Genomic DNA, 61,452 nt, shown 5'->3' on the forward strand with positions numbered 1-61,452 from the left:
CACAAGATGAAGCACAATTATGCATGTAAAACTAATTGTTCAAATAAGGCCATTACCAACTGTCTTGGAAATAACCTTGCACATCAATAAAATTAAGCAACCTATTCCTTGGCTGCTGTACTTATACTGAACCAAGTTTTACTCAAAGGATAATATAGTTTATATTTTCATTCAAATTAGACTTTAATTGCAATTTTACATAGTGAGGAATCTTGGTTTTCAATTACTGAAGAATGGTATTAAATACTCAGATTGCAGTTAGCACAAATAATTTGCCTTCCATCATGTGTTCTAGGTGTGACTAAGGACTCTCTAAATTATGCCATACTTTCAGCAATAACTGAAAATCTACTGAAGCTGTCTTGAGTACCGAATTCTGACAATACTTCATGCAATATTTTTATTGTAAAAATAATTTATGATTAACTTTACAGCTGACGTTTTACAAAGTGGAAAGCAAGTACAGATATCTGGCCTTTTAAAACAATATCACTTCTGAACGTTAAGAGTGTTGCCATATACATTTACTAGCCTACTTGCATATATAATAACTAGTACAGTCACACAAGCAATTTACTGAGCAAACATTTTAACAGTGAAAATGCATTCACGCTATTGCTACTGTTACTAAGACATGCAAAGGAAATAAGAACTAACATCCAATTTTATTGGACCAAATTCTAGTAATTCAATCAAAGCCAAGCCAGCTGCAACTGCACTATACTAACCAAACATTCTAAAATAAATGTATACTGGACAAGCGAGCAAGTAGAAGATAAACATTAACCATTTAATGGCTGGCTACTTTTACAAATATGTCTTTTTAGGCCCTATATTTTGAGATGCTGCAGCATTATTAGGTCCTCTCTGTAGCCACATATTATTTTGCTCCTCCCTGAAGAGACTTCTTCTCATCAGCTGCTTTTTGCTTCTGCTGCATAATTTCAGAGTCTCTGTAAAAGGTAAAAAACAAAATCAGTTTGTTATGCCAATTTCTACAGAGTTGAAACATCAGAAATAAATCTCAGTTTCTGGGCTGAACTCATCAATATAATTTCAATAAATTCAAAATAGCAAAATATCTAGCTTTTCTGAGCACAGGAAAATTTCAGGCAGAACTTGTACTAGGTATCCATGAACTAAGATATGATAGGTGTCACAGATTATGCAAATATACCTTTGTTTCCTCTGAGAAGCTGACAAAGCATCCTCTTTTCTTTTCCCTTTGTTCTGTTCTTGGGTTTTCTTCATATTCTTCTGGCGAGAAAGTTCACGCTGGTTCCCACCTGTAAAAGTGACAGTCTAGGTTTTACACTAATTATTTGTAATTACATTTTCTAGTAAAATACAATCCACAACATAAACACAGTTACCAGTATGACAAACCTATTACTAAATGCATTAAAAAAATTTCCTGGGTACAAGGGGAAAAGAGTTGTCTTTTCCATGGCAAGAAACGTACTTTGCTGAATTCCTAGGTAGGACTATATGGGCTAGGGTACAAATCAACACTGGGCAGCACCAATATACTGCTCTTTGAAAATGTATGCCCCAATTATATAAACTGCAAAGATAATTAGGAAGCTGAATATTTAGGAACCTGTTCTTCTTATGAACCTATTATCCTCTTCTTCCCACTGTTCCTTTATTGCAGCCTGGGATGCATTTAAAGACAAAGGATGTCTTTAAAAAAAATGGAAGTCTTGCTCAAATAAGAAAAACAGAAAAGAACAAACTCTGGCAAAATATATGCAACCAATTGATAAAATACTGTATGCAGCTACAGACTATGAAAAACGCGTAACAGAGAATATTGAAACAAAAATCTTCAGATTTATTTGGAACAGGAACCCAACCATGGAGGCCACTGGGCCATCAACAGTGGGCTATTAAAGGTAAAGGAATAAGGAAAGAGCAGAGAAACTAATTATTTGCTTCTGTCTTCACTACTGAGGACACAGAACAGATGTCCATTCTGAGCTGGTTTCCAGAGGATGACTAGGTGAATTGAGAGACACAGAAAGATATGATTAAAAAAAAAAAAAAGACAAACAGCTAACTTAATTAAATTAACCCAGGTCCAAATGATATCTACCTGAAAATTCTTAAAAGAACTTAAATACAAAATGGATCTTTTCACAAATCATCTTAAACATCTACATGTCTTCCACAGGACTAAAATAGCTAAAGTGACCCTCTTAAAGGAACAATAAACTGTAGATCAGTTACCTGAACATTTGATGAGGGCAAAGCAGTTTAAAATATTATTAAAATAATACACATAGAAGAATGAGCCTTGCTGAAAAGAAGCATTGTTTCCACAAGGGTAAGCCTTGTCTTGCTAAATTTCAATTTTCTTAAAACTGTCAATTAGCATGTAGACAAAGATGACCCAATAAATATTGTATATTTAGATCTTCAAAAAATCTTTGACAAACTCTATCACCAAAGGCTCCCATACTTGATTGCCTTGATGTAAGGCAACAGGATAAATAGGAAATAGAAAGTAGGAATAAATGTAATTTTCATACTGGCAAGAGGTGCAGAGTTGGGTTCTCCAGAGATTGGTGGGACAGTGTTAATATTTGTATATAAATGATCTGAAATTAAAGCTGAGTAATGAAGTGGCTATATTTGTAGGTAGTATCAAATTGTTCAGGGTGGTAAAGGCAAAATGATTTATAAAAAGCTCCAAAAGAATATTTCTAATTTCAGTGTACAGGCTTCAAAACAGTAAATGGGAGTTCAATGTAAACAAACGTAGAGTGATGTAATCCGGCACATATGCGCGCGCGCACACAAACTTCCACTAATGGGATCCGAGTTGACAATGTGGCTGATCGGGAAAGACATCTTGGAATCACAACAGACTGCTCAATGAAGATGTCAACTAGTGTGCAGTTGCTCTAAGGCAAAGTCCACACTCAGGATGAAAACAGAACAATCAAAAGGATATTGCTCTTATAGAAACCTATTGTGAGATCTCACACAGTATTATGTACAATTCTGATCACTACATATTTAAAAGGACACGTCAGCCTCACTAGCTAGAAGAGACAATCAACTCTACAGGAAGGCTAAAACTACTTTAAGCAATTGAGATTGGCTATATTAGCAAAATTGTGTAAGCTTGAGCCACTTTTGAATGTTACCTTGTTTCTCTGGACTTCAAATATGTTTCGGTCCCTTTTGCCTAAGTAATGGTTCTTGCATATTTCCATCAAGATCATCTTCCTTACTCTCTACACATAACAGCGCTATTTTTTTTAAGCAATCAAAATCTTTTAAACAGCAACTCTGGCAAGGAAGAATACAGCATATGGAACTCTCTAGTTTAAAATGGCAGGCAAGGTGAGACATGATAGAGGCATATACAATAATGCACTGAAAAATACAGATAGAAAATTTTCTTACACTATCAGAACTCAAAGTCATCCATTGAAACTAAATGTAGTGAGATTCTAGACTGGCAGAAATACATACTTCATTACTAAATACACAATATACTTTTGGAATTTGCTGCCAACAGTGAGAATAAAGGCAGCCAATTTGGATGTTTTAAAAGGACGCTAGATAGTTCATGGAGGATCAGGCTCCCAGTGGCTATTAATAGTGATGGTTAACTACCAACTGATTCATAAGCAGCATGCCTATTGCCGGAAAGTGATAGTGGAATGGGGCAACTGCCTTCTAGGTCAGGCTTGTGAGTTTCTCAAATGCATCCCACTGGCCATAGTATGACACAGAATGCTAGATTAGACAGGTTTATGATTTGATTCAGCAGGCCTTTCTTACTGTTAGCAATCAATCTTAATAAGATCTTGTTGAATTCTATTAATTCTAGCTTTAGCCAATACTTTCCAAAACTCTAAAAATACTTTTAGAAGTCCTTTTTAAAAAAGGGGAAACAATACTTTCCAGATGTTCTTAACTTTAAGCAAACCTAAATTCTAGCCATTTAAGTCCATTTCCTAGAGTTAAAACCAATATAATACATCAAGTTAACATACTACTACAGTGAAATTTTATAATCCCTTTTATTTCTAAGCTCATTTTACAAAAGCATGCTTAGCCAGGAAGTTGAATCAGTTTCTGTCTCAGCCTAACATTTTACAGCATTGTTGCAAGGATAAACAAGTTATATAGGCAACAGCCATGCATATAATTTTAAGGTCTTTGAGTGAAGAGGCACTATAATCATATGGTATGTCTGTACCACATTTAAAAATGTGGGTCCCTGGAAGAAACTTTGTTCTGCAAGGACTATGCATTCTGTATTTCCAAACCAGAATATCTAAATGTATGCACAGGAACTACCAGTTTTTGAATGCAAGTTTCTGTGTAAAAAATGTGAATCAGATTACTGGATTAGCTGTGGTATCAGAAAGCAATATAATGGTCTAGAAGTGTTCACTGAGCTGCAAGCCTAAATACTTGGACTTCCAGCTTCAATCAAGTGTAGTGCACACATTTTGTTTGCTCAATTTGTTTATTGAATAACTGTTAGACTTATGTAACTTTAAAGCAGACCACACTGAACACAGTGAACCATCTTTCTATAGAAGTCCACATTAGTTCAGTTGTAATTACTGTGTACAGTCAATCACCAACATCTGCTTATTAGGGAGCAAACTAAACGGCTTCTTTAAAATACTCACATAGGATGGTGCTCAGTTTCAATCTTAACAAAACAACTATTTCAAAAGAACGCTCATGCTGTGGTCTGAAGAACAGAGTGTAATGTGAATACCGAGCAGTTTTTCACAGCTTACTCCAGAAGCTTTTCAGAGATCCAAGCCACAGGCAGATCCTGAGTGTAAATTCGGTGAAAAGGTCAGGCCACCTCGCTGATTTAGAGGATGACAAAGGGCTACAGCAGAAAACGCGACCTTCTTACGAACACCGAACGGCTTCCCTCGCCCCGAGAGCGGGTGAAAACCACGGAGAGGAAGGGGACCGGAGCTGCCCTTTCTCCGGCCAGCCTTTCCTTTTAAGAGCACCTTTTAATCCCCGGCGGCGACGCTAACGAACTCCACAAACCAGGAACGATTACGACGCACATCGCTGTAGCTTCCACTTTATTAGACAGGCTGCTGACCCCAAAATCGCCGCCCACCAGAGATGCCACGAACAACAGGCAGAGGCGCCTCCCTCTGGCCTACAGGCTCCGCAAGGCCCGATTCTCTCGAGCCGTCCCTCTCGCCCCCTAATGGGCACTGACCAGGCGAGAGGGACCGCCTGCCTTCCTGGTGGTGGGGAAGAGGGGCTCGCGTCGAATACTTACGGGCCATGGCAAAACAATAACCCCAGCGATAACAACCGTTACGCTCACAAGCTCCAACTTCCCACCAACCGCTCCAACTACCAGAACCTTCTGCTCACCCCACCCGCCGAAGTTTTCATTAAGTAGGGGACCGCCCCCATGACGTCACGCCGCACATCTCTCAGTCCCGAATTACGCTATTCAGTGACGCCCTGGGTCTTATTGCGCCTGCGCAATCCTAGGTGAGCCTTCTTTGTTAGGATGGTTAGGTCTCCTGGAGCGGCAGACTGAAGTTGAAGTTCTTCCTGTGGCTTCCAAATTAGCATGTCTAGGAGTCAGCCGTCATGTCTCTTCTTCTGATAACAGAGTAGCATGATTCGAATTTATGCATGATCTAGAGTGTTCAGGGTTATACAGCCTTACCCTCAAAAGGTGGGCTAGAAATAAAGGCATATTATTATTTATTTATTTGACTTATATAGCATATGTGATGCAGGTTTATTCAGAAATAAGCACTACAGGATTGAGAATAACTTTAAGCAATTTTATAATCCTATAAAGGAGGAGGTATAACTCTGTTTCAACCACAGGGAGTTTCATGAAAATCAGAAATGATGAAGTCCTAGGCTTAGACCCAAATTTGAGAGGTTACACAAATAAAACAAATAAAAGCAGCAGCAATAAAAATTGTATGTTTAATGTGCTGAGTCTGGGAAAATTGAAAGCACAGGTGAAAATATTTAGAAAAATCCTGGGAGTATTGGGAGTATGACTCTAATTTGTAATGTTTCTATTATGTGCCTACAGTATGGTTCATTACTGAAAGGTCTCTATAAGAGTTTAATTTAAAATATTGATAGATACAAGTTCCAAAGTGCTAAGATAGGCATTAATGCTGTAAAAAGAGGGGGTTTTGTTTTGTTTTGTGCAATACTGTATAGTAGAAAGGAGTACTCTATAATTGTATTCGCGTTGTTCACTCTTCTGTCTGGATCATGGGAAGTAATTGTTTTATGTTACTTTGCCTAATTAGATTCTAATTGGAATACTGGGCATTGTTGTTCAAAAAGGATAGTGAGAAATTGGAATTAGCTGGCTACAGTATAAAATTGTGAGGAGTTTGGAAACCAACTCCTGTGTGAAATGAAATAGTTAAAGGATCTGGAAATGTTTTAGCCTACAAAAACGATTGAGAAGATATAAGGTAACAGTCTTCAACTACTTGAAAGACTGTCACATAGAAGAGGGACTGGATTTACTCTCTCTTGCCTCAGAGAGAATTTTGTATTAATGGATTTGAAGTCACTATGGCATACTTTTAAAAATCATTGGACTCAAGAGGACTTATGTTCTTATCTCAGACTATCTATAATAATGGTGCTTTATAGTCTTTTCCAATCTTGTGTCTCCCTGTAAAATTCTGGGAGTTACCGTCCCTCCATCCCCATAGAACAGAAGGAAACTAAGATGGCCAAGGCAATATGTTCTCCTGAACATAACAAAAATATGTTTTCTATTTAAAACATTTTTAAATCTTCCAGATTCTGTTAACATAATACTGAATTATGTTGTCAAGTTTGTTTTTCATTATAATGGAATTGTAGGCTAAGGCATTCTTACTGAAAATGAACAGAATAGTGATACAGAATTGCACAGTTGGGTGGGGATGGTAACATTTTAATTTAAGTAGGGATGAAATACAGAAAATGGCATACGTTTCACTACATATGGGATGAATTAACAAGCCGCCCCTCTTTCCTCCAGTACAATCCGAACCGCAACATTCTATTTCTGCACTGCAGGCGGTACAGTACCCCGCTCACAAGAACCAAACCCTTGGGACTACCTTGTCGCAGAATGATGACGTGACTTGCGCCGTCCAGGAGCAGCTGACAGGCTCCTCTCCCAGAAAGGAAGGGCAGGGAGCTGGAACCGGAGGGAGTGGCGCCGGTGACATGAAGCGGTCTCGCCGGCGACGGTGGACTTTAGCTGGTGCCGGAGCTTCTCCGTTGCGACACCATGTTCCGCCGCGCCAGGTTTAGCGTGAAGCCCAATGTGAGGCCGAATGCGGCAGGGAGAGGCAGTAACAGTGGAGGCAGCACAGGCTCAGTCGTCCCGGCGGTTGCCGCCGCAGATGCCGTCGGTCAACATGGCTCGGCCGGGGACAGTTCGATGCTCCATGCCGGTGATGCGGCTGCCTTTGGAGATCTTCACCTGGGCGAGGATAGTAACAGCAGTAGAAGGTAATTTAGCTTTGCTTTTAGCCTCTCATTGGTGATTTTCATTGGTCTTCTTCTCAGAAAACATCGGAGCCTCTTTGCTGCCTTTTTGAGATGACTTGCGAGACACGTTTGAAATTAGATCTGTGCCGCTCGTTCACTACTGTATTTGAGGACCTGTCTCTGACAAAACTTTTCCTGGTAGAGGTTCATACCTTTCCTCAAAGTCAACAAAACTCGTGTCACCAAGCAACGTGTGAAAGAACTGCATTGTAATAACTGAGTTGTTTCCACTTGAACCTGGTGGCTTGATTCTGTGGTGTGAACATGCAGAGGAGTAATTGGCATTAATTAGACCAAAGAAGTCCTACCAACTTGCTGTTCTCGTGTAGAAATTTTCCAAGTACAGTGGTGATAATGCAGAAGTGTTGCATTGTTCAAACTCTGATCCAATCATAAGTTAGTATTTAAAAGGTATTATCTCTCACCTGTACAATGAATAATGCCGCCAGTACATGAGTCAGAAACTTGGGCTGTGTTGTTTAGGCCCCTGTCAATCTCATAAGCCTTTTACATCAACTCTTACAGCTAGTTAGATAACATGCATTGTGTTGCATTGATGGAATATTGTAGTAGAGTCAGATGTCTCATGGGATGTGGATCATTAGCTTTCCCTTTTTAAGTTCAGATGTGTTTACAATGACAAATCTGTAAGAAAGCCTCATACTGTTATAGAGTACTAAAATTTAAGTAGGGCTTGCCATATCTGAGCTGCAGAACTCAGATGATCACTAGTTGGCAGAAAATAGATACAGGAAACTTCCTTTACTGCAATCTAGGAGTCCTTTGGATTGTTGCAGCCTTAATTTATGTTATACATAAATTAAGAGGAAAGTAATGTATTTAATTTGAAACTTGATTGTTCTGTGAGATCTCCTGCTAAATTATACTGTATGAATAAATTACAAATAGGTAGAATAGTTCTTTTGTTTGTTTAAAATGCTCGGTGAACCTTCAGATTGAAAGAAGGGCTTGATCTTTCTTTCTACTGTTCTTCTGAGGCTGCAGTCCTACACACATATACACAAACATATAACACACACACATCTCGAACTCTCGATCTCTGGAGTATATCCCAGTTAATTAGTAGGTCTTATCCCTGTCTTCAGGCTCAACCTGAGAGTCATTATCTAGCCCCATTGAAATCTTGGCAAGTATTGGGATTCCTATTTGTGTACTGTAAGTATCAGTTTCAACATCTGCAGTTAATGCTGCAAGACATACATGGTACGTATTGGGTTACATATATAACTTTAAACCCATTATCCCATTACTTCATGGGATAATCCCAGTTTAAAAATAATGTCTAAATCTGTTGAGGGAGGGGTAAATTGGACTTTTCACAATGTTATTACTTTGGATAAACCCATCTCTGAGGAAGCAATTTTTAAAACCTTTGCTGAATTAAAGTAATTTGATTTACCTCAAGAGTGCTTCTTGGCAGTATATTCAACTGATACCTACCTTATTTGATCCAAATGCAACTGCTGCTTCTGAAGCGCCACAGAAGTTAGAGGTTGTGGTTGCTAAGTCAGTAACCCTTTTAGTAAGTTGATGAAATTGATTTCAGTTATTTATGTGACCATTAGAATAATGAGCTTGAATGTCTTACTCTGATAATCATTGAAAGGTTGCATTAAACAGTGTGAACTTCATTTCCTATGATCTTAAAATGAAATTAATGCAATTTAAACATTTGGTTTGTATATACTGGATGCTTCAGAGAATATTTAATGAAACTTGGTTGCAATCACCCTGCTGTTGGAGACGTAACTCAGGAGTTGGAACATTAACCTGTATGGTTGGGCCAGGTCCTATGATTGTTGGGTTTCAGGCTGACATCAACAGGATTGTTAAATGTTTCTAGATCAATTGCTGAATGTTAAAGATATATATGTTCTTCTTGGCTATATCTCTGGTATTTGGAATCTATCAGGATACCAAAAAATTTTTCAGACATGGGATTGGCTAAAATTATTCTATAACATTAAAAGGAGAAATCAAGACTTGACTTGTAGCAGTGGATTTTTGATATGTGTTGTTTGTAACTGTCAATTTTCAGTTCATATTCAAAGAATATGGTCAAAGTTGTTGAAGTTCTGTTTATTGACATATTTTTCTTTTCTTTTTTTATTAATCTTGTCATTGTGGGGATACTTCAACCTTTTAAAATTAGTTTGCATAATAAAATAAAAATAAAATGGATTCAGACTTACATAGGATTGAATTGTAGAATTGTAATATATTGTACACTTACATGGAAGTAAGTCCCACTGAGCTCAGTAGCAGTTATTTCTGAGTTACTATGTATAGAGTCAGATTGAAGGAACCCCTAAATTTTCACAGAACAGTTTATTAAATAACTGTGTCCTTTGCTGGATTCATGAGCCTGCATTGCAAAATCATAGTATGATTTCATTTTACTACTAGTCATGGAAGGGTATAAATATACCAAATAAATATTTGCTGATAATGAGCTTACTTGTGTTTCTGGGAAATTGATTTATTGATCTATGTTCATTTAGCTATAGAGTACTAATATATTTCTTTAGGCCTCAGATTTAGTCCAAGAGCCTGAATGTTTTTCCTAAGAAGTTGTTGTTGTTTATTCGTTTAGTCGCTTCCGACTCTTCGTGACTTCATGGACCAGCCCACGCCAGAGCTTCCTGTCGGTCGTCAACACCCCCAGCTCCCCCAGGGACGAGTCCGTCACCTCTAGAATATCATCCATCCATCTTGCCCTTGGTCGGCCCCTCTTCCTTTTGCCTTCCACTTTCCCTAGCATCAGCATCTTCTCCAGGGTGTCCTGTCTTCTCATTATGTGGCCAAAGTATTTCAGTTTTGCCTTTAATATCATTCCCTCAAGTGAGCAGTCTGGCTTTATTTCCTGGAGGATGGACTGGTTTGATCTTCTTGCAGTCCAAGGCACTCTCAGAATTTTCCTCCAACACCACAGTTCAAAAGCATCGATCTTCCTTCTCTCAGCCTTCCTTATGGTCCAGCTCTCGCAGCCATATGTTACTACAGGGAACACCATTGCTTTAACTATGCGGGCCTTTGTTGTCAGTGTGATGTCTCTGCTCTTAACTATTTTATCGAGATTTGTCATTGTTAGCTATAATATAGTATAATTACCCTAACTATCTTTCAAATAAATTTTGTTACCACTTATTTTTTCTCTTAATTTTCCAGAAATGAAAAGACCAGTGATATAGGTGGAGATGGAGACTGTAGGAAACATGCAGAAGTATTTCCACAGAGAAGAAAACGAATATCCACTATGCCTAACCTTATAAAACCAAGAATTATATCTCCATCTACACATCACACTATTGATTTGACATCAAAATGTTCTCAAAAGCAAGGACCTCAGTCTCCTGCCTTTGGTAACTCTCTGTTTCAAAAAGAGGCACCCTCACCTGAAAAGACTGATGTGGAAAGTTCTCCCAAATCTCCCATACTGCCTGAAAAGAAGACTCCTGTTCCTCAAGTGCCACAGTTCTCTCCATTTAAAAAATCTGCTAGTAAAGAACCCAGCGCATATGTGCCAGCTCAGAGAAATGAGGAAGCCCTTCCGAAGAACACAAGCTCGCCCCTCAAAGAAAGACCCACACAAGAAACATTGATGGAAGAGGAAACAACACATTCAAAATCTAAGAAAAGGATTTGTTCAGATCATGAAAAAATAATCAAAACTCAGAAACTAAGGGAGATGCTTAAAGAAGAATTGAAGAAAGAGAAGGTACAGTAATATTTTTGTAATTTTAATATGAAGTACCAGGGAATGAAATAGAAAAAGCTCTAGCTTGTTTTTTGTGGGGAAGCTATCCTATAGTGAATCAGATCATTGTTTTCTTCAGCTTGATATTTTTTCAGTGCTGAATGGCAGAATCTCTTGATGCCAGAGATTGATTGATTGATTATGTGCCACCAAGTCATTTTCGACTCCTAGTGACCATGTAGATAGATCTTCTCCATGAAAATCTGTCCCTAACCTGGTCTTCCAGAGAGAAGATGTTTTATCATTACCTGGAGATAATAGATTTCAACCTGTGATAACCTGCATGTAGATATTCGGCCCTACTGTTGAGCTAAGGCAGTCTTCACTTGTGAGAAATGAAGAACCTCTTGTAATATGGAAGTATGACATAAAGTATATTATAAAGCTATAAACTAGTAAGGCAGCTTATACTGTACCAATACTATTTCAGGTAGACAACTTAGTTTCGGACTTCAGTTCCTGCCATGAGCTCTGGCTGATGTGGTCAATAGCAAAAACTCTGAGAGTTGTTATCTTAAACATCTGGAATTTATTAAGTTGCATACTTAAAGTAATATTGCTGGTAGATTATAAGCTGTTGAAGGCCATACTTGTTTACAATACATTATAATACATTTTATGTGGTACAGCCATTTTATGACATCAAGAGATTCTTCATGTCTCACAGAAGTAATGGAGTAGCATTAATAATGTTTGTTCATTTAAGCTGTGGGATACCATACGGTTCTGTTTTGTCTCCCATGCTGTCTATATCTATCTACTGTATATCTGTCTGATGCTTCTGGTAAGTGACACTTGGGGATTTAGGTCAACATGTGATCTCACCCACTTTCTCTTCCATCTACATTAGGTGAGGATCTGCAGAAGGTGAACTGGTGCCTGAATATGGTAGCATAAACTATATGAGAGCTACTAAATATTAAATCAGACCCTCTGTTTAAAATACCCAGTATAGTAAATGATGATTAATCTGAAGCCATTTTACTATTTCTTGGATTTTTAAAAATCTAAGTGAGGTTGGCAGTTGGAAAAACTGATTTCCAAGGTTACTTCTAACCTGTACCCTCTATGAGTCTACAAAATATTGAACTGCTTTTCTGTGACAAAGATAAAATATTGCTAAAATGATTGGATTTTTCATTCATTGTAACTATAACATAATACCATGAATTATTGTGAGGTACTTGATAGACACTAATATTCTGGAGCTCCTGGTGGGATCTTCTTTGTGTTCTTTGCTTTAGATTGCTGAAATACATCCAGTGTTGCAATGTAGCTAATTATCATAAAGCTTCTTTATACAAGAAGTAAATATTCCTTTTTTTAAAAAAAAGAACTTTATTAAATTTCAGAAAAAATAAAATATACAGAAAAACAAAAAACTACAGAAAAACCTTAAAAAGTGTGAAAACACAAGAGAAAAATTTTAAATAGATTACAAAGAGAAATGACTTCTGACTTTAAACATCAAGGATATACAGCAATTTCCCATAATCAATCCCTTACTCTATATTAAACCAAAATCACATTATTTCTACAAGTCAACCCCCTAGCACATTATAAAAATCACAAAATACCATTGCTCGCTCCCCTTATATTAAAAGAAAAGAAAAATTATAAATCACATAATCAACTTCCCCCCCAAAATAACAATTACTTAATTATTCTCTTCTTACTGCTATTCTATACATTTCTGTCTACTATAATAAAGATCAAAAATAAAAAGCATGTAAATTTTCTGCTGTTATAATTAATAATACATGAAACATGAATTAATATTTTTTTAAAAATCTTAATAATCATAATCCCAATTATTAATGATAAATAAAATCATCCAAAGCTAAAAGGCCATCCAGATAAATATTTTTGGTCCCTTACCTTAACCCACTTCAAAACAGACCAAAACATTTACATATCCCCATAATATACACAGAGCTATTTTCTTAAAGAGATCAAACAGCCCAACTGCTCCCCTCACAAACACAGACTTCTCTTCAAAAAAACCTCCCATACATAATAACCCCTTCTTTTCCATAACATTCCATCAGAAAGTTGAATTCACTCATGTCTTGCAGCTCCATTTCTCCTTTAAGTTCTTCAATTCATCATTGTCAATTTCATCCAGGATTTCAAAAGAAGCAAGAATCTCACTCTTAGGAGAGATATTTCCATCCCTGTTAGATTCTTCAGTTTCATCCTCAACATCCCCAACCAGATGGCACATTTTAGACCACATATTTTCCACAATGCTCTGAATGTCTTGCATAATAACTTGAGAGGAATCAGAAAAAAATCTGCTTAATATCTGCTTTAATATCTCTTGAAAGTCATAGAAAGCCTGGTTAAGATCCTCCATGTCTGAGGCAGTAAGTTATGGCGCCCCCTAGATACTTAACCGGCAGAAGTGACAGGTAATGGAAAATTTCCTAACTGAGTTAAGGTAAGATAACAGTTTCTCCCAGAGAAAGTAGAGGCAGGAAAGTAAAGGTTCAGAATGGCAGATGCATAAAGCATCTTTATACAAGAAGTAAATATTCCTAATTGTAACGTTAAATATTTTTAATTGGAAAGCTGATCCTTTATAAAATTTTGGGCATTTACAAACTTAGCCTATGCAAGTAGACTCAGAAATAATGTGGCTGAAATTTTTGGGATTATTCCAAAGTGAATGTGTATAAAATTTTAACTCTAATTACTGAGATCTTACTAAGTCTTGGTTAGTGACAATGGCAGTATGTGGACATATAAAAGGAAGTTCTTACATTTTACAATTTCGCCCTTTGTTCATAAGCATAAAGGAACTTCTGTAGGCCAACAGCAATATCTTCTTTTAACCCAGGATTTTTTACTTTGTTTGGCAACAGCTGTCCAAGGTTTGGATGGAGCCCCTCCATAGTATGAACCATTTGATCCTTTATTATTATTTTTTCAACTGGAGATGCTAGGGCAGTGTTTCTCAACCTTGGCAGCTTGAAGAATTCTGGGAGTTGAAGTCCACACATCTTCAAGCTGCCATGGTTGAGAAATACTGTGCTAGGGTATCTCTGGCCTGCAAAATATTGGTTCTATCCTTGAGTTACTACATTTCTTCATTATATAATGCTGTAACTCGTTCTGACAGGTTTTTGATTACAGTCCTAGGAACTAGACATTATAAAGTTACATTTAGTGGTAATTAATTATGGTTTGATTATGTCATATATACATTTTAAAAATTTAAACTTATATCCTGCTTTTCTGCTTCCATCTCTCAACATTATAAAATATATTTAAAAAATTAAATTAAAATAAAGTAATAAATAATAGCAGATGAAGTTATTTCAGTAAAACAGAAAAATAAAATAAGACAGCCACTGAATAAGGCAAATGAAAATCTCTTAAAAGGCAACATAAAAAGAGCGGTTCAGCTTTTCTACAAAAGCCTGAATAGTTGTTCAGAAATATATAAATGATAAAATTTGAAACAAGATTTAAATAAAAGTCTACAGAATTATAAATAAATATGAATTTATGTTTGTAGAAACAACGGAAATTTAAATATCCAGCAATTGAAAAAAATATGCCTGAAGATCGCTCAAAAATGACTATGAGAGATTTTATTTACTATTTGCCTGAAAATAATCCTATGAAGTAAGTGCATATTTTGTTTTGTAATGTTGGTATACATTGTTTTTATTAATTAATTAGATCTATATTCTCCCTATCTTCTAAAGATCTCAGGGTGCTTTATATGGTTTCTCACCCATTCTTTTCTCTTCACAACCATTTTGGTAACTTGGGCTTGTAGGCATGCATCACTAAACATCTGGGACATTGAGCCTGGTAGACACTAAGAGAAGAGTCACTGGGTACCTTGGGAATCCAGAGTATAGAGAGTCAGTCTAATGGAGTGGTTAATGGGTTGGACCTGATTGTGGAGATTTGCCCACAGATCTTACTGTCTAACTCCAGGTCAGTCACTCTCAGTATATCTGACAGGATTTTATAGGGATAAAATTAGGAGAGACTCTAATGTACAAAAGCTTTCAGTGGAGAAGTGAGATAAAAATGCAATAATAATACTTTTTATTAGGATTTCATTATATCTAATATATACTTGATACCCTTTGAATATTTTCTTGAAATTTCCCACATAGAAAGATGTATCACAATCAGATTTTTGAAGATTCTGAACTATTCTGAATGAACCAGTGTATTACTGCACTTTTCTCCTGTTTTGCTCTTTCAGTCAGAAGAATAGACAATGAAAATTTTATGATTCATTTATTGTACAATCCAAACCAGAATCACTGGCTTGTTCTCCCAAACTGAGGCAGTGTTAGAAGCTAAGAACAAAGCATAGCTGCCAATTTCAAATTTCTAAGAGCCAAAATCTCAGCTTGAAAGACACAACAGGGAACAAATCCAGTTTCCCAGTTTGGAAGACACAATTTAAAAAAGCCAACACACAGGTAAGCAGGGATTAACTCCAGAAAAACAAGCAGAAAACAATACCCTAATCAAGGAACTACCAAGGAGAAAACCACATCCCCACCAACACAGGCAGGGCAGGCTACTGTGTATAAACAGGGAGCAAACCCCACACTCACTAGCACTGATGATGTTACCTAGTTCAGTAGTAAAACAACTACAAGCAAACAACCAAGCTTGGAGAGCACCAAGGACTCCACAATTTAAAAAACATGGAGGTGGTTTACAATGTGTTTATCTGTTCCCACTGGTAGCAGAACCCAAGAAAGAGCAATTCAGGAAGAAGCACTACTGGCTTATTCATTTGGAATTTCTGGCTTATTGTGCTGCATGGTCTCTCTTCTGCAATGCTTTAATTATTTTTTAACGTGAAAGAAAGTAAGTTCTTGTTATTCAATATAATGATTTTGATTTATTATTGTTACCTATAAAACATAGGCTTCCAGATTTTTTTCTATAAATTACTAATGTATTTATAGTGTAGATTTCTATAGAAGTACATCTGTAGAGTGTCTTCTAGCCAAATGGGTAGAAGTATAATTAAATATGGCTAGGAACTTCACCATGCTTGTTATAGGGCAAGATTTATTGAAATCAGTGGCATGTAGTTCTTCTCTGTTTTGGTATGTAAAAAATCCTTGATAGCTCTTGTTTGTTTTTTATTCTTTGTGGAAAGTTTGGCATTCCTAAGTAAGTGGACCTAAATCATCTTGGTACTGTCCGTTGTTTTCAGGACATTATTGTGATATTTTGAAATCTGAAGTGATTAGACTTCTAGTTTATTACCCTGATTCACTAATTGAGAAACCATGTAGATTTAACTGGGTTCAGAGTCCTATTGAATGTTATATGAATAAATTAATTTAAATTCTATTTTTTGTGTGTGTGTAAAAATGTGCACTTCAGTTAGCATGGTCAATGACACAATTAAATTGCATTTGTGGAGTCCTTGGTGCTCTCTGAGCCTTGTTGTTTTCTTGCAGACGTTTCATTGCCAGACTAAGCTGCTTGGTTGATTGCCTGAGTTAATAGTTCCTTGATTAGGGTGTATTGTGCTGTTTGATGGTTGAAACTACGGTTGCGTCTGTCGGACAGACAGGCAGAAGACTAGCAGAGCGCATCCACGAACACCAACTAGCAGTCAGAAGACACGATGAGAACTTCTTAATCTCACAACACATGGACAGACTCAACTACAGTTTCAACTGGGAAACTGTGAGCATCCTAAACCAAGCCAAATCCAAAAATGCCAGAGAATTCCTGGAAGCCTGGCACTCAGACAAAGCAGCCATCAACAGACACATAGAGGTAAACAACATTTACATACCATTCAAAAGAGTCAATAGAAAAGCCAAAAGACCAGTACACTCCCTTGCCAGCAATCAACACTCAGATATGCAAAAATCAACACTAGGATTAACACCAGATGAACCATCAAACAGCACATAAACCAAGCAGCAAACAACAGCCCAATCGAAGAACTCCCAAGGAGAGAACAACACCCCTACCAACACAAGCAGGGCAAGCCATGGTATATAAACTGAGAGCAAGGCCCACTCCCTCTTTGCACTGAAGATGTTGCCTAGTCTGGCAATAAAACAACTGCAAGAAAACAACAAGGCTCAGAGAGCACCAAGGACTCTACAGTTCAACCCTGAGCTACAAATATTCGCTTCGATTGGTAAATTGCATTTGGACTATGTACTGTCAAACTTAGAAGTTCACTAGATTAAATGAATAATTAAGTATGTGTTTTTCAATATTTAATAGATCTTCATTGGTTGAAGAAAAGAAAACAGAAAAGACTTCTACAGTGACCCAAGCGAGAGAGTAATTTTCTGGGTTTTTTTTTTGAAATAGTATTAATGAAACGTGCAATCAGTAATACAGAGGAATTTGTAAAAAGAAAAAGAAAAAATGTGTTTGCTTAATATTGCTGAAACCAAATTATTGGTTTAAAACATAATCCTAGTAATCTGATTCAGATTAATTATGATCTCTTGCTCTTCTGATAAAATCCTGGTTGGACCTATTTGGATATAATGGTATTTATTAATTATAATTAAAAATTGGGGCAAGCAGCATGAATGAATGCTCAGCTCTGTAATCTTTCCTTTTGCTTATAAATTACCACTTCTTCATGCCTCCTTGAAACCCGTAAGCATTATTTTTATATACTGTAATTAAGCAAGTTTAATTCAACTCTGAGGTAGCATTCCTAACCCAACTTTTAAGTGTTGATTTTGAATGCTGTGTTAGAAGTGCCTGAGGATTAATGCATAAATAATTCCATACAATGATTAATGGAGGCAAGAAGCATTTGCATACAAGAGGAGGTGGGCTAAGGGATAAAACCCACCACCCATTCTCATATCCAGTGCCTAAGCCATAATTTAGAGCTGGTGGCATTAAGTCTATATTTGTATACATATGCAGTTATTCAGCCAGGTTCTGATGCAATCTCTTAGGAGTAGGAGTGTGTTAAAACCTGTACACACACACCCAGAAGAAAGTTATACTCCAGCCAGCTTAAAAAAATTGAGACAGATGTAATGGTTCTTTTAATGCCACTGTTTTTGAAAAGGAAATATGGAAAGAGCTTAGTGCTATTTGAACTATTAGCTCCCCAAATTTCAGGCCTGAAGAAAGAATTGTTGCTGATCATGAAGATGAAAATGAAGAAGATGATGATGAAGAACAAGGAAGGGGAGAAGGAGAGGATGATGGCTCTCTTTTAGTCCCTCGAGTGAAAGTTGCAGAAGATGGTTCAATTATTCTGGATGAAGAAAGGTTAGGTTTTGCAATCTGTACCTGCTTTCTAAAATTGGTATCCATTTACAGAAGTGCTCAGTACTGATATTTTGAAACTTGAGGTAAAGCTTCCCTAATTAGGATTGACAGTATACAAATAAAATCTGCTACTAATTCCTGCCTTCAATTTGTCCCCTTTTTTATGCTTTTCTTAAGATTTATATGCTAGGACCTTATACTGTAGCTCCATGGATATCTCTGGAACTTAATTCTGAATGGTCTTCTATAGGACAATTATGTGTATTCGTTGCCAAAGTGTTTCTTATACACATAATCAATGTCCTGTATCCGGAGGGAGAATTTCAAAATAATCTAACTTAATTATATTTTTGTCATCATGGAAAGAAAATGTAAGGTGAAACTAAATATTGAAGAGGTGCTTAGGAATATTAGGGCAAAAGATCCTTTATAACTTCTTTGTTCTTTTTTGGTCATTTACACCTTTCACTGTATTTTCAACATAGGTAGCAAATTTTCTCCATTTTAGTAAGACAGTTGTTCTTACTGCATTTCTTTTGTATTTATTTTCTTCTTGTTGTTCCTATTTAGTTTAACCGTAGAGGTTTTAAGGACAAAAGGACAGTGTGTAGTGGAAGAAAATGATCCCATCTTTGAGTGTGGTTCTGCAACAACATATTCAAGCTTCAGGAAAAGCTATTATACTAGACCATGGTCAGAAAAAGGTGGGTATAACTTAGTGCTCTAGGCACAGAAGCACATCAGGGTATATAATATGCTTCAGTATTTGTCAGTGAAGGATATTTGTAGTTTTATAGATAGATACAGATTGCAAGAATAGATATGAATTATATTTACTGCCAAAAATAATAAATCAATAGAAGAGAATATATGTAGCTCAGGGTTGAACTGTGGAGTCCTTGGTACTCTCTGAGCTTGGTTGTTTGCTTGCAGACCTTTCATTACACAACTAGTTAACATCAGAGGTGCTAATGAGTGTGAGGTTTGCCCCCTGTTTATATACAGTAGCTTGCCCTGCCAGTGTTCAATCAAGCAGAAAATAGTATCCTAATCAAGGAACTACTAAGGAGAAAACCACACCCTCACCAACACTTCAATTAACTGAAATCTTGAGGAATGGATGTAAGATTTACCAAATTGTAGACCTCTTAAACTTTTACTAAAATGTACAGTGTATGTAACTGACATGATTAGTGGAGACATGACTTTAATACGGGACATAATTCAACAATACATTATGTATTTTGTATGCAAAAGGCCCCAGAAACTCTCCTGGATACTCAGGTAAGATTATAGAACCACCTTTTCTGTAGTACTTGAGAGTGACAGCCAGAATCTGGAGGCAGTTCTAAGTAAGGCAGATCTCATAATTTCCTACTGTGAAATACAGTCCATTCTATGATGATTATGAAAAGAATGATACTTTGATATTTAGATTAATTTATAAATTTGTTGATTTAAGATTGACATTGATATGTTAAAAAGACAATTGCTTTAAACATGTTTTATCTTTTTTGTTACAGAAACAGACATGTTTTTCTTAGCCATAAGTATGGTAGGAACTGACTTTTCAATGATTAGTCAGCTTTTTCCTCACAGAGCAAGAACAGAAATCAAGGTAAACATTTTCAAGGAAAAATATCAACAGGATCAACAGAATATTCTTTAGCTTGTGGATTTAGTATTTTATGGTGTCTGATTATAAATTAGTTTACATCATTTCAATCTAGTTTGCCTCTGGCAATATCACAGAATATACCATGCAGTCTTCTGATGTAGATTGATTAATTTTTGTCCTGTTTTTATGGCTTCATATTATTACCATACTACTGTCATTCTCATTACTATGGCTGTTATTTCTAATAGGACGAATTTGTACCCAGCAGTATGTCCCATTGACTTGCAGCTTTAATCATAAATGAGGGATTTTTTTCTGGTATGAATCCAGAGCATTAACTTTGCTTTTCTTCAAGTAAACTTGCTTTATGGATACTAGTATAATAAAAAATTCTGTGCTACCTAGAAAATACAGAGGAATAAAGACATACAAATGTCTCCTTTCATTCTCTGAGTAGGATTAAGTATGGATTTAAGACAATGTCATTTCTCAGTAAAGTAACTATCATACTACAATATTCTGTTTTCAGAATAAATTTAAGCGTGAAGAAAAGGTCAATGGATGGAGAATAGATAAAGCATTTAGTAAGTATAGCTATATGCTATTTTTCCCCACTGGAAACATTTTATATGTGCATTAGTAAAAATAAAATAACAATATATTGGATTGCATTTTCAGAGTATATACAAATTTCAGCCTGAAGGGCTTATTTCATCTCTTGAAATTAAGATGTGTTGTATTACTTGGGTGTATTCTAACATAGTGTGAGTAGAACTCTGCTCAGTGAGGGGGGATTTCTTCTATTGTTGTTGCAAGTTCCCAAAATCTGACCCTTGACCCTATAGTATGAGAGCTCCAGGCAAAATGAGTCAATTTTTTCTAGTCTATCAGCAGAAATGGCCTCCAACATACCACTGGATTTTATCCGTAATATTTCTCAGATAGATGTGTACCTAAGTACTACAATCTTCCTTAACTGTAATATTTATAAAGTATTTTAATTAATTTTAAATAGCTCAAATGTTTTCTAAGTAGTGATACATAAAAAGTCACACATCCACTGTTGCATGATTTTTTTTTATAAGCAAGGACTTGCTGTAATAAACAACTAAAGGAAGTTAATGGTATAGATATTTCACTCACTCCATACAATAAGGTATCTTTTATGTTCAATAACTTATCACATTACTTCCTTTTTGGACAGAAGAAAAAAGGCCTTTTGACTTCAGTTTTTTCACAAAGCTCCTTGAGAAGGTGCTGGAAAATGAGAGGAGGAAGAAAGATAAAGATGCTGGAGGTCAGCATCAAAAAGAGAAAAATCCCAACAAGAGAAATACACCAAGATCTCAGAAAAAGCGAAAAGGTATTTTTAAGAATACTTAAAATGGATTGTAAAGTCATGAATAGCTCGTCTTTGTTATAGCATTCTGCCTAAAAAATTATGATAGAGTTAGGTGGTTTTGTGTTCTTTCTGTAAAACTTTAGATATTGGTATTTTGAGGTCTAAAGGGATCATCCAGCCACCAGAACTCTTGGATACTATTCCCAGAGTCTTCCCAAATGTTGCCACTGCATTGCAGTTTTTAATATCATAGGAGTGGGAAATGATTAAATACAAGGACAGTAGTCATAGGACACTTGAGTGTAGAAGATATTCTGATTTTTGTGTGTGTGTGTGTGTGCCTTCGAGTCCTGGCCACTGCCTAGACAAGTCCTTGCAGTTTTATTTATCAGATTGATTCTACTTTAACCTTCCTGATAATTTTTGATGGAAGATTTTGTATATATTGTATATAATCTTGAGAAAAATCAAGGCATTTTTGGTACAGCTAAAACAATTAGCACTTCTGTATGGGTGAGATTAGAAGACCAGAAGATGTCATGAGTTTATATGGAGTGGCAAATGGAATGCTACCATATTGTTCATACTGTTTAATTAAACAAGTTTATTTTTTATTATTTGGAATACCTTGGGTTAATATTGTATGCTTTGATAGATAAAGTTGTAAATGGACAGTCCAACCATGGTCAGGATGAACATCAGGATGGTAGAACTTCTGACATGGAAATAGAAATAGATGCTGAAACAGCTGAAAAGGAGAATGAAGAGTCTCCTAGCATTTTGGAACAGGCAGAAGAGCAAACAGTTATTGAATCAACAGTGACAAAAAAGAAAAGAAAAAGAAGGAAAAAAGATTTTGACCAGGAAACAGAGAATCTTCTTGAAGAAAGAACTATTCCTGCAGAAATAGTAGAAGAAGAAAGAACTAGAAAGAAAAGTAAGAAACTAAATTGCTACTGTCACATCACTGAGATACTATACCTTGATTTTGCTAATTTCTGAACTTGACTTCAATTTACCTTTTATTCCACTAGTGCAAATCATTCCTGGACAGATTTCTACCTGGAATGCTGCCACTAGTGGAAGGCACCTAATTCCTTCCCTCTCTCTCATTTTTGTACACCATCCCCAACGCCACCCCCCTCCCCCGCTATATAGACCCTCCAGAACTCTCCCAAACATTTGGGAAGGAGGCATAAGGGGGAAATGGAAGATCCTATCTGTTCTGCCATCAGCAGTAACTCTTTTGCTTTTATCTGGAACATACTGAATCCAACCCATTATTTGTCCAAAATCAAAAAAGGAAAATAACAAATGTATGTGAAGAAATACAGAAAACACTCGATTGAAACTTAGTTTATCTACATGGGAGAGCCTGGCACAAGCTGAGAGTTTTGGTTTTGTACTGGAGGGAACTAAACATTTATGACTTGATTCACATACAGTGCTAAACCATAATGTAGTTGCTTGGGTTTTGTATGGTGTGTTGTGTGATGAGGCGGGACAATACACGATAAAGCTTTTTTGAATTTTATTCAGAGAAAATGGTTACTGTGAATGTAACTGTGGGTTCAGCTTCTATTCAAGTATGGATATGTTTGACATTTATGGTCAGTTCGGAAAATTTATAATGCATGACAATCTGTTCTTAGGGAAAAATATATCAGCTAATGATGAGATAAATGGCAGTGGGGAAGTTGGTGATGAACTGGAAGTCCCTAACAGAATAATCCCTGATGAAACTGTTATCATGGATAAAGAAGATTCACCATGCTGTATCAGGTTGAATGAAGAGGCAAAAAAAGGCCATAGGTATAAATTATATATGGACTAAATATCAAGGCAATTGTTATGAGTACGGATGGTGAGCAGGAGGGGGCCCCTATCCAGGGGGGAAAATGCATGCTTGGTTTAGAGGCTTTGAACTGTCCTTCAAAGAAACTCAGAACAGACCTGCCATGAGTTTTGGGGTTTATATGTCTGGGTTTCCCACGCTCCTTCAGTTTGGTAGGATTTTCTGTCTACGATAGCAGTTAATAAACACTAGAGACAATCTCCTTGTCTCAGCATGGTCTTTTGCTTAAGTCAGGACAGCAATTCTGCAAAGAACATCACATTTTAATAATTTTCTTTATAAGACTCTCTCCTATGTGCCTTAATTCTCTATATATTTGCTATGTAATCTAAGAAATAAATATATATATCCAGATTTAGTTCAGTAAATTATGCTGTTTTCAGCATGTTGTTGATGTGTTCCCTGTTGATATAAAGCTATTATTTTACTAGTGTATGAACTGTCAGTAAGGATATTGAAAACTACTATGTAGCTTTTTATTTGGTCTAGGAGAAACCTGCTGTGCTTCTAATAAACAATGAATTGACTCTGGCGTACTACAAACACATTTTTGCCCTGATACTTCTTTCCTAACTGTGACAGTCTGAGTATTCTAGATGAAAGTTTTTCCCTGTCAGCTTTGATTTTAACTGTACTACGAAAAGTGATGATCTTTTCCCATGGTTATGAGGAGAATATATAAAACTGGTTTGTACATTAGTAAGGCCATAAAAATGCTAGTATAGTTCACTGGACGATATAGTGCCACTCTGCTTGCTTGTGTTACTTTTAGGATAAGTCTTTCTTAGCTTGCACATTATATGAAGAGAGAAATTCCATTAGTTCTTCATAAGTTTGAGAAAAGAAGGAAAACAATAGTGTTTCTATATATTATAATATTTTCAGTGTTCAAAAAAGTAAACCAGGAGAAGAGGATGTTTCATCAGCTAATTCTGAGTACCGTGTTGAGCAGCATTCAGTGTCTCAAATGCCTCCAACTGAAAATATAGAAGGTTTTGAAAAGTCCAGTGATGCCAAGGTAAATTATTTATTAACTTTTTCTATATTACAGTTTGCTAATTCTCCTTATTTCAGGAATACCTATATTAAATCCACACTACACTATATCTCATTTTAAAGACTTTTGCTCTGTTCCAGTAAAGTCAGTGAACCCAGATATTTGAATATTGATATCTGTCTGACTATGGGCCATTGTGTTCAGAGGTAGAAGGTGGGGAAGGTCCTGGACCTGTATCTATAGGTATGCTGTTAAATTCTTGGGTATTGGCTACAACATGTTTGGACTAGGATTAATTAAAAACATCTCAGTACCATTCTGGTAGTACAACCTCCAGCTATTTCTGGTATTATTTCGTTTCTCTTTCTTTGACCCTTTTATTTCTCTTTTTACTCTTTTTTTTTCACAACATAGACCTGGTTCACACATTGCATTAAATTATAAGGTGGTTTGTTTATTTGTTGTTTAGTGTATGTTGTGAGTCCAACCCTTGTGATATATGAATAGAAGTTGATGGCTTAGTGCAACATATAAATCCAGGTGTCATGTATTTCATCATGACATTGAGACCATACTATTTTGGTTGCTTTGCAGAATGAAGTAACTGTAAGATGTGAACTTGATGAAAATCAGAATATGTCATTACAAAATCATGGTGAAGAAGTCACGTGAGTAAAAGTAGTTCTTCCTCCCAGAACCAAATGAGATCCCTTCCCCAAAGGAAAGTGGTATAGAATGGCTTCCAAACAAGTTTGAAATGCTTTGTCTTCTGCATGACAGTTTAAGCATTGGGGCAATTTGTGACATGGCAAAAGCGTGGGATCAGTTATTTGGAGAAAAATGCCTAGCTCCATTAAAAGGGACTTTCAGTAGACATGATCCTAATGCCTCTTTTTATCCTGGGTAAGTTTTCAGAGACTGTGTTTTCTGTGCAAAATGGATGTTTCCAATTTATTTGCAGGGAAACTGATAGGCCAATTCCTGAAAAGCCCAAGGAAGGGCAACTGCAGAACCTTGAATCAGACTTAACAGAAGCATCTGAAAAAATAGAACCTGTAGCAAGTAACCCATTGATTGTTAAAGTTTCTTCTGAGTCACTCGTAGAAAATAGAGCTCCTTACGTATCTGGATTTGCTACAGAGGAAACATGCAATGCAAGCAGTGACTTGATAAAAGTAACACGGCAAGTATTTTATTATTATTATTATATTTTATCCCACCTTTTTATGTATGTATGTATGTATGTATAACTCAAGGCAGCAAACATACCTAATTCTTATGCTTCCTATTTTCCCCAAACCAACCCAGTGAGGTGGGCTGGGCTGAGAGAAAGTGACTGGCCCAAAGTCACCCAATTGACTTACATGGCTAAGGGAGGTCTAGAACTCCCAGTCTCCCAACATACATACTGTACATACATAGACGCACGTACACGCACACATACAGAAACATATTTTCTAACAGTTCACAACAATATAATCAGCTGCTCTTAAAGGCATAAATATGGAAATAGGTCATAATTTGATATTGCAGGAATTGCTAGGAGTTATATAACCAAAAACTGATCTGCATTTGCTTATGTAGAAAGGGATAGAAGAAATCGTTATATTATAAATTTTGTAGAAAAAAAGATCCCAAAATAATCTTTCTCAGATAAGAGAAAATAGTACATTGTTCAACTTCGAAAGACTTAGGTGTGGGAATTTGAAATTGTAAAGACATTTAAGAGAATTTATTTGTTTGTTTGTTTGTTTATTTATCTATTTATCAAATTTTATCACCGTCCATCTCCCCCCAAGGAGGGACTCTGGGCAGTATTCTCTTTTTCTTTTAATATCAGCTCTTTTCTTTTTCCCTTTCTTCGTGTCTTTTGGCTTAACTTAATTCTTAGCTCAGCAGTTTGCAGGGGGCATCTGCAGGCGGCGTTAGAAAAGTCAAAATGGCAGCCATCCCTGGGCAATTGAAACCCTGCCATATTTCTATGCTGACTTTTTTTTACTCCCCCCACCCCCCATGTCCCTGGCTGTTTGTACAGGTTGTTTGAACGACCCACTTCATCTAAATAACTCTGGGCTTGAAGTTAGCTTTCTTACTGTTTTTCTGTAGAGAAAATGAAAACGTATTTGTGGAAAAGACAGAAGTGAGAGGTCGACGGCAGAGACCTAAGCCTAATATCATTAAAGTGTCTGGCAGAAAAAAAGCATCTGCTCAAGGCGAGCTCAATAAGCCGGGGTCTGATGGTGCAGTAGAGAAGGTATACATTGTTTTGGATATAAATGTGTTGCCTGAGGAACTGAAAAGTAACTTTCAGTTATTACTCTTGTATAAAATTATTTCATAACCCATCATATTATTTCATAGCACACTGCGCAGGAACTTACAGCTGCATTTGAATCAGTATAGAGCAGTGTTTCTCAACCTTGGCAACTTTAAGATGCCTGGACTTCAACTCCCAGAATTCCCCAGCCAGCCATGTACTTCTGGGAGTTGAAGTCCAGACGTCTTAAAGTTGCCAAGGTTGAGAAACACTGATATAGAGTATGATAGCCATTCAGTGCAACTTATTCCTTACCCTTCTTTTACAGTTTCTGCACAAATGTACATGAATGCTGAGTTAGATGTCCAGGATGTGCCCCTAAAGCAGAAATAATTATTGCAACTATTATTTTCTCAGGAATGATATACAGTAAGAGGCAATAGCAGGACTAGAAGGGGAAACAGCATGTTTTGTATATTGTTTTTCAGAAGTTTTGTATTACTCTTTATTTCTCTAAAAGAGAAAACAAGACATACCTTTTACATAATCCTGTTTCTACAATCTGGGTGATTAAAAAAACAGAATAGAAACTATATAAATAACTAGTATCTAAATAAGGTTTGTAACATATTTTTAATTTCTTTTGGAAAGTAGAGAGGTATAAAAATCAAATTAGGTTGGGCAATATTTTTACTTTCTGTACATTTTTAAGGCCTCCTTGCCGTTTAGTATGTTTCCTTTCTTGGCAAGAACAGTAACAAGAGATGAGGAGTAGGAACTTATGGAATGTATTGAAGGCATTACGCTTACTTGAAAGCAGTAAATGCTAATATTCTTAAGATGCTGGCTAAATTAGAATATAAACTTGAAATCTGGAAAAATAAAGTGTTTCTAGATTTCACTTGATAAGGGTGATTTGTTTTGAAAAGGCACGTCAGTTCCTTTTTTTTATTATTAATTCTTAGGAAAATGAGCAGAATGATGCACCCATCATCATCACAGCTGAGAGTACTGAAACACATTGCCAGGGTTTGGATACAGAATCTTTGTAAGTATGGGAAGAAGAACTCACAGTTTGGGCAAGGATCTTCTATTTTATAGACTACTAATAATAGTAGAAACGACTGTCCTCCTTAGGAATTACTTCATTTTATTATTACCTTTTAATAATTGTTTTTTCAGGAATAGTAAGCAGTACACTTCACGAGAAAGTAGCAAGCAAACTGTTCTCAAACCTTCCCCACTAGCAAGGGGACGATTTCAGAGACCAAAGCCAAATTTAGGAAGGGTTGCTAGAAGGCAAGAAGTACCTGGAAGACGAAAAGAGGCAGAAGAAAAAGCAAGCGAAGCAACGATCACAGAAGAGACTGTGATGCAAGCTGAATGTGGTGACAATCAACTTCTAAATAAGGGTATCACTGTAAGTATGCTGAACATAAAACAATAAATGTACCTGTCAAATATTGAATGAATTAGGTATCAATCTATGAGGATTTCCTTTTGTAAAATACGTATTCTTTAAGATGCCAGCACCTTCACTGAATTAATTTGAATTTCTTCCTAAACCATGGTATGGTTTATCTGTATTTAAGATGTATGCTGGTACAATGATAGTTTAGTCTACTCTAAATAAATCAGTGTGCTCTGCTCATGTAGCTATTATGTGAAGTATATACTGACATATAGAAACAACTCCATAGATTGACCTAACTCTTGATTATATTACTACAACCTCAAATTTAGAATCCTGGAGAACAGGTTTATACTGAATAGAAAATGGCCTTTACATATGCCAGTAATTCTACCCTCACTTTTGCAATCAGTATCAAAACTTTATATATGTTGGATTTCTTTCTCTCACCTCAGTATTAGTAAGGCTGTGCTACATGTTTTTGAAGTGCATTAAGTTCATAGGTAGAAGAATTCCTTAGCAGCACAGTTCAATACATCAGTAATTTGGGAACCTGAACATCTCTGATTTTGTTGCCATTTCACTGTCCTTTTTAAAACACACAGTACTTGTATTATCTTATATGTGAATTAATGGCTTATAAAAACTTTGCATTCTCCTCTGGGCATACTACCCTTATTCCATCTGAGTATAAGCTCTATAAACTCTTACACCTCAGAAATTTAATCTTTTTTCTAGGAGGCAACAGTTTGTGAAGCTGACATGCCACCCTGTGAGGCATTAGGAAAGGGAAAGGTTGTCATCATCGAGAAAGTAGGTGCAATACACCCAAACCAATCTCCTGTGAAGAATCCAGCAGAGTGTAAAAGAGATAAACTAAGAAATGCCTCTCTGTCACTTGACATTACAAAGGATGTGGTAAATCCTGCCAATAGGTAGGCTTATTGTATTTTAAAAATTGAGAGCAAGCATATAAAATCCCTTCTTTGTAGGAAAATGCATGAGATCTATCTTTATGACATAGCACAGGGCTGGAAACCAGGGTCTGTCTTTGTCAGGCTTCACACCAAGGCTCAGCTGAAATCACAGATCTTCAGACACATACTGTAAATCCTTATTCTGTCTTTGGCTTAATTTGGCAGAAGACTCAGACATGACTCAGCTAGGTTACACGCTGCATTGCCACAGGAAAATAACTTTAACCCAACAGTTGATCATCCCTGGCAATGCAGAAACTGTAGGGAACTTTTGTATATCTGTGCTGGCACAGAGGAACCTTCAGCAGAAAGGTCAAAAAAGTTAAGGTGACAGGTGCAACCATGCAATCAAAGCCCTGTTCCTGTGTATTGCACACTTACAAAAGAGGCAAGGCTTCTATCATGTACTTGGACCTGCCATCTTGATTTTACCACCCATCCTGGGACAGCCTTAGCTGCAGAGTTTAATTTCTCTTGCTACCCTTCTGAGTTAATGAATATGTATGGCTGGCCTCTTAATGGCATTGGAAGACAGCTATGATATGTTTACATAATGGTTCTGTCTAGTGTAGGAACTGCTGGTTCCCACTTGTTATTCTCAGTCCTTACACTCTCAATGTTATATTTCAGCTCCCATCAACCTCAAATAATGGTAAATGGGAATTGCAGCCTAACAAAAACAGAAGGCCTGCCCTTGTTATAATGCATGAATTATTTATCCATGTTGGCTATGTAGTGTCTAATGATGAGTTTAAATAACTACATAACTTTTAAGGTACAGAAAGATTCAGATTGGATAAAATATATTACTAAGAACCTTTATTCCTGCAACAAAGGGTGCTTAGGTCCTCCTGTATACCAATTCATATCCAGTTGTACTTCTAAGCTAGAATAAATGTTATTCTAAGTAGCAGAAGTTCCAAGGTATCTGGTAGGAGTACCTCCTAGTCTTACCTGAAGAGCACACTACTGTTTGTCATCAGAAGGGTACAGTTGGCTTTGGGGTGGCTTATTGAGAGAGACACTCTAAAAGTGGTCAGAGGATCAGTATTTTTAGTATTCTAAAAAGTAGTGGAATGTGTCAGGATGAAAACTAAATTTAATGTAATTTCATTTACATTTAATATTAATTAATTTGTTCACTCTCCTATTAACAAATAAAACAATTACTCCTTTTTGTTGCATTCAAAATTACAGTTTGGTGACAACTTTGAATCAAAAGTTGAACCAAAGTGTTTGGAAGTAACATGCAATTCTAGGCCTCAAATGGTACACCTGTGTGCTACTGGATGTATTTTTAACCAAAGATCCCTTAGTGCAGTTTTACCTCCAGAATCTTCTCAGTATTGGTTACAAGATATGTGGAAACATTTTATGGATTTATTAGGATATTAACAAATTAATTGCAACTCTTGTCTGTCTGATAATTATCAGAATTATATTTAGTAAATTAGATATTGTTACAGTGGGCATTGCTATTTAAATGTTAATTTCTATAATTTTTTTCAAATGACAAAGTATAATGTCTTCATTTAAAGATGAACACAAAACTGGTGTTTTTCTAAATTATTATAGTAGTCATAGGTTGATTTTTTTCTTCATTAATCAGAGATTCCAGTCTTCAGGAAGAAAAAATAGAAAATTCTGTTGAAATAGAGCATTCATTGGAGAGTTCTCTATCAAGATGTAAGGAAAACTTAGAAAATGCATCAGACAGAGAGGAATTGTTACACACTGCAAAACATAAGTTGGAAACTGCAGAAAAGAGTACAGTAAATAACACTAGTGAATGCAGTGAGACCTCTAATCTAAATGTAAGATTATTTTAAGCTTGTATTTTGTTGCTTGTAATTGATGTGATTTGTTTTATTTATTTTCTTAAATTATTTATTTTCTTAAATTTATAAGCCACTAATTGGAATGATTTAAGGAGATGTACAGATCATTTAAATTTATGGATTTGTAATGTAATTTAGTGTGTGTGTGTGTGTGTGTGTGTGTGTGTATTTCACAAAATGCCCTGGCTCAGGGCTTGTCAGCCAGGTTTTTAAATCTTCCTTAAAAGGGAAGTTGGGGTTATGCAAACTTCAGAGGGAATATTCCAAAGGTCAGGACCAGCAACAGGAAACACATGGTTCTGAGGACCCATAGGATGCATTGCTTAGTTGATGGGACATGGAGCATGCTAACCCTGCCAGTTCATATAGGACAAGCAGAAATAATCGGAGAGAGGTGGTCCTGCTAGTAACTAGGCCCTAACTCACGAAGGGCTTTATCGATGACATCCAGCCTCTTGAAGTGCATCTGGAAGCCAATTGGTAATTAGTGCATTTCACGAAATGGAAGTGATGTATGGGCAAACTGATGTGTGCCCATAACTATTTATACCACCATGTTCTGCACCAGGTGTAGCTTTTGAATGATATTTCATGGCAGCCCCATGTAGGCCACATTGCATTAGTCAGATGGGAGTGATTCTTAGAAAAGTCTCATGATCTTGGAAGGGACACAACTGGTGTACAGCATGGATCTGTGCAAAGTCCCTTCCAGCTCTGATTTTGGTGTCAGCCTGTTTTTTAATGGCAAATGTTACGTATGTCAGGGTCTTAAGAACTGAAAATTAATTTCTTATTGCTCTTCCTAAGATTTGTTTCTTCTGTGTTGCACTGTTTTTGCATTTTAGAATTTTAACTGCTTGCATCGTGCATTAATTCTTGAATGATTTGATATATCCTAGGAAGCAGCAAAATCTGAAACCTTACCATTTTCAGAGGAATGTCCTACAGATGCTCAAGAGGAAGTTGCAACAAATGAAGTCAGTCCATCTCTCCAGAATCTTCCAGGGCTTAAGAATGATGCATCAAATGAGATTTCACTGGCACCTGATACCCAGAAAAAAGGATTAGTTGGGTAAGGATATAGTGGATTTTAAGACTCTTGATGTGAACTGTATTTTGTAGACAATTTGGGCATACAACTTACTTGCAGCCAGGACTGTAGAGGAGGTGGCCAGAACATCATTAGAAAGGGCATGGCCAAAAATTTCAGTCTGTTTTTGTTTTTATGAAGGGGATTGAATTTTATAGGATTAAGGGGGAAAATTGAAGCCATTCCCCTTCCCCCCCTTGTGTTTTTCTGAGTGGTTTAACAGTTGAGGAAAGAGCCTTACATCCTCTAAAAACTAGAATGTTTGGGTTGACCACACAAAAGACAGGGGTGGGGGTGGGGGATGTTCTGGGAGCTGCCAAAGGTTGTTGATGGGTTGGGGTTTTTTTTTGCTATTAGAGGCTTGCAGGCAGCATAGCAATAACACAATGATGTTACTAAAAAGTATTTTCTGCACTTTTTCTTCTTCATTTGGATATGTGTTATGTTTTTAAAATTTAAAATAAGTATGTGAGGCAATCATAGATAGAAAATGGCCTATCTTTAATTGGCCTTTTGCCACTAAGTTTTGAAAATGAAACCATGGCTAGGCCCAGGTTGCCACAAAAAAAAGAGATGTAGAGGCTGCTAGTTTCCCCTCCTCAAGGATGTGGATATGTGAGTTGCTAATTTCCACTGACTTCTCATTCACTAATAGTCTTTCTCCCAGATTTATACCATTCCTGTGAAGTTCCTGGCATTCAGGAACAGCCCTTCAGGGCCCATAAGAAATTGCACCAGTATATGCATGGAACACAATACATGGTAGAGCCCTGTATGCTTAGAAAATTATTTGGAAAAAGGCTTCAGGCCTCACAGAATTGTGAGCCAAATACTTCACAGCTATTAATTAACGCAGCCTAATGTTTCTAGGCATGAGCCTGAAAAAAGATAAGTTGTTTTAAAGATAGAGGCATCTGCAGGATTTGACACTTTTGTCAAAATGACAAAAGCAGCATTGTGCTATAAGTTGTGCCCTTTGATATGTGTACATAATGTCCATGATGTGCATACAAAAGGGGGATGCTGCTGTCGTTGTTTGCCTCCATTTGCCCCCCTCCCCATGGTTACCTCGGTTTAAGTAGTTAATTCATTAAAATCAATATGACCCATGATGCATCAAGAATTCTCTTTTACAGTTAGAAAGAAGTTTGGTTTCTGTGAGTGCCAGAGCCTGATTCTATCTCCTTAATTTCTGGCTGAAGTTGATTTTTTGTTCTGTGGGACTGGCTCCACTGTTTCTCAGAGACCATTTTAAATCAACGTGACTAACAAAAACTAAGAGCAAACTCCAGTCCTTAGGACTCTCTTTGGAAAGCCCCTGTCCATTAGGGCTTGAAAATGCCAGGAGTCATCTTAAACAACATATCTGGGATATTGATTTTCAAACCAGTTTAAGCCAAATATCCAACCCTACAGTTTATGGATTCTTCTCAAATGGGCATGTGCCATCATCTTCTCTCTCTTCAATTCTAATTCTGAAATTTCATCAGGCTTTCACCTTGGCCAGGTTCGATGTACTACTCTCTGCAGTTCTGCAGGGGTGGTATAAAAACATCCCTTTTCAGCAGTGCTTATGTCCATGTGGAGATGGCTCTGTGGAATCCTTAAGCCAGATGCTCCTTTGTTGCTTTCTCTATAGGGAATCTTGGAAAATATATGTATTCATCCCATTTTAAAGAACTACCCTGGTAGGGAGCACAATGTCTATCTGTCACTGTTTCCATCTCACTAGGACCCTGACATACCTTTCCAGGTTGCCCAATTTTGTGCTATCGTTTGTTGTATCTGTCCAAACTACAGTTGAAGTTTAGCACAAATTTTGGTGATTGCCACTGCTATTTGTACTACAGTTACTATAATAATATATTTTATGTAATTTTTAAAAGTTTTATTATTAATTACAGGTCTATGTATTTTATTGTTGTGCCTTCTGGCCCAAAAGCCATAATAAAGGCTTTATTTGATTTGAATATGATTCTTATGAGAATAGCATTTTTTTTAGGCTTGCACAAAGTCTGAACAGAGTCAGATTGCTTTACTGAATCTAATGAGGTGTTGTGCTTGCACAAATTTCAAAACAGTTTTTCCAAAGTATTTTCAAAGTGTCAGCCCTGCTATATGTGTTTTTTAAAATCCAGACTGAGTATTAGATGAGAATTAAGTTCAGTAATGACTGGAAAACTGGAAAATAAATAAAATCTACTATTCTGTTAGATATCAGAGTGCCACTTAGCAATCAATACAAAAATAGATGTACATTTTAAAGTTTTCGTCACCCTGTTTAGTGATCATATGGATATTATCTGTCAGAGATGCTGTCAGTAATACTTTCGGCTAATTGTCATGACTGCTCATTTTGATATTCCTCTAGCAAACAGAGCTCACAAGGAGAAAACAAGCAAAGTGATGCTCGGTCAACACCACTGCTCAGAGGCAGGTTCCAGAGACCCAAACCTAACATAGGAAGAGTAACTGGAAGGAAAGAAAGATCTCTGGAAGTAAGTGAACTAACTATCACTGGAAATCTGGGGGTACAAAAATCTGAACCTACCAAAACTCCATCTATGGCAGTAAGTCAGAGAAAATGGTTTGGATTGTTTTTATTTTGAGTAGAATTCTTGAGTCTTTGGAATTCAAGATAAATGGGTTTCTGTATTGTCACAATTATTCTTTGATATTCAGAATATCACTGCTGAAACTAATTCTCAGTTTGAAGATTGAAACTTTAACTTTCAGACTCAGATCAAGTGTGTTGATAAAATCTTATCTGATGGAGCCTTGGAGGATAGACTAGAAGACTCTGAAAAAGTAATTCAGAAAGACTCTCCAATGCCTAGTACTTTTCAGATTAGCTCCGATCTACATCTCAGGTATGTTCTCAAATGTGACTTCTGTTTTCTGTATTATCCATTTATTACATATGCTGGTAGACCTGAATAAATCCTGAAAATAATTAGATGTTGCTTTTATGAACTTTCAGTTTTTAAAAGTAGGGCACTCCTTTCCCCTCGCTTCCCCAACCATGTGGTGTTTCCACGTGCAGATACTTTTTCTTTCCTTTTCCACCCTTCATGAAGAATTTCCAGGAACAATGAAGTGGAATAGAAAGTGACAGAAGCCCCATAGTCATTGGAGACAAACACATGGGGAAGGAGAGCAGGAAAAGGAGCATATTGTTAGGGGATGAGGCTGTGGGACTACCCACGTGAACCATATACCCAGTGTCCCTGTGCAAGGAAACTCCAGACTGCTGTGTATTCAGTAGGAGCAGTGGCCCCTGTGGGGGAGGGGGTGATAAGGGGAGCAAAACAAGAGAAGTAGCACTGTGGCATGGCCCTGTCCTTTTTGTATGTGCATTGTTACATTGTACACATGGATGAAAGAGGCAGAGCTTGCAGTGGGAAGTCTTGACACTGCATTCATCCTTCTGATGAAAACAGCCAACTCCTGTGGATGCCAGTGAGGAGGAAGGCTGAAGAGAGATTCTGTGTGTATCCAGCCTAATATGCTGGAAGCCTCCCCATGATACAGAATGCTACCTTATCAGGACTTACTTGGAACTTCTAAGCAGGGAAAAAAAAACAGTCCTTGGCTAACCCATATTTTTGCCTTATACCCCTGATGTCTCCTAAAGGGACAAAAGCGGATTGTGTGTTGCTGTTTTCTTTTTAATATATAATGTTTTTATTATATTAAAGATTTTTACATGAATAAAAAGTTAACCTAAGAACATTTATAAAGGAAAGTTAAGAAGAAGTGTGAGCAGCAGTAAAAATAAAGAACAGGAAAAAAAAAAGAAGCGACTTCTGATCTTCTTTACAGCAGTTACAAACCAACTTATTATCCTTCCTCCTTCTTTAAGATTATATCACATAGTTCCCCTCTATCCCATATTCAACCCTTTTAATCAGCAAATACAGCCATCACCGTTTCATTTTTTTTCCATTTTCAGCAAAAAATCCATAAAAGGTTTCTAAGTCTTTTATAAAAGTACTTGTTGTTTTAACCCTGATCAAAGAGGTCAATTTTGCCACTTCTGCAAACTCTGCCATCTTCACAGTCCCTTCCTCCATTGTGGCTATTTCAGTATTTCTCCAACATTGTGCATATAATAGTCTTGCTTGCTTTCCTGTTCTCTGAAGTTTGCACTGTTCTTTCTTGGGCAGTTGCTAAAAAATACCTTTGCTGCCCAGCAATTTTCATCTGCTCCTCCCCCTACAAACCAATCAGCATTTTTAAAGGAGCATTTCATCTTCCTATATGCATTGGCCTCTCCCATCCTTTCTGTTGGATTTTCAGGTGAGGAGGGGGCGGACGTTTTGAGAGAGGCAGCTGTTGAGAAAAGCTTGGGACATGTTTAAAGGCAGCAAGGAAAATCCATCATAAGACAATGTTCTGCCAGTATACCATTATATTTTGTAAAACAAGAAGTTGCCCACATTGTTTGAATATGGAGAACTCTGCTTGTACAAACCAGTATATGCAATTTGATTCAAACCATAGTGAAAAAAAATTGAAGGCATATCCATGAGATTCCCTGGGGCATGGACAACAGTGCAGAGAAAGAAATGTTCTACCCTTTGTTGAAGAAGATCAACAGACAAAATACTTGTTTGAAGGGAGTGATATGCATGATACTATACAGACTTACAAAGTTTTAGGATTGTATTACATTTGTCAGTTTCTTACGTTCTTACACACACAGCAGTTTGGTACTTTTGTACTTTCAGTTTTGGATTTAATTTGGCTCCTCTCTTTCACTTTGAGAAGGGCAAGCAGGGAACGTTTGTATTTTATTTGGTGGAGTACCTTATTAAATCTTTCTCCTGAGAAATAACTGAAGTAAAAATTTCATCATTTCAGAATAAAGTACTGTAGGCAACTCTTTCATAATTTACCAGTTGAAGAGAAGGACTGCAGTTTTATAATTTATTGTTCCTCAACAATAAACAACCATGTCGTTTTTAGCACCTGCCTTGATCACATCCTGTATCTGCATACTGCAGCATGATATAAAGTAATGATTTATGTATCAAACTTATATCCTGCCACAATCATAGGATTCTTGGCAGATCACAAAATAAGAATATACAGTAAAATATAAACATAAAAAATATAAACATGGAACAAACAGTGCATGGCATCGGGCCCCAAAAGCCCTCTGGAAAAGCAGAAATACAGTTAATCTTCAGTTGTTTTGAAGGAGAGTTTCTAACTAACAAACATTTGGCAAGTAGGCAAGCAGAAGAAAGCGTTCTTAAGAATTAATGTCATATCAAGATACAAATACATGTTTTAAGTAACTCACTTTGGCACCTTCTGTCTTTGTTTGATAGAGAGAAATCCATTTTCCAAGAAGGCAAGTTGTGTACAATCAAGCCTGCTCAGTTGGTAAGAGGGCGATTCCAGAGAGCCAAACTTAATGTTGGAAGGACGAGTTGCAAGAAGGAAGTGCCTCTGTCAGAAAATATTAGTGCTTCAGTTGTGGGAGAAGTAAAAGAGATGGAGGTTATCAAGAAAGATGATCTATATCCAACTTTAGAGGTTAGCTACCTACTCAATTTATTGAATGTTTCTCAGCACTATTTAACATATATATTTATATCATATGCTTTTGTTTTTCCATCTTATCTTATGAAGAGGCAGGTATATTGAAAAGGCAGCTGCCAGAGTTTTAACAGGTGTCTGAAGTTCCATCTGAATTTGTTGGGCTTAGCCGTTTTGCTGACAGAGTATGTATCGGAGACAGTTGGAACAATCTCTCTACTTATAATTTCTAATAATACTCTGTTGTGCCCAAGAGTTGTTCTTTCTTGTAAGTAGAAAATAGTTGGCAGAGCCCTCGATGCCACAGTTAATCTCTCCCTTTCCAAATACATGCTGTATTGTTTCTAGAAACAAAATGGCTGCATTGGACATCATATTGAACTATAACGTAGCAATATGTGAATTTGTCCAGATTCCCTGTGGGTTTACACATATTCTGATCCATGGCTGATGCAGTTGTTAACGTTTCCAAAATTTTCTGTTTTTTTTTTTCATTAAATGTACGTAGATGTAACAGGAACTACGATTACTCTTCAAAATATAAACCATGGGTTAAAGTGGCATATTTGAAATGAACCATAATAAAGATTGGAAACTCTTCCAGGTTCAGTCAATGAGAGTACATGTAGTTCATTAGAAGCTGACATGGATGCTTTCGTGCTCCCCATAGCTGTGGGATGGGGGAATTGTGAGCCTACGCAGAGGCCACAGCTGTTTAGGTCTCACCAAACCATAGATTACTGTGACTCCCAAATGCAGCCATATCTGTTCCACATCCTATAAAAAGAAATTGTGTAGTTAATTTTCCAGCTTTAATTATTTAAAAAAAATTCTTACATTTTTAATAAAATAAAAATTAGGCATCACTAAGCACATCACTGTTGTAACAACATTTAACCAACTTACATGGGATAGGAACTGAAAATCTGGAGAAATCATGTCAAATATCAAAACAGGAAATTTCAATATTCTAAATTCTGAATTGTAATATGAAAGTATTTTAGTTGTGCTCTGGTAAATAAACTGGCATACACAAATCTTCTTCACCATCAAGGATGAAGTCAGTGTCCAAGCATCCCAGGGTAATTTGGGTAGAAAAGAAGGATCAGAATCTATTGAAACCTCATCAAAAAGATGTATTGATCAGAAGAAACATCCTTCTTCTGAGAAATCACTGGCAGGTGGACTTCTGAAAAACCAAGATGACATTAAAAGAAAGAATTTGGATACTCTTGGAAGGTAAAACAGTTTTCAATAAATAAATGAAAAGATTCCTGAGATTCTAGTGTAATCTTTGTTTAATAAAACTTTCATTAATTTTCAGCACCAACTTTCTCCTGCTTTTTCCTTGTTTGTCTTTTTGGAATCAACTGGATGAACTTGACTGGTTCTGTTTTTTGAAAGAAAGTATGATTTAGATAACTAATAGTTGCAAATAGGTTTTCAGTTTCAAAACTGGTATGATCTCAATAGTTTTTGTTACTTTTGTTTTTTGATTAGTGATACTTTTGACCCTCAAGAAATAAATCAGTCAGAAGGTATAAAGCCAGCCCACCTCATGTTAGGTCATTTGTGGAAGCTAAAGCCCAATGTGGCTCAAGTTCCTAAAAACACAGGAGCCTCCTTGGAAAGAGAAAACAGTGCAGAAGGAGAGACAGGAAGAGGTGTAGAATGTGATACAACCTCGTATGGCAGCACATCTGGAAAAATAGCTCAGTTAATGGTAAGCATTCATTAATCATCCTAAATCATCACTTGAGTAATAGTTTTATGAGTGCTGGATTTGCAGATACAAGATACTTGTTCAACCTTTTATCTCCTGATGAACTATCTGGAGTAGCTTATGAGAAGATTTTATACAAGAAATATAAAAATGTATTTAAATACTATACGTATGTATGTGTGCACAGGGGTATATTTAAATAAAATACGTACTGGACTATACTGATTTTCTGGTATCAGTGGAAAGCACTTCTCTTTTTCTGATTTCCTATTCCTTCTCCCATGTATACTTATGCAGCCTTCCTTGCTCCAACTGGTTTTCAAGGGCTGTAAAGTTGCAGAGGAAAGCAGGAGAAGGAAATATGCTTTGCAACACTGCCCACCCAAAGGTTCAGTGCCCTTAAGAACAGTCCTTTTTATTTTATTTAAAAAGTATTAAATTTGATGTTTCATTTGGCCTTTCCCCAGAATATCCTTTCCTGTATTTTCTCTCAATTTTTATTTGTGTACAGTTCTTGTTTAAAAGTAAGGTAAGGAGTGGGAATGGAGCTCCTTAAAAATATTTGGAAAAATAAATACATATTGAACTCATGGGTGTTCACAAGGGAGGTCAAATAATGATATATGCACAAGGACATCCCACAAGTGACATGACTTATTACTTATCTCCGATGTCAGGACACCACGGCATAATTATGTCATTTCTTCAGTGATGTCATGACAAACATGTCACATTTTGACAGATGATATCTTCATACAGATGCCATTGATTAATTTGGCATGTGTTTCTACTCTTTCTAGGACAGCTCAGTACATTTGATGGAATCGACATCATCTTCTGAATCGAGGAAAGAAAAAAAATATACAGAAAACATTGAATTAGTATCCCCAACAAGAAGTAGGCACTATGGGAAACATGGTTCATCAAACCAGCCTTCAGGGAATGAAATTCAAATTAAAAAAGAAGTCCCTAAGCTGCTTTCTGTCCAGGAGAGAGAAGTGGGAAACTTAAAAGGGTAAAAGTACACCTTGAGTAGTGTAATGTCCTGTGTTGGGATGAGTGGGCTCTAAAGCATTCAGAATCAGATTCTAAGGAGGGTTTAATATAGTCAGAAGAACTGTAAGAAAAGCACTAGAAAATTCAAATCAAGTCCTGTGAAAGCTCAAAGATAGCAAAGGTCAAAGACCAGGTGATAGGGACACATCTTCATGTAGCTTACACTGCATAGTGTTTTTCATAGTTGAATTCAGAGAGCTCAGACCCCATCAGAGTATATGTGAAGTTAGGATTTTTTGCCCCAGTGTGCATCACTTACACCTTCTGATATTTAATCTGGTGCCTGTGACATTGTTCATGTCAGTTGCGTGGCTGCATTTGTCAGTCTAGACCAGATTCTTGGTAGGCAGTCCCAAGCAAATGAGAATTCATTCTGTCACAGGCCCTGTTTCACACCTGATCAGCTGGTACATAAGACTTGATAAAATGGTTTGAGAGTCTTCATCCTCTGAGAAGTCACTCTTAGAGGGGGCCATGACCTCCAATATTTTTTTTAATTTGAAATATCAGAATATAAATGTATTTATACATAAGAATTCTTAAAAATCTATTTTAGTAACTCAAATGCCTAAAAGAAAACTTAGATGCTTATAATTATCTTGTGTTTTTGATTTTTTAAATAATTATTTTATAACCACTTGGTTTTGTTCCTTTTTTTAGTTAGTCCTACTAATCAGAATATCTCCTTTATGATCTAGAAAGCAACCAGGAAGAACACTGAAGCAGAGGAACAAAAATTATGATTCAAAGACATCTTCCACTTCTGAATGTGAAAATGACCATTGTAGAAAAATGAAGCACCATCAAAAAGTTAAACCACATGTCAGCAGAGGCAGAAATTTAAAACCAGCCCCTCGCAAAAAATCAAGAAATGGAAATTCTAAAGTTAATCTGGTAACCCTTAGAGCTTCTTCGCAAGAAGAGGAGGAGGAGGAGGAGGAGGAACCTGAATCAGAATATGAAGTTGAAAGTTTTTTACCAGAAGAAGTAAACAAAGCTCCAGTGTTTGTTCCTAAAGGGCTTCGATCTCCAAATCCTGTTCCTGTGCACATTGAGGAAACAATGGAAGAGGTATATCAGAAATACTGACTAAAAAATGTTCAATTAATACATCTCATTAGGTCATGGGTTCTCAACCCTTTTATGCCATGGACTCCTTTTAGACTCTGGTGAAACCTTGAAGACCTTTCTCAGATAAATTTTAGTTAGAGGTTAGTGAAAAAAAAAGTTGAATTTCTTTTTTGCATACAGATTCATAGGCCCCCTGAGATTTATCCATGGAGCTATAGATACAGATATATCCATTATTAAAGCTACCCATGGTTACAGCTATCCTTGTTAAGAATCCTTGCATTAGGTGTACCTAAATGTTGCTCATTATTTTCTGACCTAAACCAATAAATAATAAGTTCCAGACAATCTAACTTTGAATATAGGAGAACAGAAGAGAAGATAGTTTAACTGAAAAAAACAGTTGTTAGGTCTCTGTGATAGGAGAAAAAAAGTTACAAGATAGCTGATGTTTGTAATTGATTAAGAGATTAGACTGAAGACTCATTCTGTGATCTGAAATTCTTCCACGTAATTGAAGTATTCCAACTATTTAACAGTTCTTTCTGAAGATGATTCTCCTTTTTAAAAATATTTTATTCCTCTACAGTGTAATAATGAAAAGAGTTATACTAATAATCCCTTTAAAAACAAGATTATTAGAGCTACTTAAGGTACATAAAAGATTTGTAAATGTGTCTGTGAACACTAATGGTTTGGTCATTACCTCTAGAATATTAGTAATTGCTTTATGCACTTCTTTCTTCAGTTCATTGTTAGTGTTGTTATGAAGGCATACAAGAATGTTAAAAATGCCTTTTAGTTAGAGTGTTCACTTTTATACACTCAGACACCGACATGTGCCTTTTCTAACTGAGAATCATGGAACAATAGGTAGAGGCAAGGCAACTCCCCAAATGCTAAATTTGTGATACTCCAGAATTCCAGTGTAAGTAAAAACAATAATGAAGACATAGCAGATCTGAGAAACATTTTTGTATGTGCTCTCCGCATAAAAACTTTGCCTTTAGAAAGAGTATCTGAACAAATCAGATACAGAATAGAGGAGAGTTAATGAATAGAATTGAAATTTCTGCAAATAAAGGGAGTGATACATGAAAGAACATCACACTTTTGAAGAATTGCCCTTCTCCAACAGACTGTTTTGGTTAAACAAATTATCTCTTTTAGAAACATATGCGAACAAAAGAAAGGTAAAACAAGTGCAAATGACTAAAGGATAATGGTGTTTGCTGACCTGTAAAACTATTATAATAAACCTTGTCCATGTGTTTTAACTAATCTATGTGGAAGCAACCTTAATGTGAATAATTAAGCTTAGAAATGTAATTTGTAGCATAGGTGTATTTGGAGTAAATTTGGATTTTTATGTTTTGCACTCATCTTTTTTGAATGTATAACATTATAGCATATAAAAGAGAATTAACTTCGCTTGTTCTTTTTGGACAATTAAAATAAATGGTTGTTTTTTCTACCTTGCCCTCTGTGACAGTTGGAGATATATGAGAATGTTGCAGATGAACCATGTATCTCCCATGATCTAAATCTATCTATTCAGCCTGTGATACAAGATGATAGCAAATTGTATTTCTCACCAGTTGTAAGTATGCAAATTTTTCTTTTATGATAAAATGTAAATGTGTCTAAGGCAGAATGAGCATTACTGGTAGTCCTCGCTTACTGACCACTCTTTGAAGTTGTGATGGCACTGAACGAATAGTACTTACGACCAGTCTTCAAAGTTCAGCCCTCACAGTCATGTGATTGTGATTCGGGCACTTGGCAACCAGCTCACACTTATGGCAGTAACGGTATCCTGTGGTTACATGATTGCCATTTGTCCTGTGGTTACATGATTGCCTTCCTTGCCAACTTCCCACAAGCAAAGTCAGTGGGAAAGCTGACAGGAAAGATGTAATGGTATGTGGGAATGACCTTGGGAGATGAGGGGGAAGAGATACTGCCTAGGAAATGATCAGATAAGGGGAGGGGAGCCTGCAGCTGCATAACGGGAAGAGAAAGAAACTCAGAAATGAACCTCCCTAGCTTATCAGGCTGTAAAAAGAGACAGTGAGAAATTTGTACTTTCAGACTTGCAAGATTCTGTTAATGTAGTCTTACAATAAAATAAACTTAGTTTATCTGGTAGTGTTTCCTGTCTGGTCTACCTGGGAAGGCTGACAGAAGATTGCAAGTCACTCTAGTAAATCTCCCCTAGCCTTCCTGCACTTGTGCTGTGCTATCCACCCCCCTGGCCTTCCTGTGCTCGCACCACAGCACCCCCTCCCCCAGTCTCCTATTTCAGGTAGACTTTGGTTTGACCCTGGCGTTATTCTCTGTAAAGAAACTATTGGTGGTGAGAGAATGAGATTTTATTAGCCTTGCTTCTTATCAGTGTATTATAATAGTTTGCTATTGAGCTTCAAATGTGTATATCTGATTAATCCAATTGTTAATGCCTGAATGTTAGGCAAGGTGGTTATAAAACAGTGTGGTTGAATTGTAAAATTGTTTTAATATAATACTTTGGTGTTATAGCAACTCTGGTGCAGCTGGCATAAAGATATCCAGGGTTAAACTTAAATCTTCTTTATTGTCAACTACAACTGATCTTTTTATATGAGAGATAGTAAGAGTTTTGTTGGTGATGGTATTGATCACTTATCAAGATTGTTGTTGAGTAATCTTCATTAAATGGTCTTGAACACGAAGTTGTTAGCAATACTGGAAAGGATGTAATTGAATTTATGGTAAAGTAACTGAGTTCATTATCATCATTATATTCTTTATTTGACAGTAATACCACAAAATAAATATGTTGGGGAATAGAGGATTTGTTTCTGACGTAAAAGGACACTGTTTTCAGTATAAAGATTTAGGGTTATTCCATTCATGCTAAGTGAAAAATCAAAGTTGTTCATTAAATTAATTTTAAAATGTAGATCAGAAATGTAGTAGTTGATTTCTTTTTTTTTTCTCCCAAAGGGTATTACACAAGAAGAACAAAAAAACGAAACAGGTAAATAGTTCAGATTATTGAAAGTGAACAACTGAATGCAGATCTATTAAATTAAAAGTGTAGCATTAGTTACATATTTTGTGTGTGTGTGTGTGTGTGTGTGTAGGGGAAGAGAGGGGGAGAGGGAAAGGGAAGGTTCCTAAATCCTTAATTCAATAAATCAAGCATTAATCACTAAGGTTGTAATTCTATACATACTTATTTGGGAGTAAACTCCATTGAAAATAAAATAATATTTTCAATAATATAATATAAAGAAATGTGATTAGTTTGTTGGTTTGTAAGCATATTTATTTGGAAACTTGTTTTAGGAATTAATGATGGAAGTACTGAAGCAGCCATGACTTTGCTTGCTATGAGGGGTCCAGTGTTTCAATTACGTATTGATACCCAAGGTATGGTCAGTATTATATAAGACAGGAATGGATAGCCTATAATCCCATGCCTTTTTTTTTTTTTGGTTCCCAGAGCCCAGTCTGATCTTATTATTAAATTACAGCACATTGTTTCTTGCTATTTTGAGACTGGAAACACAAAAGAATTATGTAAGGCCTAAAATGTTATTAGTACTGTTTAAAAGCTGGGAAAAACAACAACCCACCAGATCTTTTCCCCACTCAGATTTTTATCATAGCCCTTCCATTGCAGTTCTACCTCCTCCCCCCATGAAATCAAATAAAAATATCATTAAGTACAGTCCTTAGCCACCAAAAATTTGCCCAGTCTTGATATAAGTGTCAGTGAACTTAGTTCAATATGGTTCACAGAGTTGTTGTTGTGAAGAAAACAGGAGGCAGGAGTATTAAGTATGTTTGCTGCCTTGAGTTATATGTAAAAAAGATGGGATGATAATAATAATAATAATTCAAAATAAGGTTGAATATATCTTTTATATTAAGTCTGTGCAGATCCAGTGTGTCATGCTTCTTTGTGCTGTGTCTCTTGTTTCTGCCTGCTGCTGTGCGAGCAGAACTATGCTTTTGAATAGCCAAGTAGCATTTTGATGTTTTCATTTGATTTGCTTTACGGACATACATTAAATGTATATTTTTCAACTTTTTCTATGGACAAGAAAAAATACAAGCATTTCTCAATAAAGATGAACTGAATCCACCTGCTAGCTTTTTGCATGAAGAAAATGAAGTGCAAACTGTAGCCCCTACAGCAAAAGAACTGATTCCTTCAAATAATACAAGTAACACAGCTCCAGAAGGTAACGGCAGTGAACCATCAGATTTTAAAGACTGCTTGGAAGAAAAGACAGTTCCAGACTCTTCAAAAACTGCGCTGGTTTCACCACACAGCACAAATAAAACTATTACAGAATATCACAGATTTTCAGATTTGGAAGGATGTTCACAGGAAACAACTAGAGTCTGCAGGTTTGTACTGCTATATTACCCTAAACGCTTATTTAATTAGGAATCTTACCCATTCTTTAGCTTATAAATATTATTTTGATGATATACTTCACTGTATAGAACAAACTTCCCCATCCCAAATTAATTTTTTTTTGCCATCCAGTGTGATTATTGGTGCAAGTGCAATGAAAATGCAGAATTCTGCGTTATGAATATTTTTCTTTATGTTAAATCTGAAAACTTTAAAGATTTTTATAGGTTGCTCATCTATTAAAGTGTGACTGTAAGACAGCAGTAGGCATTATGGTGTCCACTGGAAGTTTTGAACTTTAATCCCAAATAGTCAGCATAGTGAACTGCCAACAGACTATGGGATTGCCCCCAAAACATCTGGAGGGCAGCAATTTGCCTACCACTTAATTATTAATTAATATTAATTATTAGGATAATAAAATTCTACTGCTAACTTTACGTGTGTTGTATTCAGAATGATACAAAGATAAGCATACAGCTTTTGCCCATTCATGTTCAAAGCTACCATATAATATGCTCAAGTTAACATTTGAGGTGAAGTGTCGCAACAATTCCTGAGTATCTTTCACAAGGTTCCTCCCTCAGTGATAAATGCTTCAAAAATCTGGGTGACCTCCAGATAGCAATAAAGAGATACATTAAATTCCTAACTCTGGGAATTTAGCACAGATTTAGTAGTCCTAAAATTTTTTGCTACTTTTTCTGCCTGATAATATATTAATATTAAGGATTGAGAACATGAGTGATACTTTTAATGGTATGTTACTTCTGTCTGCAGTACTGTATCTTTGTGTAAAAGAAATAAAACACCCAGGCCAGCAAGATACAGACTCCCAAAGCCTAAACCAAATCTTAACAGTGGCTTGGTACTACCCAGGAATGCTTCTCAAAAATCTCTGGGTCTCAGTTCAGGTATGGAAGAATATAAAGAAATCCAAAATGGTAAGTTTTTGGACTTTATACTATAGAAATGTTGGAAATAAGAGCTTATTGGGTGTTTGTGCAGGGTTATATATTTATGGCTGTCAATACAATTGAGAGAGGGTGTTGTGATTTGAAATCTATGGACTATGCATAGTTAAGTCCATTAATTTTTGTATTGTTGCGATATTTCAGCATTTGTTCCTTTGCCGTTAATAGATTAATGATGATGTCTAAGTAGCTTATAAAATTCCAGATCAGTTTATACTTCAGATAATGAGTTCATTTGGAAACTAAGCAAAATGTATTTTTGTCCTTCTCATCTAAATAGTAACAATAGTTTACAAACTTTTCATGGGTATTTTAATGTCTGAAGTAACAGATGAGGAAATGTCAGAAAAACCTATGGAACAGCAGAAAGTTGAACTGAATTTCCAAATGGATGAGCAGCTTGCTAAGGTCAGCACTGCAGGAAAGTATGATTTACATTCTGAAAGTGCTCACTCCACCATGCAGGAAAATAATATGGAAAGGTAAACACCCCACTACAGTTCTATATTTGTTATTTCTCAAATGTTTTGGGATATGTTTTGAAATATGTAGTAAATTGTGTTTTGTAAAACATGGATGTCTGTGGAGTCCTTGGTGCTCTCTGAGCCTTGTTGTTTTCTTGCAGACATTTCATTGCCAGACTAGGCAACATCTTCAGTGCAAATAGGGAGCGGGCCTTGCTCTCAGTTTATATACCATGGCTTGCCCTGCTTCTGTTGGTAGGGGTGTTATTCTCCAACAATGGTCAGTATTAGAACAACACCCCTACCAACACAAGCAGGGCAAGCCACAGTATATAAACTGAGAGCAAGGCCCACTCCCTCTTTGCACTGAAGATGCTGCCTAGTCTTGCAATGAAATGTCTGCAAGAAAACAACAAGGCTCAGAGAGCACCAAGGGCTCCACAGTTCAACCCTGGGCTACAAATATTCGCTTCGATTGGTACATGGATGTCTGCATGGTGTAGCTCACCAAAATTACTGGGAATATACAGTTATAAATGATGTTTTGTTCTTTTTCTTAAAAAATGCAAGAAAATCTTCAGTCTTAATATTTAATTATGAATGCTCTTAATTTTCTCCAAATAGCTTTTGATGCATGACAGTAATGAAGTATCTTCTTAAAAGATAATTGGAATTGGTATTTCTCTTTATAAAGCTCCGTGTTCCTTACTAGCTATATTTGTTAAATTGTATGATGCCATTTTTATTCACTTTGATACAGAATGATTGTAAACCTCACAACATTCATTTTAAGTTATGTGGTATAAAAAGGTTCTTTAACGTTTCATTGATAAACTGTGTCTAGACTTAAACTATGTTAATTTTTTGCAGAAGTGGAAATCCGATAAAAGAGATTTGTGATATTGCATCTGAGTTAACAGTTCCAAAATGTTCTCAAGAAGCAATAGCTTGTCTACCTGAACTGCCAGATAATCTCAACATAAAGAGTAATATCCACACTTTGGGGTCTGCTGAACACCAGTTTCCTACAGCTGAAGTTGCACACGTAAGAAGTGTTATTTAACTGAAATAGCTACTTTTTGGAATGTAATATAATAGGAAAGCTGTTGCTAAATAACTGCATATAAAGTTTACTAAGTTCACTATATTCTTGTTTACCATATTCTGGTTAAATTCGCCAGAATATATTCTTGTTAATCCTGTTGCAGTTATTATGTGTAGTAGAAATTGGACAGCCTTGCTAATATTAAGCTGTGAATTGTAGAATTTTACTGTTTTTTCTTGTTATGCTTCCTTTCCAGTAAGGTATGCCTTTTTAGTAAGCTTTACTTCCGCACTGGTTTAAGACTGTAGTTGCATTTATAGTCCAGTAGTCATTTGCTTTGAAAAGGCATGTCACTGTTCTTCCAAAAAGTGTTTGGCCTGTTTGGCTCACCGTTAATGAGCAAAACTTTAGAGGAAAAAAGACATTAGCCCTCAATTCTGGGTGCTTAGATGAAGCTACAGTAATTAGAAGTATTGAAGGAATATTGTTTTTTTAATTACCGCATATTATTTTTCTGAGCACTTGCTGTGCTATAGTTGTTTTTAAGTAATTGAAAGGCAAATATACTGTATTCCATTCTTGATTAGTAGAATGAGTTTTCATTTACAAAATATTTCTGTTGTGCTCTGATACTTGGCAGTTTTCTTGTTTGTTCACATTTTTATTTATTAAGGGATTTTACCCTGCTTTCCACTTCCTTCCGTTTGAATTACTGGGACAAGTGGAGCTTTAGGTGGTACCTGACAGCATGGATAAACATATGCAATTCTTTAAGAGTAGCAGTTATATATTTTGGGCACTAGAATTATTTGACATTGTTGGATATGCTCATTATGATATTTTTATTCCTAGGCTGAAGGAAACAAGAATGCCAGCATTTCAGCAATGGCAGAGATGAGTGCAGGTATGACCTAATATTTAATTCTTTACATAAACACAATCTTCATTTACAAGTTAAATATTTTTTAAAAAAGGAAAGTCATGCAATTATGGATCAACGTTTTGAAGTCATAAGCTTAATTAACATGTCTTAGATTTATGTGTATAATGGGTTTATTGGTTGACTATTTAATGAGAATTTAAAAATACTTGGAAGAGGCCTGCCTGAAATAATGTATGCCTGGGTCTGGCCTATGTCACTGGTCATATATAGAGCTAGATTATATCTCCTTACAACTTATTTTAGGTCAGTTGGATGGCCATTTTAGAACTCTCGTATTAATTCCAAGTTTTGAAATCAATTCAAAATGTTCATGGAATTTTAATTATTTGATTCAGTGAATTTTATGTATATAATTCCTATGCAAACAAGATACCCACGTGTTGATTTTCACTGAGGTGTATATTTCAATTGACAGGAACAGCTCCAACTTATGCAAAAATTTGGAATCGGAACTAGCCTTTCCAGAATCTTTATTTATGCTTCCATATTCTAACATAGAGAGCCAGTTTGGTATAGTGGTTAAGGCACAGACTAGGAGACTGTGAGTTCTAGTTCCACCTTAGGCAAAAAGCCAGCTGGGGGACCTTGGACCAGTCACTTTCTCTCAGCCCTAGGAAGGAGGCAATTGCAAACCACTTCTGAAAAACCTTGTCAAAGAACTTGGAGAGATTTGTCCAGGCTGTCGCCAGGAGTCACTACTGACTCAAAGGCACAATAGATAGATAAGAGAGAGAGAGAGAGAGAGACGGAGGGGGGGGGGAGAGAGAGAGAGCTAGGTGCGTTAAACTGAATGCTTATATTTATTTTAGGCAGTCCTGAGCATTTTTAAAATTTTAAATTACTTACTCTTTTAAAAATATAGATAATGTAGTAAAATTTAAAATACAAGAGTTTTAAAGTTTCAAAAATAAGCATGTATATGTAATAAATTATTCAAAATATTTTAAACTCAAAAACAGCAAATTACAAAATACATAATCCAGAAATTTTAGGTTATTCTGTATTTCAGCTATTCCTTAAAGAAACTTGGTCTTTTCCAGGGATCAGGAAAATATATTGAAAGAGGTGCTGACAGGTGCATTGCATACACTTATGCATGCTCTGAATCATCTCTTTGAATTCAGATTGCTACACAGCCCTAATAGCTAAATATTTATTATGACTGGAAGTTATTCACATTCTGTAGTATAAATTAGGCATATTTAAAACCATACTAAACTTGTAAAATTGTAAAGCAATATCTGAATTGCCCCTTTTATCCAGTCATACCAATTGAGGTGGAGCATAGAAACTGGGGCTGGACTTGCAGTCTGAACTTAAAAATGTTTGTGCATGTTTTAGACATGCTATGGAATACCACCATTTCTACTGTTACGGAAATTTTATATTTCTATATCTTTTCTCCACTAATTTGGTTACTTTTATACTATTATAGCTTTAGGAAGAAAAGTCTCTTCTCATTTACCTCATTTACCTTGCTTTACTTTTGGCCACCCTGGGTTGTAAAAAAGGACAAGTCTACCTCCATCTACCTTCCTTTTTTCCTCTCCCTGTATTTCCATTGTTATTGCAATGCATTTGCTTAATGACCACAATAGGGACTGGAATTTCAGTCACTAACTAAGCAATGAGGTTGTTAAGCAAGGCACCACATGACTGGACCCAATTCTACAACCATTTTGCAGTGGTCGTAAAGCAAATCATGGTGGTCGTAAAGTGAATCAATTGTTTCCAATTGATTTTTCGGGTTGGAAGCTGGCTGGGAAGGTTGCAAATCGTGATCATATGACTGCGGGACACTGCAAACAGTCATAAAATTGAGCTGGTTGCCAAGCACCCAAATCACGATCATGTGACCATGGGGGTGGTGTGTCGGTTGTAACTCTTTTTAGCCCTGTCGTATCTCTGAATGGAGACCATTGGGGTGGTGTGACAGGTTGCAAATAACATTTTTTAGCCCTGTCATATCTCCAAACGGTCATTAAGCAAGGACTATTGTTTAAAATTCCTACTGTTTACACTTAAGACTTTTGTTAAGTACCCATAGTTCAATAAGTATTGTGTCTAGTATTCTTTTAAATCTCTGTAAATAAGCAAAGCCTATTGATCACTGCACCTCATAAGGATATTCTCTTGGTCATTAAGTCTATGATTTCCTCTCCTTTGTTTGCACTGCCCTATTGACTTCAAGTCTATCCATGTACAAGAAACGTATAAAAACCTGTATCATTCTACCATTACCTGGAGGAAGGGGGAGAGAGGAAAGAGCAAAGTGAGACTTCAGTGCAAGAAATAGAGTAATGAGAGTGTCCAGGGTGAATGAACAGGGGAACTTGAGTTGCAAGAGAGAAAAAAGAGTGCGGAGACACAGAACTCTTTTAAGCAGGCTAATATCTACAGGAGCGGTAAGCATATTTGCTTACCAAGCTAAGCATGCCTACTCTTTCCTTACAGCGCTTGTGTTGCTCAGAAACGCAAACCCATGGTGATTAAGAATGAAATAGGTTATTAAGGAAAATCAAATGTGTACTTTTCCTTTTCCTGCTGTTTTCATTGATACACTTAATAGTGAGTGGTGGTGTTACAGATTTTGTAGATGCAGAAGACGAGCCAAAGTTCATTTTAACACTGGTGGAAATCTCGGCTGATTCTGTGGAATGTACTGGTGTCCCTGCTGTGCTTCCACACAGTTCTGAGGAATTGCTTCCTGCACCGATACTTTTCACCTCGGATAATATGGACTCATTGGAACTGACAAGAGATGAAAGGTAAATATTAATATAATCTTTAGCATTAACTGATGCTAACTCTTGGAACTTCTTAAGACTGAAGACTGGACTTGGAGCCTAAAACTTCTCATCCTGCCTGCCTGGCCTATAATCCTGCTTATTTCTTGGAAGAGATTAACAATCCTTGCTCTTCTTCACTTCTCAGTGGCTTTTGATACCATCGATCATGGTATCCTTCTGGACCAACTCCGGGAGTTGGGGGTGGGTGGCACTGAGTGGTGCTGGTTCTCCTCCTTGCTCCAGGGCCAGTTCCAGTCAGTGTTGATTGGAGAGGAGAGGTCCAGCCCGCCGCCCCTACTTTGTGGGGTACCTCAGGGCTTGGTCCTCTCTCCCCTTCTGTTTAACATCTGTATGAGACCACTGGGTGAGGTGATCCTATGGTTTGGGCAGATGATACACAGCTTTATATTTCCACCCCAGGCCGCCTGAGTGATGCCATGGATGTCCTGTCCCAGTGTCTGGAGGCTGTGGGGGCCTGGATGGGGCTCAACAGGCTTCGGCTCAACCCAAGCAAGACTGAATGGCTTTGGGTGTTTGGTCCTTCCTGTGCCTGGGATTTTCCACCTTTGGTTCTGGATGGGGTGGTACTGCCTCAGACAAGACCTGGTGTGCAATTTGGGAGTCCTCTTGGAGTCAAAGCTCCTGCTGGAAGAGCAGGTGGCAGCCGTAGCTAGGAGGGCCTTTGCACACCTTCAGGTTGTGTACCAGTTGTGGCCATTCCTGGACCGGGAGGCCCTGTTTGCTGTTACTCATGCCCTTGTGACCTCCATCTGGACTACTGCAGTGCATTCTACATGGGGCTGCCCTTGAAGAGAATGCAGCTGCATGGATAGTAAATGGTGTTATTTGGCACATGCAACACTACTCTGTGAGCTGCATTGTTTGCCAGTGTGCTTCTGGGTGTAATTCAAGGTGCTGGCTGTCACCTTTAAAGCCCTTCATAGCTTGGGACCGGATTACCCAAGGTACTGTCTTTTCCCAGTTGTTTCTACCTGTCTGATCTGGTCCAACAGGATGGGCATGCTTTGGTTCCTGTTGGCTAAGGAATGCTGGTTGGCAGAGCCTAGAAGACGTGTGTGATGACTGCCTACGCAGCTTACCTGTAATGATTGCCCTAGCCCAAATACTCAGACTCACAAGAGGCTGCTATATGGATTAAATTTGATTCATACATGTTAAAATAGAAATCTCTTTGATGGAGTGTAACATGCAGTACAGAGAAAAAGTTGCGAATAGAAATTCCCGCTCTTTCCCCAAGTTAAACAGCCCAATGAATTCAACCCCCTCCCCCTTCTTTGGTATACAGCCCCCCTTTTCGTGCCAGTCTGTTCAGTTCTGTGCAGATGTCTGCAACGGCTCTGCCAGTTGACCTTGGATACCAGAGATAGTCCAAACAAGATGCTTTCACACTTGTGCCTTTTCTGGCATAGCACCCACCCTATTCTGCCTCCAGAGATTAGGAAGGCCCCAACCCTGCTGGCCTTTCACAAGGCACTAAAGTCTGGTTCTGTACCCAGGGCTGGGGCCCCGAGGTCATGAAGGGTCCCATCTCCTGGTTGTGTTAACAACCAGTAATAGTGATAGTGATATCTTCCTCGGCTGCTGTGTCTTTTAATTTTTGTATCTCTGATGAGAATTTATTTTTAATTTATTTTAAAATTGTTCGCTGCCCAGAGTCACTTGATGAGATGGGCAGCTATACAAATTGAATAAATAAATAAGAAAGTCCATATTTTGAAGTCAACTGAATAAAGGGGTTCTTTGTTTGCATATTAGAGTCCCTTAACTTTGGGAAGCAAACAAAACTTTTTCTTACTTCACCATGTTGCCAAGGTAATAAGTCCAAGGCCTGATTCTAATTTAAACTTGGCAGGTACTTTTCTGGGGAAAAACTAAAAAAATAGAGAGGGGAATTTGTCTTTATAGCTGTAGCCAGAATGTTAAATTTAATATTTTTTATCTTGAAAAAAGATAAAACAATGCATTTCAGTATATTCTAAATCAGTATTTTTCAAACTTGGCAACTTTAACATGTCGCCTGGGGAATTCTGGGAGTTGAAGTCCACACATCTTAAAACTGCCAAGTTTGAAAAACACTGTTCTAAATGAATGATTACATACATATTTAAACTTTGAAAGTGATATTTTGGAAAAGAGTTGGCTTGCCTGACTTTTGAAAGTTTTGGGGGATATTCTTTGTAGAAACTAAAGCAGAATTATATACTCATGTTTGTGGCTATGAAAGCTTGAGGCAGACAAGTAAGCAAAGTACATTAGAACTATCAATAATTCATTGGTAGAAAATGTTATAAGATTTACTGCAAAAAGGGACAAAATAACTTTCTGTGGCTAGGAGAAGCAGTGCCCATTAGCACCAATGTGCTTGTGGTTACTTTTCATGATCCCTGCCTAGTTTTATATCCTGAAGAGTCTTTATTTTTTAGGTTCTTTTAATGATCAATCAATCAATAATAATCTGTGCTGGAAAATGCCAGTATCTACAGTCTTTATTTCTAAGAATGCCTCTGGGATGCATAGATATTCTTGGAAAATTGATATCTGAAGTGTCATGTTTTGTTTCGAAGTGTTGCTACTAGTCTATAAAATGAAAAAGCTATTACAGAGACCATTCTGAGAGTGTAAGTGTGTGGCAGGAAGCAGCCTTGCCAGTTTAGCTCTTCATAAATGGGCATTTTATTATCATAGCTGCTATGATAGCTATTTTGTGAAAGCACCCGCAAGACAGTTAAAACATTCTGTATATGCCAATAGTCCCAAAAGGTTGCTTTTTGCTGTAGGAAGAAAGCCATTCAAACACAGTAGTAACTTGGAATAAAATCCCATTGTTATCAGTGGAATCACTTCTAAGGTTCACGTTTTATTATTAATGAGACTTTGAATGTGAGGTAAGCTTTAAATCTCAGCAATATCATAATTTTATCATGAAAATACAATATAGTGTTGGATCCATCACAGCTTCAGTTGAAGAAAGTGCTGCTTCTGTCAAGGACAGTACAGAGAGAGGATTGGAAACAGCTTCATCAGAACAATTAACAGATTTGGGCTTGACCTCTTGGGAGAATCTGAAAAGATCTTCAATAACTCTAGAAGGAAGTAGTGTTTCTGAGAAGATAAGGCTGACTGCTCCTATAGAAGAACACCTGGAAAACACTGATAAGGTTAGATATTAATTCAGGGAATCACAAATATTGATGTTGAAAATCATTTGTGCTTGTTAGTTGTCACTGGATCTAAATAATTGTGGATACCACATGAGAAACTGTGTCCTATGGTGAACTCACAGAAAGTCTACATGAATAGTTGCATGCTTGATTTTCTGGGATGTTGATAGGCAGCTTATTTAGGCCAGTGCAAATAATCAGCCATGTTAGTTCCTGGTCCTGTAATAACAAATGTACAGTATTTTAAAAATAGCCCCCACCCCCCAGCTGCACATATGTGGGTGTATCTTTCTTGATTGTATTGTTCTATGCTGTTTTTAATGTTGTACACCACACAGAATTGTTATGGAACTGGTGGTGGGGGGCTATACATCTGAAAAGTAAATAAATAAAATAATTAGTATTGGCTGTTCAGTTTTGCAGCAGCAGACTTTGTACTGAACCCCCTCAGCTTTAGCTAGTGCATCCCAGCAAAGAATCTACTATGCAGCAGGAGTGATTTATTTATTTATTTATTTATTATTCACATTTCTATCACCACCCATCTCCCCCTAAAAGGATGCTTGCTCCTCTTTTGTTCCATTGACTTTAAGTCCTTAAGTTCTGTATGCTGGTGCTCATCCTGGAGGCTGACCATAGCTGTGGTTGAATTGCATGTGAAAAGTACGTAGGACTTTGTGTGCTAGAAACTGGTGCTGGATTCTGCTGAAGGGATCGTCTGTCAGCAATTAACCCATCATGCCAGCTCTTGCCCCCAGTTCAGATTTGATCATTAGGCAGCTTAAGCTCCACACAATGATTTCACAAATTGAAGCATGTTAAAATAACTTACTGTATTGGGCTTTTTAGTCATGTGACTAAAAAGGAAATTATTTACCAATGTTCATATTCTTTTTTTAATGTAGGGGACCTCTCCTAAATTACAGTACATACCAAGAAAGGCTTCTGGTAGGTGAAGTTCCTTTTGTTTTCACATGCAAAGGCATGACACACGTGAATGTTTGTATAGATAATTGTTTATATAAGTCATACCCTATATGGATTTGATGGAGCTCATTCAAAGAATCAGGACTTTTGAATTGCACCGTTTTATTCCATCCCTATCAGAGCAGTTTTAACTTGTGAGGATGGTGTTTGAAAAATGTATGAAAAGCTACCTTTGGCATCACAGAACTAGTTGGGCTTGGGGCATAGATGAATGCTAATGATTATATAATTAGAAAAATATGTATCTATGGACAAAAGAGACATGGCTTGCTTGCAGATAGTAAAATAAAATTAATTTGCAACAGGTCCCAAAGTAGTCTCCATTTCTTCTTGTTTAGCCATATATATTTCTTTCATTTTAAGAAAAACACTCAGAAAAATGTAATTTTTCAAAGAAAATAATTTCACCTACAGAGCTACAAGCAGAGGAAAGAGAGCCGCCTCAGCCTTCTCTGAATATAGGGACTGTGTTGCTTGATGAAGCAGCTAGTGAGGCTGGACTCGTGTCAGGAATGCTTGGTGCAGGAAAAGCAGAAACAGGCAAAGAACAAAGACTCTTTGTGGATACTCATAGTTCTGTACAATCAGACCAAGTTGGAAATGGAGATGTCCTTTCAAAAACACCATTACCCAGGTATGTTTCAAGCATCATTTTACTATATTATATCTTTTCCTGATCCTACAATCTTTTATTTAATATTTGTAATGAAGGGAGAAACATGCAGAACCATTAATTTATAACCGCTCAGCCTAAATTAACCACTGTTCTGTTTAAAGAAACAATTTTGTATCAGTTCTAAAATTTCCTATTTTTTCCAACCGTATTTGTTAATTAAAATTGTTTCACTAAGATCTTTGCTTTCTGACTTACTGCTGCCCCAATCAAGCAATAATACTGTATACATTAATTTGCTTATACATAGTATCAGTTTATTTATGCTACTGAAGGAGCTCTAAATTTGCTATCTTCCTACTATTCAGCATAAATAGCATAATAATTGATCCAGACCTATGGGAAATGAATGTATTTTTTAAATAGTCAATTTCAGGGGATCTCAAATCAATAATCAAATTCATGGAATCTCTTGGGCTACTTTTATAATTTTACTGATTTACTACATTTTGTCTTAGTTTAATTTAAATTGTTTTGAATAGGTCATATCAAAGATCTCTGGGATTTCTACCTTTAATCTGTAAAATTAATGCTGATGAAGAGGTCGCCGCTAAAGAGAATAACAAATCTTTCCAAAAAACCTGCACATTGATCTCTGAAAATACCGCTGAATGTCCAGCTTCAGCTTCCAAAGACAACAGAGAGATTCAGGAGTATGGTTCACATCCATCAACCATGTTATCACCTTCAAAATATGAGAGTGGAAGCTGTTCTACTGTTCAGGTATGGGTGACTATCTCTGCCAGAACTATGATCTGTTAATAGTACCAGACGGTTGGGAACCAATTTTTGTCAATTTCCTCTTGCTGTCTTAATTATCTGCATCAGATTTTCCAGAAGACTTTGGGTGGCGTGCTTTCAGACTTCACTGGGAAACAGAAAAATACTTCTGGCTTCAAACCTTTGATTAATTTTATAAGGTGGATATTGCAGGATGATTTGCACAGAAAGTCATATTGTAAAACATAAGCAAAATTGCCTTTACTTCTACATGACTACTTCAAGCACCTTGCGTATAAACTTTTAGGCAAATATTAGCATTAGACATCAGATTGTAAAAGGTTTGTCTTTTTTTAGGTTTTTCCTAAGTTATCTGAGGAAGAGGGTTCTGTTAAGGAGCAAGAAAAAGAAGAGCCAATGGGGATCTCAGAATATTTCTTTAGTGATATTTTTATGGAGGTGGATGATTCGGAATAACCCTGAAGATTACGAGATGCCTGGTTTCTAAGAATCCTGACAACAGCAGTGTAATACCTTTAATTAATCAAATGATTTAATGTTTAACGTATTAAGAGTAAATTTGCTGAAAGACAGAAATAATTTCTTTTATTCTGAGCAGCCTACTGTTTTTGAAACATTGATGGAAAAGTATGTTAAATGTCAAGATGTACATGATCAGAAAAGCTGCCATTCTGTGTTTTGATTATGTTACAGATATTTTCTACGTATTAGAAATATTTAGAAATGCAGTGTGGAATATCAGTATGATCGTATGCCACTTAAATATAATACTTACGTAAATAATATTTACTTCTTTTTGTGAAGTAAATCTTTATTGAAAGGAGAATATTATCTCAGCAAATAAGCGAATTCTGGACATTTCAACATACCAAGTACATAAAGAAATCTGAAGTCAACTTATTTTTATGTATTTTTATAATGAATGTATGTGAATTAGTTCAAAAATAATGTTTAATTTCTTTAAATGTACAGAGATAAATGTGAAAAAAATATTTATTTAAGTTGAATTTATAGAAAGATATACATCCTGAAGATATATAAGAACCTCCTACGTGTTAAATTTTACATGAAACAATGAGTTGCCATTTTTAAACCCAATTATACCACTGAAAAGGAGGAATTGGAAGTTAAAATCAAGTGCACGAGAGAGTAAGAGTTGCCCCAATATCATAAAAAGTTTGGTTTTTTCCACTTTATATAATTAAGTTTTTGTTATTGTTCTGAGTTACAGGTTCAGTAACTCAAGATATATACATATTCCATTTGTCATTGTTTTTTAGATCCGTAATATGATTCAGATTGAAAAAAAAGGAATCCTATAAAATAACTTTCTTTTGAATTAGTGATTGGATACTAAATTCTAGTATTGTTTTCCACTGCAGTTAGTGCTTGGAGAGAATTTTTTCTATAGATATTTATTAATCTATGCAATATCTATGAAACAATTGTCTTCATCTGCAATTGTATACCATTTTGAATAATTAAGAAGCTACTTCTGTTTCCTAGATACATTCTGTAGATATGTCACTGTACGGAGACATTACTCATATTACTGAATTTGATATGAAAGGCATGAGCATTTTCAAAAATTCAGACATAGACAATTGGTTGGATCCAGACTAAAAAAAAAAAACTACAATAGACCCATTTAAATTAATCTTAGTCATGACCCAGGTCCAGTTCATTTCACTGGCTCTACTCTAAAGATATCCAAGTCAGAATTCAGTGTATTCTAGTTATTAGTAACAAACTCAGTACTCTATCAGGCTTAACAATTCTATATTGATTTGACTGATCTGAATTTTTGCTTCATATTTTAATTTTGCAGTGAAGTTAAAAGAAACAAAAATCTTACTGATTTATCAAATGTAAATATAGATCAATGGATCCAAATAAACATTACAAATATTCAATGGTAACAATTACCCAAATCAGTTCTACCATGGAGAAGCATGTGTTCATATTAATGTGTGGAAGACGTATAATGCATCTTCAAAAATCCACCCTAACTTGCTGTAATAATTTTATATTTCAGTGCAAAAGAAGTTCAGCTTTCAGAAATCCTATTAAACAAACTAAGCTATATAGTGCCTTACCTTTCCTTGCTAAGTGGAAAGGACAAAAAGATCCTGTTAATTTTTATTATAAACTATGTTTTCTTGGCTATTTTTACAAAATTCTTTGAAACCTGCAGGTTTCTTTATAGCAAGAACTATATATTCACTGATATCAGAAAGAAAAATAACCTGAGTTAATTGACAAAACATCTCATTTTTATTAAAATGTGAAAAAGGATTGCTTTCCTGAAAGTTTTGATACATATTTTAGTGGTATGTAATGTTCATGTGAAAGCTTTCTGTTTCAAAGAAAGCAGGCTATTATATATGTAAATTATGTGAATAAATTTTTTATATCATTTATATGTCAAATTTTCTCTTTTAACAGTTGATGCAACGTACAACAAAATTAGTTATATATATTATATTGTTATACTATTACATTCTTAAACACTTAAGTTAACAAGAAACAGATGGGAAATTAAATATTTAAACTATTATATACAGTCCAATTTATAGGTTCATAATGATTATTATATTTGAAACTAGTTCATCAATCGACTTTACCTCTTATATTATTTGCAGAACTGGAATTGGCAGCCTTATAAATGTGTACTAATTTAAAATGCTGACCTTTTACAGTGTGCATCTGTAAATTAATGTGAACACTTTTTTAAAAAAACCCTAAGTCATTCACATTTAAGTGGTGGTTTGGTATATTGCTCTGTCAGCAGGGTTGAGTTACAGGTTCTTTTGGATTCAAAAGGAATGACCACAGAGGATACTTAAGGATTTGTTCCAAGGTAGTAAAAGAAAATTACATAATGACATAACATGAGATAGTAGTCAAAGAATATTCATGAATACTGAAAAATATAATATAACCCAAGATAGCAATTAAAGAATATGCAGAAATTTAAAAAATCCAGAATATTGAAGAATACAATAAGAGAAAGAAAGACCTTCTATGTCTTCTTCCAGTCAGAGAACCCCAAAGAGATGATGGTGGGCAGACCAAAGCCAGCAAGCATGCATGTACCACCATCCCATGGGTCTGCATTTCATAGTTTTTGACTAACCTATATGGAAGTCCTGTCCAATGGCTTTTGAATAGCCTATACGAGCTCTAAATTGCCATAACACACACCCATTTCAGATGGTCTCATCTCACTGGAGTTTGCCAAAGACAAGTTCATCTTATCTTGTACTTAGGATGCTTTGTCTAGTTCTGCCAGAAATGAGGCCATCAAGGTTAAGAAGTATTTGTTTATATCATGTGATAATGAGACCATTTGAAAGTTAAGGTAAGGAGTATCTGTTTCCCAAGGTTTTTGGATTGATGACGATAAATCATTGTCAATCATCCTACTTAACACAGTCCCACCAAGACTGGACAAAAAGAACAGTTGATTCTCATTATTTGTGGTAGCTATATTCTATAAAAATGCCATGAATGCTGAATTAATGAATACTGAACCATTGCTCCTAGGGGAAATGCAGGACACTTGTTTATAGCAGGAGAACAGAAACAAGAAGGCAGAGCTTTGCCTTGTTTGACCTTAGCTGGGAACGTGCATGCTGGGTGATTCAAATGTTTTGCTGCTTTGCACCTGTCCAGATGACTGCAAAAGAGCTACAAGTATTGATTTTGGGGTTAAAATAAATGTTAGTGAGTAGGTAAATTTGCAAATATGGAATCCGTGAATAATGAAGATCAACTGCATAACCCAGGTATAACACTTTAGTGACTAAAATGAATGCTTGCTTATTTCTGTATTACATACTCAACCATTACATAGGAATATAAAATTCCATGTACCG

At 36.4% G+C, this 61,452-nt stretch overlaps 2 protein-coding genes across 2 annotated transcripts; one reads left to right on the top strand and one right to left on the bottom strand.

Moving 5' to 3' along the window:
- Positions 1–769: 769 nt before the first annotated feature.
- On the bottom strand, positions 770–5,406 carry SERF1B (small EDRK-rich factor 1B). The gene is made up of 3 exons (XM_063295494.1): positions 5,285–5,406; positions 1,178–1,286; positions 770–953 (listed from the first exon to the last, which is right to left on the bottom strand). Exons 1-3 carry the CDS (start codon positions 5,289–5,291, stop codon positions 881–883), a joined length of 189 nt encoding a protein of 62 aa, XP_063151564.1. The 5' UTR covers positions 5,292–5,406; the 3' UTR covers positions 770–880.
- A 1,769-nt stretch (positions 5,407–7,175) lies between these two features.
- Positions 7,176–59,994, top strand: BDP1 (B double prime 1, subunit of RNA polymerase III transcription initiation factor IIIB). Its single transcript, XM_063293146.1, has 41 exons — positions 7,176–7,506; positions 10,735–11,284; positions 14,844–14,953; positions 17,564–17,623; positions 18,431–18,583; positions 19,154–19,287; positions 20,107–20,201; positions 20,731–20,785; positions 21,406–21,564; positions 22,199–22,480; positions 23,196–23,355; positions 24,284–24,416; positions 24,990–25,063; positions 25,357–25,578; positions 26,502–26,649; positions 27,618–27,700; positions 27,835–28,072; positions 28,802–28,998; positions 30,650–30,854; positions 31,778–31,950; positions 34,340–34,538; positions 34,705–34,838; positions 37,305–37,512; positions 38,570–38,754; positions 39,016–39,238; positions 40,039–40,253; positions 40,993–41,365; positions 42,858–42,965; positions 44,351–44,384; positions 44,696–44,779; positions 45,457–45,766; positions 46,557–46,720; positions 47,076–47,232; positions 48,088–48,259; positions 49,112–49,163; positions 51,772–51,970; positions 54,951–55,170; positions 56,079–56,121; positions 56,575–56,794; positions 57,316–57,556; positions 57,911–59,994. The coding sequence occupies exons 1-41, from the start codon at positions 7,283–7,285 to the stop codon at positions 58,028–58,030; spliced, it is 7,116 nt and encodes a 2,371-aa protein (XP_063149216.1). The 5' UTR covers positions 7,176–7,282; the 3' UTR covers positions 58,031–59,994.
- Positions 59,995–61,452: the final 1,458 nt, after the last annotated feature.

This window comes from Candoia aspera, chromosome 2, assembly GCF_035149785.1.
Source record: "Candoia aspera isolate rCanAsp1 chromosome 2, rCanAsp1.hap2, whole genome shotgun sequence".
Classification (NCBI taxonomy): Eukaryota; Metazoa; Chordata; class Lepidosauria; order Squamata; family Boidae; genus Candoia; species Candoia aspera.

Coding starts and splice junctions, on each gene's coding strand:
- SERF1B (XM_063295494.1), bottom strand. Junction 954..1,177: donor GCTTCTCAGAGGAAACAAAG/GTATATTTGCAT, acceptor TACCTTTTACAG/AGACTCTGAAATTATGCAGC.
- BDP1 (XM_063293146.1), top strand. CDS start 7,283: ATGTTCCGCCGCGCCAGGTTTAGCGTGAAGCCCAATGTGAGGCCGAAT. Junction 17,624..18,430: donor ACAGTGACCCAAGCGAGAGA/GTAATTTTCTGG, acceptor CCCAAATTTCAG/GCCTGAAGAAAGAATTGTTG. Junction 28,073..28,801: donor TTCTAAATAAGGGTATCACT/GTAAGTATGCTG, acceptor TCTTTTTTCTAG/GAGGCAACAGTTTGTGAAGC.